Source organism: Rutidosis leptorrhynchoides, chromosome 11 (genome assembly GCF_046630445.1).
Source record: "Rutidosis leptorrhynchoides isolate AG116_Rl617_1_P2 chromosome 11, CSIRO_AGI_Rlap_v1, whole genome shotgun sequence".
NCBI classification, from domain to species: Eukaryota; Viridiplantae; Streptophyta; class Magnoliopsida; order Asterales; family Asteraceae; genus Rutidosis; species Rutidosis leptorrhynchoides.
In genome coordinates this window covers 288,739,497-288,811,585 of record NC_092343.1, presented here as the reverse complement: position 1 = coordinate 288,811,585, position 72,089 = coordinate 288,739,497, and the positions used below count along the sequence as shown (strand labels likewise).

Sequence of the window (72,089 nt, the reverse complement as noted above, 5' to 3'; positions counted from 1 at the left end):
GATCGTGAGGTTAAAATGTAGTGACCCGAACTTTTCCATGTTTATATATATTAATTGAGATTGATATTTACATGATTAAATGTTTCCAACATGTTAAGCAATCAAACTTGTTAAGACTTGATTAATTGAAATATGTTTCATATAGACAATTGACCACCCAAGTTGACCGGTGATTCACGAACGTTAAAACTTGTAAAAACTATACGATGACATATATATGGTTATATATATAGTTAACATGTTTTTATTATAAGTATGTATCTCATTAGGTATTTTAACAATGAGTTATATAAATAAAAATGAGACTATTAATTTAAGAAACTCGAAAACGATATATATAACGATTATCGTTATAACAACGTCTTACTAGGTACATATGAATTATATTAAGATATTGATACACTTGATTAATTATGTTAAATGACAAGTAAATATATTATTAAGTGTATTAACAATGAAATACATATGTAAAAATAAGGCTACTAACTTAATGATTTCGAAACGAGACATATATGTAACGATTATCGTTGTAAAGACATTTAATGTATATATATCATATTAAGAGATATTCATACATGATAATATCATGATAATATAATAATTTAAAATCTCATTTGATATTATAAACATTGGGTTAACAACATTTAACAAGATCGTTAACCTAAAGGTTTCAAAACAACACTTACATGTAACGACTAACGATGACTTAACGACTCAGTTAAAATGTATATACATGTAGTATTTTAATATGTATTTATACACTTTTGAAAGACTTCAATACACTTATCAAAATACTTCTACTTAACAAAAATGCTTACAATTACATCCTCGTTCAGTTTCATCAACAATTCTACTCGTATGCACCCGTATTCGTACTCGTACAATACACAGCTTTTAGATGTATGTACTATTTGTATATACACTCCAATGATCAGCTCTTAGCAGCCCATGTGAGTCACCTAACACATGTGGGAACCATCATTTGGCAACTAGCATGAAATATCTCATAAAATTACAAAAAATATGAGTAATCATTCATGACTTATTTACATGAAAACAAAATTACATATCCTTTATATCTAATCCATACACCAACGACCAAAAACACCTACAAACACTTTCATTCTTCAATTTTATTCATCTAATTGATCTCTCTCAAGTTCTATCTTCAAGTTCTAAGTGTTCTTCATAAATTTCAAAAGTTCTAGTTTCATAAAATCAAGAATACTTTCAAGTTTGCTAGCTCACTTCCAATCTTGTAAGGTGATCATCCAACCTCAAGAAATCTTTGTTTCTTACAGTAGGTTATCATTCTAATACAAGGTAATAATCATATTCAAACTTTGGTTCAATTTCTATAACTATAACAATCTTATTTCAAGTGATGATCTTACTTGAACTTGTTTTCGTGTCATGATTCTGCTTCAAGAACTTCGAGCCATCCAAGGATCCGTTGAAGCTAGATCCATTTTTCTCTTTTCCAGTAGGTTTATCCAAGGAACTTAAGGTAGTAATGATGTTCATAACATCATTCGATTCATACATATAAAGCTATCTTATTCGAAGGTTTAAACTTGTAATCACTAGAACATAGTTTAGTTAATTCTAAACTTGTTCGCAAACAAAAGTTAATCCTTCTAACTTGACTTTTAAAATCAACTAAACACATGTTCTATATCTATATGATATGCTAACTTAATGATTTAAAACCTGGAAACACGAAAAACACCGTAAAACCGGATTTACGCCGTCGTAGTAACACCGCGGGCTGTTTGGGTTAGTTAATTAGAAACTATGATAAACTTTGATTTAAAAGTTGTTATTCTGAGAAAATGATTTTTATTATGAACATGAAACTATATCCAAAAAAATTATGGTTAAACTCAAAGTGGAAGTATGTTTTCTAAAATGGTCATCTAGACGTCGTTCTTTCGACTGAAATGACTACCTTTACAAAAACGACTTGTAACTTATTTTTCTGACTATAAACCTATACTTTTTCTGTTTAGATTCATAAAATAGAGTTCAATATGAAACCATAGCAATTTGATTCACTCAAAACGGATTTAAAATGAAGAAGTTATGGGTAAAACAAGATTGGATAATTTTTCTCATTTTAGCTACGTGAAAATTGGTAACAAATCTATTCCAACCATAAATTAATCAACTTGTATTGTATATTATGTAATCTTGAGATACCATAGACACGTATACAATGTTTCGACCTATCATGTCGACACATCTATATATATTTCGGAACAACCATAGACACTCTATATGTGAATGTTGGAGTTAGCTATACAGGGTTGAGGTTGATTCCAAAATATATATAGTTTGAGTTGTGATCAATACTGAGATACGTATACACTGGGTCGTGGATTGATTCAAGATAATATTTATTGATTTATTTCTGTACATCTAACTGTGGACAACTAGTTATAGGTTACTAACGAGGACAGCTGACTTAATAAACTTAAAACATCAAAATATATTAAAAGTGTTGTAAATATATTTTGAACATACTTTAATATATATGTATATATTGTTATAGGTTCGTGAATCAACAGTGGCCAAGTCTTACTTCCCGACGAAGTAAAAATCTGTGAAAGTGAGTTATAGTCCCACTTTTTAAATCTAATATTTTTGGGATGAGAATACATGCAGGTTTTATAAATGATTTACAAAATAGACACAAGTACGTGAAACTACATTCTATGGTTGAATTATCGAAATCGAATATGCCCCTTTTTATTAAGTCTGGTAATCTAAGAATTAGGGAACAGACACCCTAATTGACGCGAATCCTAAAGATAGATCTATTGGGCCTAACAAACCCCATCCAAAGTACCGGATGCTTTAGTACTTCGAAATTTATATCATATCCGAAGGGTGTCCCGGAATGATGGGGATATTCTTATATATGCATCTTGTTATTGTCGGTTACCAGGTGTTCACCATATGAATGATTTTTATCTCTATGTATGGGATGCGTATTGAAATATGAAATCTTGTGGTCTATTGTTACGATTTGATATATATAGGTTAAACCTATAACTCACCAACATTTTTGTTGACGTTTAAAGCATGTTTATTCTCAGGTGAATATTAAGAGCTTCCGCTGTTGCATACTAAAATAAGGACAAGATTTGGAGTCCATGTTTGTATGATATTGTGTAAAAACTGCATTCAAGAAACTGATTTCGATGTAACATATTTGTATTGTAAACCATTATGTAATGGTCGTGTGTAAACAGGATATTTTAGATTATCATTATTTGATAATCTACGTAAAGCTTTTTAAAACCTTTATCTATGAAATAAAGGTTATGGTTTGTTTTAAAAATGAATGCAGTCTTTGAAAAACGTCTCATATAGAGGTCAAAACCTCGCAACGAAATCAATTAATATGGAACGTTTTTAATCAATAAGAACGGGACATTTCAGTTGGTATCCGAGCGTTGGTCTTAGAGAACCAGAAAATTTGCATTAGTGTATCTTATCGAGTTTGTTAGGATGCATTAGTGAGTCTGGACTTCGACCGTGTTTTCTTTAAAAATGATTGCTTAACATTTTTGTTGGAAACTATATATTTTTAACATATGAATATTATGTGATATATTAATCTCTTAACGTGTTTGATATTATGTGATAGATGTCTACCTCTAGAACAAGTCCCATTGACTCACCTAATAATAATGAAGAGTCAAATGTAAATTGGAATGATTTGTGGACTGATTCACAAGTTCCCGAAGAGGAACCGGAAGAAGAGTCGGAACCGGAAGAAGAATCGGAACCGGAAGAAGAATCGGAACCGGATGAAGAAATAAAACCAGTGGGGGAAATAATAAAACGGTTAAGTAAAAGAAAATCCTCAACCAACCGACCAAAGTTAATTATGGTCAATGGTGTTTCCGCCAAGGAAGCAAAATATTGGGAGGATTACCAATTCTCCGATGAATCGGATTCCGACGAGAATTCCGATGATGTTATAGAAATTACCCCAACTGAATTTAAAAAGGCAAAAGAAAATAATAAGGGAAAGGGCATAAAAATAGAGAAATCTAATTCCAACCCCGATGAACTTTATATGTATCGTCAACCCCCGAAGTCCTTAAGTTGTAACAATGACCCGGGAACCTCTAAACCACCAGGTTTTTCTAAACCAATGTGGACAAAGACGGCTCGTATTAGGGGAACATCATATATCCCTAGAAACTTGGCAAAACGAACCAAAACCGAAGAAGAAGAAACGAGCGAGTCGGAATAAGATAGTTGTATTCGTGTGGTGTAATATATGTAATATAGTGTTCTTATGCTTTATGATATATGTAAAAATTGCTTGTATTAATAAGTATTTTTTTATGAATCTAACTCTTGTCTATTTTACAGTTTAAAAACACAAAATGGATAGACAACCCAATATTTTAAGAGACCTACCCGGAGACATGATTGATGAAATCTTGTCTAGAGTCGGCCAGAATTCTTCGACACAACTATTTAAGGCGAGATCAGTTTGTAAGACATTCGAAGAACGTTCCAAGAATGTCTTGGTTTATAAGAGACTTTCGTTTGAAAGATGGGGGATATCACATTGGGAAACCCATAAGTTACGATGTGTTTACTTTGACGCATATATTGCGGGGAACCCAAATGCTATTTTACGCAACGGGTTAAGAAATTATTTTGACTCAATATATCCGAATATTGGACTTCGTGATTTAGAAAAAGCGGCTAACATGCAACATAAAGAAGCATGTTATGCTTACGGATTAGTAATGTTCGCTTCTCACCAAAGTGAGAACAAGAACATCGGGCTACAACTATTAAACAAAACGTTTTCACAAGTGACGGAGTCGGTAATTGGGGTAAGAAATGAGGTTTTTAGATTATTACGGGACTGTTGGACATTACGTAACCCTCGTCCCTTTGATGACGTTACAACACGCTGTCTTATCAACGGCCATAACGGTTATGTTGCACAAGACCAAGGATGGGAAGTAGTCCTAGTAAAACCAGAATGCATGACTTGTTTCTGGACGTATGAATTACGTGTCTTTATTGCCTTTGCTGAACGACTTGTGTACTAGCTAGAATTATCTTCACAACTATCTTGTATCAAAGTTATTGTGTGCTATATTTCATGCTTTATGTAAAATAAGCGGTATTGTAAGTTTGTAAAATATTGTATAAAAGTTTGAACGCGAAATATTATTATAATCAGTTTTTCATATAGAATTGTAGTAGTTGAATTGTATATTAGCTACTAAGTATGAACTTAACGGGTAGGTACTACCCGAATTTAAACTTATAAAATGCTAATATGAAGAAAAAGCATTTATAAATGAGTTCATATTATGCTACGAAATACTATTAACTACTCTTAATATTCTGTATGATTAACTTGTTCCATTTGACTATTTTGAAGGAAATGGCACCGACTACTCGACACACCGTGAATATGAATGAAGAGGAATTCCGTACTTTTCTAGCTTCAAACATAGCCGCAGTACAGGCTGCGCTACATACCAACAATAACCTTGGATCTAGCAGTACAGGAAATCGTGTAGGATGCACCTACAAAGAATTCACTGCCTGCAAACCTTTGGAATTTGATGGAACCGAAGGACCAATCGGATTGAAACGGTGGACCGAGAAGGTCGAATCGGTGTTTGCCATAAGTAAGTGTACTGAAGAGGACAAAGTGAAGTACGCTACGCATACCTTCACAGGTTCTGCGTTAACATGGTGGAATACCTATCTAGAGCAAGTGGGACAAGACGATGCGTACGCACTACCGTGGTCAGCATTCAAGCACTTGATGAACGAGAAGTACCGTCCCAGAACCGAGGTCAATAAGCTCAAGACAGAACTTAGAGGGTTACGAACCCAAGGATTTGATATTACCACATACGAAAGACGATTCACAGAATTGTGCCTATTGTGTCCGGGAGCATTCGAAGATGAGGAAGAGAAGATCGACGCGTTTGTGAAAGGATTACCGGAAAGAATCCAAGAAGATATAAGTTCACACGAGCCCGCCTCCATACAACAGGCATGTAGAATGGCTCACAAACTAGTGAACCAGATTGAAGAAAGAATTAAAGAACAGACTGCTGAAGAGGCCAATGTGAAGCAAGTCAAAAGAAAGTGGGAGGAAAACGGTGATAAGAATCACCAATACAACAACAACAGCAATTACAACAATAATCGCAACAATTATCCCAACAATCGCAACATCAATCGCAACTACAACAAACGGCCCAACAACAACAACAACAACAACAGCAACTACAACAATCATCCCAACAACAATAATAACCGCAACAACAACAACAATCAGAAGCAGCTATGTCAAAGGTGTGAAAAGAATCACTCGGGGTTCTGCACCAAATTTTGCAACAAGTGTAAAAGAAATGGTCATAGCGCGGCGAAGTGTGAGGTCTACGGACCAGGGGTTAATAGAACGAAAGGAACAAATGGTGTCGGAACGAGTAATGGCGGAGCAAGTAGTGTCGGAGCAAGTTATGCCAATGTAGTCTGTTATAAATGTGGAAAACCAGGCCACATTATTAGAAATTGCCCGAACCAAGAGAACACGAATGGACAAGGCCGTGGAAGAGTTTTCAATATTAATGCGGTAGAGGCACAGGAAGACCCGGAGCTTGTTACGGGTACGTTTCTTATTGACAATAAATCTGCTTACGTTTTATTTGATTCGGGTGCGGATAGAAGCTATATGAGTAGAGATTTTTGTGCTAAATTAAGTTGTCCATTGACGCCTTTGGATAGTAAATTTTTACTCGAATTAGCAAATGGTAAATTAATTTCAGCAGATAATATATGTCGGAATCGAGAAATTAAACTGGTTAGCGAAACATTTATGATTGATTTGATACCAGTAGAGTTAGGGAGTTTTGATGTGATAATCGGTATGGACTGGTTGAAAGAAGTGAAAGCGGAGATCGTTTGTTACAAAAATGCAATTCGCATTATACGAGAAAAAGGAAAACCCTTAATGGTGTACGGAGATAAGGGCAACACGAAGCTACATCTTATTAGTAATTTGAAGGCACAAAAACTAATAAGAAAAGGTTGCTATGCTGTTCTAGCACACGTCGAGAAAGTACAAACTGAAGAAAAGAGCATCAATGATGTTCCCATTGCAAAAGAATTTCCCGATGTATTTCCGAAAGAATTACCGGGATTACCCCCACATCGATCCGTTGAATTTCAAATAGATCTTGTACCAGGAGCTGCACCAATAGCTCGTGCTCCTTACAGACTCGCACCCAGCGAGATGAAAGAACTGCAAAGCCAATTACAAGAACTTTTAGAGCGTGGTTTCATTCGACCAAGCACATCACCGTGGGGAGCTCCTGTTTTGTTTGTCAAGAAGAAAGATGGTACATTCAGCTTGTGTATCGACTACTGAGAGTTGAACAAACTTACCATCAAGAACCGCTACCCATTACCGAGAATCGACGACTTATTTGATCAACTACAAGGCTCGTCTGTTTATTCAAAGATTGACTTACGTTCCGGGTATCATCAAATGCGGGTGAAAGAAGATGATATTCCAAAGACTGCTTTCAGAACACGTTACGGTCATTACGAGTTTATGGTCATGCCGTTTGGTTTAACTAATGCACCAGCTGTGTTCATGGACCTTATGAACCGAGTGTGTGGACCATACCTTGACAAGTTTGTCATTGTTTTCATTGATGACATACTTATTTACTCAAAGAATGACCAAGAACACGGTGAACATTTGAGAAAGGTGTTAGAAGTATTGAGGAAGGAAGAATTGTACGCTAAGTTTTCAAAGTGTGCATTTTGGTTGGAAGAAGTTCAATTCCTCGGTCACATAGTGAACAAAGAAGGTATTAAGGTGGATCCGGCAAAGATAGAAACTGTTGAAAAGTGGGAAACCCCAAAAACTCCAAAACACATACGCCAGTTTTTAGGACTAGCTGGTTACTACAGAAGGTTCATCCAAGACTTTTCCAGAATAGCAAAACCCTTGACTGCATTAACGCATAAAGGGAAGAAATTTGAATGGAATGATGAACAAGAGAAAGCGTTTCAGTTATTGAAGAAAAAGCTAACTACGGCACCTATATTGTCATTGCCTGAAGGGAATGATGATTTTGTGATTTATTGTGACGCATCAAAGCAAGGTCTCGGTTGTGTATTAATGCAACGAACGAAGGTGATTGCTTATGCGTCTAGACAATTGAAGATTCACGAACAAAATTATACGACGCATGATTTGGAATTAGGCGCGGTTGTTTTTGCATTAAAGACTTGGAGGCACTACTTATATGGGGTCAAAAGTATTATATATACCGACCACAAAAGTCTTCAACACATATTTAATCAGAAACAACTGAATATGAGGCAGCGTAGGTGGATTGAATTGTTGAATGATTACGACTTTGAGATTCGTTACCACCCGGGGAAGGCAAATGTGGTAGCCGATGCCTTGAGCAGGAAGGACAGAGAACCCATTCGAGTAAAATCTATGAATATAATGATTCATAATAACCTTACTACTCAAATAAAGGAGGCGCAACAAGGAGTTTTAAAAGAGGGAAATTTAAAGGATGAAATACCCAAAGGATCGGAGAAGCATCTTAATATTCGGGAAGATGGAACCCGGTATAGGGCTGAAAGGATTTGGGTACCAAAATTTGGAGATATGAGAGAAATGGTACTTAGAGAAGCTCATAAAACCAGATACTCAATACATCCTGGAACGGGGAAGATGTACAAGGATCTCAGGAAATATTTTTGGTGGCCGGGTATGAAAGCCGATGTTGCTAAATACGTAGGAGAATGTTTGACGTGTTCTAAGGTCAAAGCTGAGCATCAGAAACCATCAGGTCTACTTCAACAACCCGAAATCCCAGAATGGAAATGGGAAAACATTACCATGGATTTCATCACTAAATTGCCAAGGACTGCAAGTGGTTTTGATACTATTTGGGTAATAGTTGATCGTCTCACCAAATCAGCACACTTCCTGCCAATAAGAGAAGATGACAAGATGGAGAAGTTAGCACGACTGTATTTGAAGGAAGTCATATCCAGACATGGAATACCAATCTCTATTATCTCTGATAGGGATGGCAGATTTATTTCAAGATTCTGGCAGACATTACAGCAAGCATTAGGAACTCGTCTAGACATGAGTACTGCCTATCATCCACAAACTGATGGGCAGAGCGAAAGGACGATACAAACGCTTGAAGACATGCTACGAGCATGTGTTATTGATTTCGGAAACAGTTGGGATCGACATCTACCGTTAGCAGAATTTTCCTACAACAACAGCTACCATTCAAGCATTGAGATGGCGCCGTTTGAAGCACTTTATGGTAGAAAGTGCAGGTCTCCGATTTGTTGGAGTGAAGTGGGGGATAGACAGATTACGGGTCCGAAGATTATACAAGAAACTACCGAGAAGATCATCCAAATTCAACAACGGTTGAAAACCGCCCAAAGTCGATAAAAGAGCTACGCTGACATTAAAAGAAAAGATATAGAATTTGAAATTGGAGAGATGGTCATGCTTAAAGTTGCACCTTGGAAAGGCGTTGTTCGATTTGGTAAACGAGGGAAATTAAATCCAAGGTATATTGGACCATTCAAGATTATTGATCGTGTCGGACCAGTAGCTTACCGACTTGAGTTACCTCAACAACTCGCGGCTGTACATAACACTTTCCACGTCTCGAATTTGAAGAAATGTTTTGCTAAAGAAGATCTCACTATTCCGTTAGATGAAATCCAAATCAACGAAAAACTTCAATTCATCGAAGAACCCGTCGAAATAATGGATCGTGAGGTTAAAAGACTTAAGCAAAACAAGATACCAATTGTTAAGGTTCGATGGAATGCTCGTAGAGGACTCGAGTTCACCTGGGAGCGTGAAGATCAGATGAAGAAGAAATACCCGCATCTATTTCCAGAAGATTCGTCAACACCTTCAACAGCTTAAAATTTCGGGACGAAATTTATTTAACGGGTAGGTACTGTAGTGACCCGAACTTTTCCATGTTTATATATATTAATTGAGATTGATATTTACATGATTAAATGTTTCCAACATGTTAAGCAATCAAACTTGTTAAGACTTGATTAATTGAAATATGTTTCATATAGACAATTGACCACCCAAGTTGACCGGTGATTCACGAACGTTAAAACTTGTAAAAACTATACGATGACATATATATGGTTATATATATAGTTAACATGTTTTTATTATAAGTATGTATCTCATTAGGTATTTTAACAATGAGTTATATACATAAAAATGAGACTATTAATTTAAGAAACTCGAAAACGATATATATAACGATTATCGTTATAACAACGTCTTACTAGGTACATATGAATCATATTAAGATATTGATACACTTGATTAATTATGTTAAATGACAAGTAAATATATTATTAAGTGTATTAACAATGAAATACATATGTAAAAATAAGGCTACTAACTTAATGATTTCGAAACGAGACATATATGTAACGATTATCGTTGTAAAGACATTTAATGTATATATATCATATTAAGAGATATTCATACATGATAATATCATGATAATATAATAATTTAAAATCTCATTTGATATTATAAACATTGGGTTAACAACATTTAACAAGATCGTTAACCTAAAGGTTTCAAAACAACACTTACATGTAACGACTAACGATGACTTAACGACTCAGTTAAAATGTATATACATGTAGTATTTTAATATGTATTTATACACTTTTGAAAGACTTCAATACACTTATCAAAATACTTCTACTTAACAAAAATGCTTACAATTACATCCTCGTTCAGTTTCATCAACAATTCTACTCGTATGCACCCGTATTCGTACTCGTACAATACACAGCTTTTAGATGTATGTACTATTGGTATATACACTCCAATGATCAGCTCTTATCAGCCCATGTGAGTCACCTAACACATGTGGGAACCATCATTTGGCAACTAGCATGAAATATCTCATAAAATTACAAAAAATATGAGTAATCATTCATGACTTATTTACATGAAAACAAAATTACATATCCTTTATATCTAATCCATACACCAACGACCAAAAACACCTACAAACACTTTCATTCTTCAATTTTATTCATCTAATTGATCTCTCTCAAGTTCTATCTTCAAGTTCTAAGTGTTCTTCATAAATTTCAAAAGTTCTAGTTTCATAAAATCAAGAATACTTTCAAGTTTGCTAGCTCACTTCCAATCTTGTAAGGTGATCATCCAACCTCAAGAAATCTTTGTTTCTTACAGTAGGTTATAATTCTAATACAAGGTAATAATCATATTCAAACTTTGGTTCAATTTCTATAACTATAACAATCTTATTTCAAGTGATGATCTTACTTGAACTTGTTTTCGTGTCATGATTCTGCTTCAAGAACTTCGAGCCATCCAAGGATCCGTTAAAGCTAGATCCATTTTTCACTTTTCCAGTAGGTTTATCCAAGGAACTTAAGGTAGTAATGATGTTCATAACATCATTCGATTCATACATATAAAGCTATCTTATTCGAAGGTTTAAACTTGTAATCACTAGAACATAGTTTAGTTAATTCTAAACTTGTTCGCAAACAAAAGTTAATCCTTCTAACTTGACTTTTAAAATCAACTAAACACATGTTCTATATCTATATGATATGCTAACTTAATGATTTAAAACCTGGAAACACGAAAAACACCGTAAAACCGGATTTACGCCGTCGTAGTAACACCGCGGGCTGTTTGGGTTAGTTAATTAGAAACTATGATAAACTTTGATTTAAAAGTTGTTATTCTGAGAAAATGATTTTTATTATGAACATGAAACTATATCCAAAAAAATTATGGTTAAACTCAAAGTGGAAGTATGTTTTCTAAAATGGTCATCTAGACGTCGTTCTTTCGACTGAAATGACTACCTTTACAAAAACGACTTGTAACTTATTTTTCTGACTATAAACCTATACTTTTTCTGTTTAGATTCATAAAATAGAGTTCAATATGAAACCATAGCAATTTGATTCACTCAAAACGGATTTAAAATGAAGAAGTTATGGGTAAAACAAGATTGGATAATTTTTCTCATTTTAGCTACGTGAAAATTGGTAACAAATCTATTCCAACCATAACTTAATCAACTTGTATTGTATATTATGTAATCTTGAGATACCATAGACACGTATACAATGTTTCGACCTATCATGTCGACACATCTATATATATTTCGGAACAACCATAGACACTCTATATGTGAATGTTGGAGTTAGCTATACAGGGTTGAGGTTGATTCCAAAATATATATAGTTTGAGTTGTGATCAATACTGAGATACGTATACACTGGGTCGTGGATTGATTCAAGATAATATTTATTGATTTATTTCTGTACATCTAACTGTGGACAACTAGTTATAGGTTACTAACGAGGACAGCTGACTTAATAAACTTAAAACATCAAAATATATTAAAAGTGTTGTAAATATATTTTGAACATACTTTAATATATATGTATATATTGTTATAGGTTCGTGAATCAACAGTGGCCAAGTCTTACTTCCCGACGAAGTAAAAATCTGTGAAAGTGAGTTATAGTCCCACTTTTTAAATCTAATATTTTTGGGATGAGAATACATGCAGGTTTTATAAATGATTTACAAAATAGACACAAGTACGTGAAACTACATTCTATGGTTGAATTATCGAAATCGAATATGCCCCTTTTTATTAAGTCTGGTAATCTAAGAATTAGGGAACAGACACCCTAATTGACGCGAATCCTAAAGATAGATCTATTGGGCCTAACAAACCCCATCCAAAGTACCGGATGCTTTAGTACTTCGAAATTTATATCATATCCGAAGGGTGTCCCGGAATGATGGGGATATTCTTATATATGCATCTTGTTATTGTCGGTTACCAGGTGTTCACCATATGAATGATTTTTATCTCTATGTATGGGATGTGTATTGAAATATGAAATCTTGTGGTCTATTGTTACGATTTGATATATATAGGTTAAACCTATAACTCACCAACATTTTTGTTGACGTTTAAAGCATGTTTATTCTCAGGTGAATATTAAGAGCTTCCGCTGTTGCATACTAAAATAAGGACAAGATTTGGAGTCCATGTTTGTATGATATTGTGTAAAAACTGCATTCAAGAAACTGATTTCGATGTAACATATTTGTATTGTAAACCATTATGTAATGGTCGTGTGTAAACAAGATATTTTAGATTATCATTATTTGATAATCTACGTAAAGCTTTTTAAAACCTTTATCTATGAAATAAAGGTTATGGTTTGTTTTAAAAATGAATGCAGTCTTTGAAAAACGTCTCATATAGAGGTCAAAACCTCGCAACGAAATCAATTAATATGGAACGTTTTTAATCAATAAGAACGGGACATTTCATAAAAGACTTAAGCAAAACAAGATACCAATTGTTAAGGTTTGATGGAATGATCGTAGAGGACCCGAGTTCACCTGGGAGCGTGAAGATCAGATGAAGAAGAAATACCCACATCTATTTCCAGAAGATTCGTCAACACCTTCAACAGCTTAAAATTTCGGGACGAAATTTATTTAACGGGTAGGTACTGTAGTGACCCGAACTTTTCCATGTTTATATATATTAATTGAGATTGATATTTACATGATTAAATGTTTCCAACATGTTAAGCAGTCAAACTTGTTAAGACTTGATTAATTGAAATATGTTTCATATAGACAATTGACCACCCAAGTTGACCGGCGATTCACGAACGTTAAAACTTGTAAAAATGACATGACGATATATATATGGATATACATATGGTTAACATGAGATTATGATAAGTAAGTATCTCCATAGGTATATTAACAATGAGTTATATACATATAAACAAGACTACTAACTTAAGGATTTCGAAACGAGACATATATGTAACGATTATCGTTGTAATGACATTTAAATGTATATATATCATATTAAGATATATTAATATATCATAATATCATGATAATATAATAATTTAACATCTCATTAGATATAATAAACAATGGGTTAACAACATTAATTGAGATCGTTAACTTAAAGGTTTCAAAACAACACTTACATGTAACGACTAACGATGACTTAACGACTCAGTTAAAATGTATATACATGTAGTGTATTTAGATTTATTAAAATACTTTTGGAAGACTTCAAGACATATATCAAAACACTCATACTTAACGAAAATGGTTACAGTTACTTTTCCATTCTTTTCTTTCATCAAGAATTCTAGTCGTATTCTTACCCGTATTATACACAGCTTCAAAACGTACTTACTATGAGTATATACCAATAGGAACTAGCATGGGATTCCACTCTTGATTATTTCATGTATGACTAATCAATTTTAACTTCTACCATGAGCTAGTCAACTAACTAGAACTCCTTTTAACCCCACTCACCACTCACCAATTACCACTCATCATTCACTCCATTTCACTTCCAATTCTCTTTCTAATTCTCTCTCAACACACACACACTATTATGAATGTATTTTTCCAGTAGTTAATCATCATATTCATCAAAAATCACTTCAAGAATCAAGCTATAATCATCATAGGAAGAACACTTCAAGAACACTTCAAAAATCCCTTCAAGTTTACTAATTTACTTCCAAGCTTTCTAATCCATTCCAAGTAATCATCTAAGATCAAGAAACCTTTGTTATATACAGTAGGTTATCTTTCTTATTCAAGGTAATATTCATATTCAAACTTTGATTCAATTTCTATAACTATAAACTATCTTAATTCGAGTAAAAATCTTACTTGAACTTGTTTTTGTGTCATGATCCTACTTCAAGAACTTTCAAGCCATCCAAGATCCTTTGAAGCTAGATCATTTCTTGTCACTTCCAGTAGGTTTACCTACTAAACTTGAGGTAGTAATGATGTTCATAACATCATTCGATTCATATATATAAAACTATCTTATTCGAAGGTTTAAACTCGTAATCACTAGAACATAGTTTAGTTAATTCTAAACTTGTTCGCAAACAAAAGTTAATCCTTCTAACTTGACTTTTAAAATTAACTACACACATGTTCTATATCTATATGATATGCTAACTTAATGATTTAAAACCTGGAAACACGAAAAACACCGTAAAACAGGATTTACGCCGTCGTAGTAACACCGCGGGCTGTTTTGGGTTAGTTAATTAAAAACTATGATAAACTTTGATTTAAAAGTTGTTATTCTGAGAAAATGATTTTTATTATGAACATGAAACTATATCCAAAAATTATGGTTAAACTCAAAGTGGAAGTATGTTTTCTAAAATGGTTATCTCGACGTCGTTCTTTCGACTGAAATGACTGCCTTTACAAAAATGACTTGTAACTTATTTTTCCGACTATAAACCTATACTTTTTATGTTTAGATTCATAAAATAGAGTTCAATATGAAACCATAGCAATTTGATTCACTCAAAACGGATTTAAAATGAAGAAGTTATGGGTAAAACAAGATTGGATAATTTTTCTCATTTTAGCTACGTGAAAATTGGTAACAAATCTATTCCAACCATAACTTAATCAACTTGTATTGTATATTATGTAATCTTGAGATACCATAGACACGTATACAATGTTTCGACCTATCATGTCGACACATCTATATATATTTCGGAACAACCATAGACACTCTATATGTGAATGTTGGAGTTAGTTATACAGGGTTGAGGTTGATTCCAAAATATATATAGTTTGAGTTGTGATCAATACTGAGATACGTATACACTGGGTCGTGGATTGATTCAAGATAATATTTATCGATTTATTTCTGTACATCTAACTGTGGACAACTAGTTGTAGGTTACTAACGAGGACAGCTGACTTAATAAACTTAAAACATCAAAATATATTAAAAGTGTTGTAAATATATTTTAAACATACTTTGATATATATGTATATATTGTTATAGGTTCGTGAATCCACCAGTGGCCAAGTCTTACTTCCCGACGAAGTAAAAATCTGTGAAAGTGAGTTATAGTCCCACTTTTAAAATCTAATATTTTTGGGATGAGAATACATGCAGGTTTTATAAATGATTTACAAAATAGACACAAGTACGTGAAACTACATTCTATGGTTGAATTATCGAAATCGAATATGCCCCTTTTTATTAAGTCTGGTAATCTAAGAATTAGGGAACATACACCCTAATTGGCGCGAATCCTAAAGATAGATCTATTGGGCCTAACAAACCCCATCCAAAGTACCGGATGCTTTAGTACTTCGAAATTTATATCATATCCGAAGGGTGTCCCGGAATGATGGGGATATTCTTATATATATGCATCTTGTTAATGTCGGTTACCAGGTGTTCACCATATGAATGATTTTTATCTCTATATATGGGATGTGTATTTAAATATGAAATCTTGTGGTCTATTGTTACGATTTGATATATATAGGTTAAACCTATAACTCACCAACATTTTTGTTGACGTTTAAAGCATGTTTATTCTCAGGTGAATACTAAGAGCTTCCACTGTCGCATACTTAAATAAGGACGAGATTTGGAGTCCATGCTTGTATGATATTGTGTAAAAACTGCATTCAAGAAACTTATTTTGTTGTAACATATTTGTATTGTAAACCGTTATGTAATGGTCGTGTGTAAATAGGATATTTTAGATTATCATTATTTGATAATCTACGTAAAGCTTTTTAAACCTTTATTGATGAAATAAAGGTTATGGTTTGTTTTAAAATGAATGCAGTCTTTGAAAAACGTCTCATATAGAGGTCAAAACCTCTCAACGAAATCAATTAATATGGAACGTTTTTAATCAATAAGAACGGGACATTTCACAATACAAGTTGATTAAGTTATAGTTGGAATAGATTTGTTACCAATTTTCACGTAGCTAAAATGAGAAAAATTATCCAATCTTGTTTTACCCATAACTTCTTCATTTTAAATCCGTTTTGAGTGAATCAAATTGCTATGGTTTCATATTGAACTATATTTTATGAATCTAAACAGAAAAAGTATAGGTTTATGGTCGGAAAAATAAGTTACAAGTCGTTTTTGTAAAGGTTGTCATTTCAGTCGAAAGAACGACGTCTAGATGACCATTTTAGAAAACATACTTCCACTTTGAGTTTAACCATAATTTTCGGATATAGTTTCATGTTCATAATAAAAATTATTTTCTCAGAATAACAACTTTTAAATCAAAGTTTATCATAGTTTTTAATTAACTAACCCAAAACATCCCGCGGTGTTACTACGACGGCGTAAATCCGGTTTTACGGTGTTTTTCGTGTTTCCAGGTTTTAAATCATTAAGTTAGCATATCATATAGATATAGAACATGTGTTTAGTTGATTTTAAAAGTCAGGTTAGAAGGATTAACTTTTGTTTGCGAACAAGTTTAGAATTAACTAAACTATGTTCTAGTGATTACAAGTTTAAACCTTCGAATAAGATAGCTTTATATGTATGAATCGAATGATGTTATGAACATCATTACTACCTTAAGTTCCTTGGATAAACCTACTGGAAAAGAGAAAAATAGATCTAGCTTCAACGGATCCTTGGATGGCTCAAAGTTCTTGTAGCAGAATCGTGACACGAAAACAAGTTCAAGTAAGATTATCACTTGAAATAAGATTGTTATAGTTATAGAAATTGAACCAAAGTTTGAATATGATTATTACCTTGTATTAAAATGATAACCTACTGTAAGAAACAAAGATTTCTTGAGGTTGGATGATCACCTTACAAGATTGGAAGTGAGCTAGCAAACTTGAAAGTATTCTTGATTTTATGTAACTAGAACTTGTAGAATTTATGAAGAACACTTAGAACTTGAAGATATAACTTGAGAGAGATCAATTAGATTAAGAAAATTGAAGAATGAAAGTGTTTGTAGGTGTTTTTGGTCGTTGGTATATGGATTAGATATAAAGGATATGTAATTTTCTTTTCATGTAAATAAGTCATGAATGATTACTCATATTTTTGTAATTTTATGAGATATTTCATGCTAGTTGCCAAATGATGGTTCCCACATGTGTTAGGTGACTCACATGGGCTGCTCCCACATGTGTTAGGTGACTCACATAGGCTGCTAAGTGCTGATCATTGGAGTATATATACCAATAGTACATACATCTAAAAGCTGTGTATTGTACGAGTACGAATACGGGTGCATACGAGTAGAATTGTTGATGAAACTGAACGAGGATGTAATTGTAAGCATTTTTGTTAAGTAGAAGTATTTTGATAAGTGTATTGAAGTCTTTCAAAAGTGTATAAATACATATTAAAACACTACATGTATATACATTTTAACTTAGTCGTTAAGTCATCGTTAGTCGTTACATGTAAGTGTTGTTTTGAAACCTTTAGGTTAACGATCTTGTTAAATGTTGTTAACCCAATGTTTATAATATCAAATGAGATTTTAAATTATTATATTATCATGATATTATCATGTATGAATATCTCTTAATATGATATATATATACATTAAATGTCTTTACAACGATAATCGTTACATATATGTCTCGTTTAAAAATCATTAAGTTAGTAGTCTTGTTTTTACATATGTAGTTCATTGTTAATATACTTAATCATATGTTTACTTATCATAGTATCATGTTAACTATATATATATCCATATATATGTCATCATATAGTTTTTACAAGTTTTAACGTTCGTGAATCACCGGTCAACTTGGGTGGTCAATTGTCTATATGAAACATATTTCAATTAATCAAGTATTAACAAGTTTGATTGCTTAACATGTTGAAAACATTTAATCATGTAAATATCAATCTCAATTAATATATATAAACATGGAAAAGTTCGGGTCACTACAGGAAAGGCTATAGTCCTAAAGATTGCTAAGGCACCCTAGCTAACACATAAGGCACACAGAAAATGCAATCCTGGTTCTCTATAACAGCCTGCTCTGATACCAATCTGTCACACCCCTAAATAGGGCCGGGGGTATCTGTGACTAATTATATCAAATCAAGCAATTGTATAACGAGAACGACTCTATATGAGACGTTTTATATAACTTTTATTGAGTTTTTGCAGTGGTAGATAAATAGTCATTACAATTTATTGAATGAACAAAGCATTAAATGTTTTTAAATGGAATGATAAGTAATGCATGAAGACTACAAGTATAGCAAGCAATCATCATCAAAGCAGCACATCAACAGCTTCTAATTACCTGAGACAAACATGCTTAAAAAGTCAACACGAGGTTGAGTGAATAACATATGTTTAATTTTGAGTAAGTTTGTTAGACCACAAGATTTAAATAAAGTCGATATATCATGTATATCAAAAGTATGCCTTGAGCGTATAACATCAAAACTAAACGATTTTACCCTGTAACAATACATATGTAATTGTCGAGATCATTATTATACCACCAATTGACCTGAGGTCAACAGTGCGAGACGTTACTCCCAATAGCGCTATCTATAATAATTCCGTTTGCCACTTTAATTCATCTAGCAATTAATGATATTACAAAGCAGGGATTTGTATGTTTCAAATGAACATAATAAAATACTCATGTTGGTTGCATAATAAGTTTGTACTTGTATCTAGCATGTCAAAGTATTTAAAATAAAGCATGTGTCTCACCCCAATGTAAAAACATAAAAATGTAAAAACGGGGCTATGAAATTCAACTTAAATAGCAGTTGAAGTATTCCACACAAGAAGGAAAGTAAAGCAAATAAGTGATCTGGATATCAACCTAGAGGTATAACGTTTGATTAGTTAATGTCTAACTTGACATAAAGTATGTTTATTAATATAGCAACTATATTGACAGTGACGATTTTTGAGAAAAGTTCCTATTTCTCAAAAGTTTCTATTTTTGGAAACCTACTATTTATGGAAAGCTTCCACTTATAGTAAGCTTCTAGTTTAAGAATGTTCGGGTTATAATTCTTAACAAAGATGTTGTACAATCTCGCCCAAACTTCGTTGCTAACATGCAAGTCACTCGAATGATCTATTGTTACCGAGCGGCCCAGGATCTCTTGACCAGAATCTAAGTCTTGGCATTCGAGATCCACAAGCGTCCCATAATGGTAACAAAGATCACCCTAGGCCACAAGTAGCGGTGATGTTTGTAGTATTTATACGCTATCTTTAATTATAACATTCACGTTAGGTGCGTATATACATATATATTCATTAATTCGATTTTAATTATAATTCCTATATATTAATTCATAAAAATACTTTTATAATTTTTAGTAACATATATTACTAATTATAACTTGTTATTTATTTTAATTTTAATTGCATATAATTTATAACATTATTTACATGTTTCGGTAAAAAAATAATAAACTGAAGTAAATAGTAAAAATTAAAAAGTAAAAAGTAAAAAGTAAAAAGTAAGAAAAGAATACTTACTAGTAGTAATTCTTCAAAGAGAGAATGAGAGAAATTTTGGTGTGAGTTTGAATTAGAAATGAGGGGTATTTATACTTGAAAAAATTAGGTAAAAAGAATAAAATAATTAAAAGAAAAAGAAATATTTTAATTTTTAATGGGATTTTAAAATTCAAAAGTATTAAATGTTAGGTCATGAGATAATGCACAAAATAAAATAATAAAAGTAGTTTTCCATTATAATTTTTAATTAAAAAGTAATTTATTTATTTATTTATATTTTTTAAATTCATTTATTTTAAGGATTGTATATATATATATATATATATATATATATATATATATATATATATATATATATATATATATATATATATATATATATATATATAAATAAACTAATTGATTTAGTACTTTTTCCAAGAATATTTGTCAATATTTTTTTATTTAATTAATAAATACGAATTTTGCATAAAAATAATAAATAATTCGGTTTTTTTTATTTTTAATAATAATTATGATTTTAATTATTAAACTATAGTTTTAGTAAGTTTGTAAATATTATTACATTTTATATAATTGGATTTATTATATAGTTAAATATATAATATATTAACTAAATAATAAAAGTGATACAAAGTTTATATACGTAGTTAAATTATGTCAAATTATATAAATTAATAATATATTATTTATTTAAGCGTACGTTGTTGACTAAAAATTACTATTCGGTCAATATTTAATTGTATATAACAACCCTTAATACATATAGTCAGACAGATAACCCTAGGGTTAATTCAGTAAATTTAGAAGTCGAAAAGTGAGGGTTGTTATATCGATTCTCGGTAGTGGGTAGCTGTTCTTGATGGTAAGTTTATCCAACTCTCAGTAGTCGATACACAACCTAAATGTACCATCCTTCTTCTTGACAAACAAAATAGGACCTCCCCATGGTGATGTGCTTGGTCGAATGAAACCACGCTCTAAAAGTTCTTGTAATTGGCTCTGAAGTTCCTTCATTTCGCTGGGTGCGAGTCTGTATGGAGCACGAGCTATTAGTGCAGCTCCCGGTACAAGGTCTATTTGAAATTCAACAGATCGCTGTGGAGGTAGTCCCGGTAATTCTTTCAGAAATACATCGGAAAATTCTTTTGCGACGGGAACATCATTGATGTTCTTTTCTTCGGAATTGACTTTCTCGACGTGTGCTAACACAGCATATCAACATTTTCTTATTACTTTTTGTGCCTTCAGGTTACTAATAAGATTTAACTTCGCGTTGCTCTTTTCTCCGTACACCATTAAGGGTTTTCCTGTTTCTCGTATAATGCGAATTGCATTTTTGTAACAAACTATCTCTGCTTTCACTTCTATCAACCAGTCCATACCGATTATCACATCAAAACTCCCTAAATCTACTGGTATCAAGTCAATCTTAAATGTTTCGCTAACCAGTTTAATTTCTCGATTCTGACATATATTATCTGCTGTAATTAATTTACCGTTTGCTAATTCGAGTAAAAATTTATTATCCAAGGGCGTCGGTGAACAACTTAGTTTAGCACAAAAATCTCTACTCATATAGCTTCTATCCGCACCCGAATCAAATAAAACATAAGCAGATTTATTGTCAATGAGAAACGTACATGCAACAAGCTCCGGGTCTTCCTGCGCTTCTGCCGTATTAATATTGAAAACTCTTTCGCGGCCCTGCCCATTAGTATTCCCCTGATTCGGGCAATTTCTACTAAAGTGGCCCGGTTTTCCACATCCAAAACAAACTATAGCGGTGTTATTGGTTCCGACATTATTTGTTCATTTAGTTCTGTTATGCATTGGTCCGTAGATTTCGCACTTCTTCGAGCTATGACCATTTCTTTTACACCTGTTGCAAAATTTCGTGTAGAACCCCAAGTGATGCTCTTCACATCTTTGGCATGGCTGTTTTTGGTTTTTATTGCCATTGTTGTTATTGAGATTGTTGTTGGGATTGTTATTGTTGCTGCTTTTGTTGTTGTTGTTATTGTTGTTGGTGAAATGTCCTGTTCTTATTGACTAAAAACGTTCCATATTAATTGATTTCGTTGCGAGGTTTTGACCTCTATATGAGACATTTTTCAAAGACTGCATTCATTTTTAAAACAAACCATAACCTTTATTTCATAGATAAAGGTTTTAAAAAGCTTTACGTAGATTATCAAATAATGATAATCTAAAATATCCTGTTTACACACGACCATTACATAATGGTTTACAATACAAATATGTTACAACAAAATAAGTTTCTTGAATGCAGTTTTTACACAATATCATACAAGCATGGACTCCAAATCTCGTCCTTATTTAAGTATGCGACAGCGGAAGCTCTTAATAATCACCTGAGAATAAACATGCTTTAAACGTCAACAAAAATGTTGGTGAGTTATAGGTTTAACCTATATATATCAAATCATAATAATAGACCACAAGATTTCATATTTCAATACACATCCCATACATAGAGATAAAAATCATTCATATGGTGAACACCTGGTAACCAACATTAACAAGATGCATATATAAGAATATCCCCATCATTCCGGGACACCCTTCGGATATGATATAAATTTCGAAGTACTAAAGCATCCAGTACTTTGGATGGGGTTTGTTAGGCCCAATAGATCTATCTTTAGGATTCGCGTCAATTAGGGTGTCTGTTCCCTAATTCATAGATTACCAGACTTAATAAAAAGGGGCATATTCGATTTCGATAATTCAACCATAGAATGTAGTTTCACGTACTTGTGTCTATTTTGTAAATCATTTATAAAACCTGCATGTATTCTCATCCCAAAAATATTAGATTTTAAAAGTGGGACTATAACTCACTTTCACAGATTTTTACTTCGTCGGGAAGTAAGACTTGGCCACTGGTTGATTCACGAACCTATAACAATATATACATATATATCAAAGTATGTTCAAAATATATTTACAACACTTTTAATATATTTTGATGTTTTAAGTTTATTAAGTGAGCTGTCCTCGTTAGTAACCTACAACTAGTTGTCCACAGTTAGATGTACAGAAATAAATCGATAAATATTATCTTGAATCAATCCACGACCCAGTGTATACGTATCTCAGTATTGATCACAACTCAAACTATATATATTTTGGAATCAACCTCAACCCTGTATAGCTAACTCCAACATTCACATATAGAGTGTCTATGGTTGTTCCGAAATATATATAGATGTGTCGACATGATAGGTCGAAACATTGTATACGTGTCTATGGTATCTCAAGATTATATAATATACAATACAAGTTGATTAAGTTATGGTTGGAATAGATTTGTTACCAATTTTCACGTAGCTAAAATGAGAAAAATTATCCAATCTTGTTTTACCCATAACTTCTTCATTTTAAATCCGTTTTGAGTGAATCAAATTGCTATGGTTTCATATTGAACTCTATTTTATGAATCTAAACAGAAAAGTATAGGTTTATAGTCGGAAAAATAAGTTACAAGTCGTTTTTGTAAAGGTAGTCATTTCAGTCGAAAGAACGACGTCTAGATGACCATTTTAGAAAACATACTTCCACTTTGAGTTTAATCATAATTTTTGGATATAGTTTCATGTTCATAATAAAAATAATTTTCTCAGAATAACAACTTTAAAATCAAAGTTTATCATAGTTTTTAATTAACTAACCCAAAACAGCCCGCGGTGTTACTACGACGGCGTAAATCCGGTTTTACGGTGTTTTTCGTGTTTCCAGGTTTTAAATCATTAAGTTAGCATATCATATAGATATAGAACATGTGTTTAGTTGATTTTAAAATTCAAGTTAGAAGGATTAACTTTTGTTTGCGAACAAGTTTAGAATTAACTAAACTATGTTCTAGTGATTACAAGTTTAAACCTTCGAATAAGATAGCTTTATATGTATGAATCGAATGATGTTATGAACATCATTACTACCTTAAGTTCCTTGGATAAACCTACTGGAAAAGAGAAAAATGGATCTAGCTTCAATGGATCCTTGGATGGCTCGAAGTTCTTGAAGCAGAATCATGACACGAAAACAAGTTCAAGTAAGATCATCACTTGAAATAAGATTGTTATAGTTATAGAAATTGAACCAAAGTTTGAATATGATTATTACCTTGTATTAGAATGATAACCTACTGTAAGAAACAAAGATTTATTGAGGTTGGATGATCACCTTACAAGATTGGAAGTGAGCTAGCAAACTTGAAAGTATTCTTGATTTTATGAAACTAGAACTTTTGGAATTTATGAAGAACACTTAGAACTTGAAGATAGAACTTGAGAGAGATCAATTAGATGAAGAAAATTGAAGAATGAAAGTGTTTGTAGGTGTTTTTGGTCGTTGGTGTATGGATTAGATATAAAGGATATGTAATTTTGTTTTCATGTAAATAAGTCATGAATGATTACTCATATTTTTGTAATTTTATGAGATATTTCATGCTAGTTGCCAAATGATGGTTCCCACATGTGTTAGGTGACTCACATGGGCTGCTAAGAGCTGATCATTGGAGTGTATATACCAATAGTACATACATCTAAAAGCTGTGTATTGTACGAGTACGAATACGGGTGCATACGAGTAGAATTGTTGATGAAACTGAACGAGGATGTAATTGTAAGCATTTTTGTTAAGTAGAAGTATTTTGATAAGTGTCTTGAAGTCTTTCAAAAGTGTATGAATACATATTAAAACACTACATGTATATACATTTTAACTGAGTCGTTAAGTCATCGTTAGTCGTTACATGTAAATGTTGTTTTGAAACCTTTAGGTTAACGATCTTGTTGAATGTTGTTAACCCATTGTTTATTATAACAAATGAGATATTAAATTGTTATATTATCATGATATTATGATATATAATATATCTCAGTATGATGTATATACAGTTAAATGTCGTTACAACGATAATCGTTACATATATGTCTCGTTTCGAAATCATTAAGTTAGTAGTCTTATTTTTACATATGTATTTCATTGTTAATACACTTAATAATATATTTAATTATCATTTAACATAATTAACCAAGTGTATCAATATCTTAATATGATTCATATGTACCTAGTAAGACGTTGTTATAACGATAATCGTTATATATATCGTTTTCGAGTTTCTTAAATTAATAGTCTCATTTTTATGTATATAACTCATTGTTAAAATACCTAATGAGATACATACTTATAATAAAAATATGTTAACTATATATATAACCATATATATGTCATCGTATAGTTTTTACAAGTTTTAACGTTCGTGAATCACCGGTCAACTTGGGTGGTCAATTGTCTATATGAAACATATTTCAATTAATCAAGTCTTAACAAGTTTGATTGCTTAACATGTTGGAAACATTTAATCATGTAAATATTAATCTCAATTAATATATATAAACATGGAAAATTTCGGGTCACTACAGTACCTACCCGTTAAATAAATTTCGTCCCGAAATTTTAAGCTGTTGAAGGTGTTGACGAATCTTCTGGAAATAGATGCGGGTATTTCTTCTTCATCTGAACTTCACGCTCCCAGGTGAACTCGGGTCCTCTACGAGCATTCCATCGAACCTTAACAATTGGTATCTTGTTTTGCTTAAGTCTTTTAACCTCACGATCCATTATTTCGACGGGTTCTTCGATGAATTGAAGTTTTTCGTTGATTTGGATTTCATCTAACGGAATAGTGAGATCTTCTTTAGCAAAACATTTCTTCAAATTCGAGACGTGGAAAGTGTTATGTACAGCCGCGAGTTGTTGAGGTAACTCAAGTCGGTAAGCTACTGGTCCGACACGATCAATAATCTTGAATGGTCCAATATACCTTGGATTTAATTTCCCTCGTTTACCAAATCGAACAACGCCTTTCCAAGGTGCAACTTTAAGCATGACCATCTCTCCAATTTCAAATTCTATATCTTTTCTTTTAATGTCAGCATAGCTCTTTTGTCGACTTTGGGCGGTTTTCAACCGTTGTTGAATTTGGATGATCTTCTCGGTAGTTTCTTGTATAATCTCCGGACCCGTAATCTGTCTATCCCCCACTTCACTCCAACAAATCGGAGACCTGCACTTTCTACCATAAAGTGCTTCAAACGGCGCCATCTCAATGCTTGAATGGTAGCTGTTGTTGTAGGAAAATTCTGCTAACGGTAGATGTCGATCCCAACTGTTTCCGAAATCAATAACACATGCTCGTAGCATGTCTTCAAGCGTTTGTATCGTCCTTTCGCTCTGCCCATCAGTTTGTGGATGATAGGCAGTACTCATGTCTAGACGAGTTCCTAATGCTTGCTGTAATGTCTGCCAGAATCTTGAAATAAATCTGCCATCCCTATCAGAGATAATAGAGATTGGTATTCCATGTCTGGAGATGACTTCCTTCAAATACAGTCGTGCTAACTTCTCCATCTTGTCATCTTCTCTTATTGGCAGGAAGTGTGCTGATTTGGTGAGACGATCAACTATTACCCAAATAGTATCAAAACCACTTGCAGTCCTTGGCAATTTAGTGATGAAATCCATGGTAATGTTTTCCCATTTCCATTCCGGGATTTCGGGTTGTTGAAGTAGACCTGATGGTTTCTGATGCTCAGCTTTGACCTTAGAACACGTCAAACATTCTCCTACGTATTTAGCAACATCGGCTTTCATACCCGGCCACCAAAAATGTTTCTTGAGATCCTTGTACATCTTCCCCGTTCCAGGATGTATTGAGTATCTGGTTTTATGAGCTTCTCTAAGTACCATTTCTCTCATATCTCCAAATTTCGGTACCCAAATCCTTTCAGCCCTATACCGGGTTCCGTCTTCCCGAATATTAAGATGCTTCTCCGATCCTTTGGGTATTTCATCCTTTAAATTTCCCTCTTTTAAAACTCCTTGTTGCGCCTCCTTTATTTGAGTAGTAAGGTTATTATGAATCATTATATTTATAGATTTTACTCGAATGGGTTCTCTGTCCTTCCTGCTCAAGGCATCGGCTACCACATTTGCCTTCCCCGGGTGGTAACGAATCTCAAAGTCGTAATCATTCAATAATTCAATCCACCTACGCTGCCTCATATTCAGTTGTTTCTGATTAAATATGTGTTGAAGACTTTTGTGGTCGGTATATATAATACTTTTGACCCCATATAAGTAGTGCCTCCAAGTCTTTAATGCAAAAACAACCGCGCCTAATTCCAAATCATGCGTCGTATAATTTTGTTCGTGAATCTTCAATTGTCTAGACGCATAAGCAATCACCTTCATTCGTTGCATTAATACACAACCGAGACCCTGCTTTGATGCATCACAATAAATCACAAAATCATCATTCCCTTCAGGCAATGACAATATAGGTGCCGTAGTTAGCTTTTTCTTCAATAACTGAAACGCTTTCTCTTGTTCATCATTCCATTCAAATTTCTTCCCTTTATGCGTTAATGCAGTCAAGGGTTTTGCTATTCTGGAAAAGTCTTGGATGAACCTTCTGTAGTAACCAGCTAGTCCTAAAAACTGGCGTATGTGTTTCGGAGTTTTCGGAGTTTCCCACTTTTCAACAGTTTCTATCTTTGCCGGATCCACCTTAATACCTTCTTTGTTCACTATGTGACCGAGGAATTGAACTTCTTCCAACCAAAATGCACACTTTGAAAACTTAGCGTACAATTCTTCCTTCCTCAATACTTCTAACACCTTTCTCAAATGTTCACCGTGTTCTTGGTCATTCTTTGAGTAAATAAGTATGTCATCAATGAAAACAATGACAAACTTGTCAAGGTATGGTCCACACACTCGGTTCATAAGGTCCATGAACACAGCTGGTGCATTAGTTAAACCAAACGGCATGACCATAAACTCGTAATGACCGTAACGTGTTCTGAAAGCAGTCTTTGGAATATCATCTTCTTTCACCCGCATTTGATGATACCCGGAACGTAAGTCAATCTTTGAATAAACAGACGAGCCTTGTAGTTGATCAAATAAGTCATCGATTCTCGGTTGTGGGTAGCGGTTCTTGATGGTAAGTTTGTTCAACTCTCGGTAGTCGATACACAACCTGAATGTACCATCTTTCTTCTTGACAAACAAAACAAGAGCTCCCCACGGTGATGTGCTTGGTCGAATGAAACCACGCTCTAAAAGTTCTTGTAATTGGCTTTGTAGTTCTTTCATCTCGCTGGGTGCGAGTCTGTAAGGAGCACGAGCTATTGGTGCAGCTCCTGGTACAAGATCTATTTGAAATTCAACGGATCGATGTGGGGGTAATCCCGGTAATTCTTTCGGAAATACATCAGGAAATTCTTTTGCGACGGGAACAGCATTGATGCTCTTTTCTTCAGTTTGTACTTTCTCGACGTGTGCTAGAACAGCATAGTAACCTTTTCTTATTAGTTTTGTGCTTTCAAATTACTAATAAGATGTAGCTTCGTGTTGCCCTTTTCTCCGTACACCATTAAGGGTTTTCCTTTTTCTCGTATAATGCGAATTGCATTTTTGTAACAAACGATCTCCGCTTTCACTTCTTTCAACCAGTCCATACCGATTATCACATCAAAACTCCCTAACTCTACTGGTATTAAATCAATCTTAAATGTTTCGCTAACCAGTTTAATTTCTCGATTCCAACATATATTATCTGCTGAAATTAATTTTCCATTTGCTAATTCGAGTAAAAATTTACTATCCAAAGGCGTCAATGGACAACTTAATTTAGCACAAAAATCTCTACTCATATAGCTTCTATCCGCACCCGAATCAAATAAAACGTAAGCAGATTTATTGTCAATAAGAAACGTACCCGTAACAAGCTCCGGGTCTTCCTGTGCCTCTGCCGCATTAATATTGAAAACTCTTCCACGGCCTTGTCCATTCGTGTTCTCCTGGTTCGGGCAATTTCTAATAATGTGGCCCGGTTTTCCACATTTATAACAAACTACATTGGCATAACTTGCTCCGACATTACTTGCTCCGCCATTACTCGTTCCGACACCATTTGTTCCTTTCGTTCTATTAACCCCTGGTCCGTAGACCTCACACTTCGCCGCGCTATGACCATTTCTTTTACACTTGTTGCAAAATTTGGTGCAGAACCCCGAGTGATTCTTTTCACACCTTTGGCATAGCTGCTTCTGATTGTTGTTGTTGTTGCGGTTATTATTGTTGTTGGGATGATTGTTGTAGTTGCTGTTGTTGTTGTTGTTGTTGTTGTTGGGCCGTTTGTTGTAGTTGCGATTGATGTTGCGATTGTTGGGATAATTGTTGCGATTATTGTTGTAATTGCTGTTGTTGTTGTATTGGTGATTCTTATCACCGTTTTCCTCCCACTTTCTTTTGACTTGCTTCACATTGGCCTCTTCAGCAGTCTGTTCTTTAATTCTTTCTTCAATTTGGTTCACGAGTTTGTGAGCCATTCTACATGCCTGTTGTATGGAGGCGGGCTCGTGTGAACTTATATCTTCTTGGATTCTTTCCGGTAATCCTTTCACAAACGCGTCGATCTTCTCTTCCTCATCTTCGAATGCTCCCGGACACAATAGGCACAATTCTGTGAATCGTCTTTCGTACGTGGTAATATCAAATCCTTGGGTTCGTAACCCTCTAAGTTCTGTCTTGAGCTTATTGACCTCGGTTCTGGGACGGTACTTCTCGTTCATCAAGTGCTTGAATGCTGACCACGGTAGTGCGTACGCATCGTCTTGTCCCACTTGCTCTAGATAGGTATTCCACCATGTTAACGCAGAACCTGTGAAGGTATGCGTAGCGTACTTTACTTTGTCCTCTTCAGTACACTTACTTATGGCAAACACCGATTCGACCTTCTCGGTCCACCGTTTCAATCCGATCGGTCCTTCGGTTCCATCAAATTCTAAAGGTTTGCAGGCAGTGAATTCTTTGTAGGTGCATCCTACACGATTTCCTGTACTGCTAGATCCAAGGTTATTGTTGGTATGTAGCGCAGCCTGTACTGCGGCTATGTTTGAAGCTAGAAAAGTACGGAATTCCTCTTCATTCATATTCACGGTGTGTCGAGTAGTCGGTGCCATTTCCTTCAAAATAGTTAAATGGAACAAGTTAATCATACAGAATATTAAGAGTAGTTAATAGTATTTCGTAGCATAATATGAACTCATTTATAAAAGCTTTTTCTTCATATTAGCGTTTTATAAGTTTAAATTCGGGTAGTACCTACCCGTTAAGTTCATACTTAGTAGCTAATATACAATTCAACTACTACAATTCTATATGAAAAACTGATTATAATAATATTTCGCGTTCAAACTTTTATACAATATTTTACAAACTTACAATACCGCTTATTTTACATAAAGCATGAAATATAGCACACAATAACTTTGATACAAGATAGTTGTGAAGATAATTCTAGCTAGTACACAAGTCGTTCAGCAAAGGCAATAAAGACACGTAATTCATACGTCCAGAAACAAGTCATGCATTCTGGTTTTACTAGGACTACTTCCCATCCTTGGTCTTGTGCAACATAACCGTTATGGCCGTTGATAAGACAGCGTGTTGTAACATCGTCAAAGGGACGAGGGTTACGTAATGTCCAACAGTCCCGTAATAATCTAAAAACCTCATTTCTTACCCCAATTACCGACTCCGTCACTTGTGGAAACGTTTTGTTTAATAGTTGTAGCCCGATGTTCTTGTTCTCACTTTGGTGAGAAGCGAACATTACTAATCCGTAAGCATAACATGCTTCTTTATGTTGCATGTTAGCCGCTTTTTCTAAATCACGAAGTCCAATATTCGGATATATTGAGTCAAAATAATTTTTAACCCGTTGCGTAAAATAGCATTTGGGTTCCCCGCAATATATGCATCAAAGTAAACACATCGTAACTTATGGGTTTCCCAATGTGATATCCCCCATCTTTCAAACGAAAGTCTCTTATAAACCAAGATATTCTTGGAACGTTCTTCGAATGTCTTACAAACTGATCTCGCCTTAAATAGTTGTGCCGAGGAATTCTGGCCGACTCTAGACAAGATTTCATCAATCATGTCTCCGGGTAGTTCTCTTAAAATATTGGGTTGTCTATCCATTTTGTGTTTTTAAACTGTAAAATAGACAAGAGTTAGATTCATAAAAAAATACTTATTAATACAAGCAATTTTTACATATATCATAAAGCATACGAACACTATATTACATATATTACACCACACGAATACAACTATCTTATTCCGACTCGCTCGTTTCTTCTTCTTCGGTTTTGGTTCGTTTTGACAAGTTTCTAGGGATATATGATGTTCCCCTAATACGAGCCGTCGTGATCCACATTGGTTTAGAAAAACCTGGTGGTTTAGAGGTTCCCGGGTCATTGTTACAACTTAAGGACTTCAGGGGTTGACGATACATATAAAGTTCATCGGGGTTGGAATTAGATTTCTCTATTTTTATGCCCTTTCCCTTATTATTTTCTTTTGCCTTTTTAAATTCAGTTGGGGTAATTTCTATAACATCATCGGAATTCTCGTCGGAATCCGATTCATCGGAGAATTGGTAATCCTCCCAATATTTTGCTTCCTTGGCGGAAACACCATTGACCATAATTAACCTTGGTCGGTTGGTTGAGGATTTTCTTTTACTTAACCGTTTTATTATTTCCCCCACCGGTTCTATTTCTTCTTCCGGTTCCGATTCTTCTTCCGGTTCCGATTCTTCTTCCGGTTCCGACTCTTCTTCCGGTTCCTCTTCGGGAACTTGTGAATCAGTCCACAAATCATTCCAATTTATATTTGACTCTTCATTATTATTAGGTGAGTCAATGGGACTTGTTCTAGAGGTAGACATCTATCACATAATATCAAACGCGTTAAGAGATTAATATATCACATAATATTCACATGTTAAAAATATATAGTTTCCAACAAAATTTGTTAAGCAATCATTTTTCGAGTAAACACGGTCGAAGTCCAGACTCACTAATGCATCCTAACAAACTCGATAAGACACACTAATGCAAAATTCTGGTTCTCTAAGACCAACGCTCTGATACCAACTGAAATGTCCCGTTCTTATTGACTAAAAACGTTCCATATTAATTGATTTCGTTGCGAGGTTTTGACCTCTATATGAGACATTTTTCAAAGACTGCATTCATTTTTAAAACAAACCATAACCTTTATTTCATAGATAAAGGTTTTAAAAAGCTTTACGTAGATTATCAAATAATGATAATCTAAAATATCCTGTTTACACACGACCATTACATAATGGTTTACAATACAAATATGTTACAACAAAATAAGTTTCTTGAATGCAGTTTTTACACAATATCATACAAGCATGGACTCCAAATCTCGTCCTTATTTAAGTATGCGACAGCGGAAGCTCTTAATAATCACCTGAGAATAAACATGCTTTAAACGTCAACAAAAATGTTGGTGAGTTATAGGTTTAACCTATATATATCAAATCATAATAATAGACCACAAGATTTCATATTTCAATACACATCCCATACATAGAGATAAAAAATCATTCATATGGTGAACACCTGGTAACCGACATTAACAAGATGCATATATAAGAATATCCCCATCATTCCGGGACACCCTTCGGATATGATATAAATTTCGAAGTACTAAAGCATCCAGTACTTTGGATGGGGTTTGTTAGGCCCAATAGATCTATCTTTAGGATTCGCGTCAATTAGGGTGTCTGTTCCCTAATTCATAGATTACCAGACTTAATAAAAAGGGGCATATTCGATTTGGATAATTCAACCATAGAATGTAGTTTCACGTACTTGTGTCTATTTTGTAAATCATTTATAAAACCTGCATGTATTCTCATCCCAAAAATATTAGATTTTAAAAGTGGAACTATAACTCACTTTCACAGATTTTTACTTCGTCGGGAAGTAAGACTTGGCCACTGGTTGATTCACGAACCTATAACAATATATACATATATATCAAAGTATGTTCAAAATATATTTACAACACTTTTAATATATTTTGATGTTTTAAGTTTATTAAGTCAGCTGTCCTCGTTAGTAACCTACAACTAGTTGTCCACAGTTAGATGTACAGAAATAAATCGATAAATATTATCTTAAATCAATCCACGACCCAGTGTATACGTATCTCAGTATTGATCACAACTCAAACTATATATATTTTGGAATCAACCTCAACCCTGTATAGCTAACTCCAACATTCACATATAGAGTGTCTATGGTTGTTCCGAAATATATATAGATGTGTCGACATGATAGGTCGAAACATTGTATACGTGTCTATGGTATCTCAAGATTACATAATATACAATACAAGTTGATTAAGTTATGGTTGGAATAGATTTGTTACCAATTTTCACGTAGCTAAAATGAGAAAAATTATCCAATCTTGTTTTACCCATAACTTCTTCATTTTAAATCCGTTTTGAGTGAATCAAATTGCTATGGTTTCATATTGAACTCTATTTTATGAATCTAAACAGAAAAGTATAGGTTTATAGTCGGAAAAATAAGTTACAAGTCGTTTTTGTAAAGGTAGTCATTTCAGTCGAAAGAACGACGTCTAGATGACCATTTTAGAAAACATACTTCCACTTTGAGTTTACTCATAATTTTTGGATATAGTTTCATGTTCATAATAAAAATCATTTTCTCAGAATAACAACTTTAAAATCAAAGTTTATCATAGTTTTTAATTAACTAACCCAAAACAGCCCGCGGTGTTACTACGACGGCGTAAATCCGGTTTTACGGTGTTTTTCGTATTTCCAGGTTTTAAATCATTAAGTTAGCATATCATATAGATATAGAACATGTGTTTAGTTGATTTTAAAAGTCAAGTTAGAAGGATTAACTTTTGTTTGCGAACAAGTTTAGAATTAACTAAACTATGTTCTAGTGATTACAAGTTTAAACCTTCGAATAAGATAGCTTTATATGTATGAATCGAATGATGTTATGAACATCATTACTACCTTAAGTTCCTTGGATAAACCTACTGGAAAAGAGAAAAATGGATCTAGCTTCAATGGATCCTTGGATGGCTCGAAGTTCTTGAAGCAGAATCATGACACGAAAACAAGTTCAAGTAAGATCATCACTTGAAATAAGATTGTTATAGTTATAGAAATTGAACCAAAGTTTGAATATGATTATTACCTTGTATTAGAATGATAACCTACTGTAAGAAACAAAGATTTCTTGAGGTTGGATGATCACCTTACAAGATTGGAAGTGAGCTAGCAAACTTGAAAGTATTCTTGATTTTATGAAACTAGAACTTTTGGAATTTATGAAGAACACTTAGAACTTGAAGATAGAACTTGAGAGAGATCAATTAGATGAAGAAAATTGAAGAATGAAAGTGTTTGTAGGTGTTTTTGGTCGTTGGTGTATGGATTAGATATAAAGGATATGTAATTTTGTTTTCATGTAAATAAGTCATGAATGATTACTCATATTTTTGTAATTTTATGAGATATTTCATGCTAGTTGCCAAATGATGGTTCCCACATGTGTTAGGTGACTCACATGGGCTACTAAGAGCTGATCATTGGAGTGTATATACCAATAGTACATACATCTAAAAGCTGTGTATTGTACGAGTACGAATACGGGTGCATACGAGTAGAATTGTTGATGAAACTGAACGAGGATGTAATTGTAAGCATTTTTGTTAAGTAGAAGTATTTTGATAAGTGTCTTGAAGTCTTTCAAAAGTGTATGAATACATATTAAAACACTACATGTATTATCATTTTAACTGAGTCGTTAAGTCATCGTTAGTCGTTACATGTAAATGTTGTTTTGAAACCTTTAGGTTAACGATCTTGTTGAATATTGTTAACCCATTGTTTATTATAACAAATGAGATATTAAATTGTTATATTATCATGATATTATGATATATAATATATCTCAGTATGATGTATATACAGTTAAATGTCGTTACAATGATAATCGTTACATATATGTCTCGTTTCGAAATCATTAAGTTAGTAGTCTTATTTTTACATATGTATTTCATTGTTAATACACTTAATAATATATTTAATTATCATTTAACATAATTAACCAAGTGTATCAATATCTTAATATGATTCATATGTACCTAGTAAGACGTTGTTATAACGATAATCGTTATATATATCGTTTTCGAGTTTCTTAAATTAATAGTCTCATTTTTATGTATATAACTCATTGTTAAAATACCTAATGAGATACACACTTATAATAAAAACATGTTAACTATATATATAACCATATATATGTCATCGTATAGTTTTTACAAGTTTTAACGTTCGTGAATCACCGGTCAACTTGGGTGGTCAATTGTCTATATGAAACATATTTCAATTAATCAAGTCTTAACAAGTTTGATTGCTTAACATGTTGGAAACATTTAATCATGTAAATATCAATCTCAATTAATATATATAAACATGGAAAAGTTCGGGTCACTACAGTTGGGACGGTTATTGTAGTTGTTGTTGGGACGTTTGTTGAAATTGTTGTTGCGATTGATGTTGCGGTTATTGGGATAGTTATTGCGATTGTGGTTGTGATTGTTGTTGTTGTATTGGTGACTCTTGTCATTGGTTTCTTCCCACTTTCTCTTGACTTGTTTCATGTTAGCCTCTTCGGTCGCCTGCTCTTTAATCCTTCCTTCGATTTGGTTCACCAATTTGTGAGCCATTCGACTTCCATTTTGTATAGAGGCGGGCTCGTGTGAACTCACATCTTCATGAATTCTTTCCGGTAACCCTTTTACAAATGCGTCGATCTTCTCTTCTTCGTCTTCGAACGTTCTGGGACACAATAGGCACAATTCTGTGAATCGTCGTTCGTACGTGGTGATATCAAAACCTTGTGTTTGTAATCCTCTAAGATCTACCTTGAGCTTATTGACCTCGTTCCTGGGACGATTTTGCTCGTTCATCAATTGCTTGAATGCTGACCATGGTAGTGCGTAAGCAGCATCTTGTCCTACCTGCTCGAGATAGGTATTCCACCATGTTAACACCGTACCTGTGAAGGTATGCGTAGCATACTTAACTTTGTCCTCTTCAGTACCCTTACTTATGGCAAACACCAATTCGACCTTCTCGGTCCACCGTTTCAATCCAATTGGTCCTTCGGTTCCATCAAATTCCAAAGGTTTGCAGGCAGTGAATTCTTTGTAAGAGCATCCTACACGATTTCTTGCGGAATTAGTTCCACTGCTAGATTCAGAGTTATTGTTATTTTGCATTGCAGCCTGCACTGCGGCTATGTTCGCAGCAAGGAAAACACGGAAGTCTTCCTCACTCATGTTTAAGTTCTGACGAGTCGCCGGTGCCATTTCCTTCAAAATAGCTAAAAGAATTGAGTTAATCATATAGAATTTAAGAGTAGTCAATAGTATTTTATAGCATAATATGAACTTATTTATAAAAGCTTTTTCTTCATATTAGCATTTTATAGTTTTAATTCGGGTAGTTCCTACCCATTAAGTTCATACTTAGCAGCTATTATACAATTCAACTACTACGATTCTATATGAAAAACTTATTACAATAATATTTCGCGTTCAAACTTTATACAATATTTTACAAACTTACAATACTGCTATAATACATATAGGATGAAATATAGCACATAATAACTTTGCTACTCAGTAGCTATGAAGGCAATTCTAGTTAATACGCAAGTTGTTCAGCAAAAGAAATAAAGACACGTAATTCATAAGTCCAGAAACAAGTCATGCATTCAGGTTTTACTAAGATGACTTCCCATCCTTGATGTTGTGGAAAATAACCGTTATGACCATTGGCTAGGCAGCATGTTGTAATGTCATCAAAAGGATGAGGGTTTAATGTTCAACAACCCCGTAATAATCTAAAAACCTTGTTTCTCACCCTAACTACTGAATCTGTCACTTGTGGGAAGGTTTTATTTAAAAGCTGTAATCCGATGTTCTTTTTCTCACTTTGGTAAGAAGCAAACATCACTAACCCGTAAGCATAACATGCTTCTTTATGTTGCATGTTAGAAGCTCTTTCTAATTCACGAAATCCTATGTTGGGATATGTTGAGTCAAAATAGGTTCTTAACCCGTAGCGTAAAATTGCATTTGGGTTCCCCGCATTTAACGCTTTATAGAAAACACGGCGTAACTTACGGTCTCCCCAATGTGATATACCCCACCTATCAAAGGAAAGCCTTTTATAAAATAAGGCATTTCTGGAAAGTCTTTCAAATGCTTGACAAGTTAATTTCGCCATAACTAAATGTGCTGATGAATTCTGACTGACTCTAGACAAGATTTCCTCAATCATATCCTCTGGTAGGTCTTCTAAAATATTCGGTTGTCTACCCTTAACGTCCATTTGGTTTTTATACTGTAAAATAGACAAGGATTAGATTTGTAAAATATAATTAACAAACAACACAAGCAATTTTTACATAGAACATAAAAGTACAAGCACACTACAATACATATAATACACAACATGATTACAACCCTCTAATCTGAATCACTGGTTTCTTCTTCTTCGGACTTGGTTCGTTTTCCTAATTTTCTAGGAATATATGGTGTTCCTCTAATACGAGCCCTCGTTTTCCACAGTGGTTTAGAAAAACCTGGTGGTTTAGAGGTTCTCGGGTCATTGTTACATTTTAGGAAATACGGATGTTGCCGATACATATAAAGTTCATCGGGGTTGGAATCGGGTTTCTCTATTTTTATACCTTTTCACTTATTATTTTCTTTCGCTTTATTAAATTGGGTCGATGTAATTTCTATAACATCATCGGAATCCTCATCGGGATCCGATTCATTGGAAAATTGATAATCTTCCCAATATTTTGCTTCCTCAGCGGAAACACCATTGACCATTATTAAATTTGTTCCGTTGGTTGAGGATTTTCTTTTATTTAATCGATTTACTATAGGTATCAATATTTCTTCCTCCGGAACCTCTTCTTCTTCCGGTTCCTCCTCTTCCGGTTCCTCTTCTTCTGGTTCCTCCTCTTCCGGTTCCTCCTCTTCCGGTTCCTCTTCTTCCGGTTCCTCTTCGGGAATTTGTGAATCTTCCCAAAATATATTCGACTCTTCATTATTATTAGGTGAATCGATGGGATTTGTACTAGTTGTAGACATCTATCACACAATATCAAACACATTAAGAGGTTAATATATCACATAATATTTACATGTTAATAATATATAGTTTCCAACAAAAGTGTTAAGCAATCATTTTTAAAGAAAACACGGTCGAAGTCCAGACTCACTAATGTATCCTAACAAACTCGATAAGACACACTAATGCAAATTTCTGGTTCTCTAATACCAACGCTCGGATACCAACTGAAATGTCCCGTTCATATTGATTATAAATGTTCCATATTAATTGATTTCGTCGCGAGGTTTTGACCTCTATATGAGACATTTTTCAAAGACTACATTCATTTTTAAAACAACCATAACCTTTATTTTATCGATAAAGGTTTAAAAAGCATTACGTAGATTATCAATTAATGATAATCTAAAATATACCGTTTACACACGACCATTACATAATGGTTTACAATATGAATATATTACATCAAAATAAGTTTCTTGAATGCAGTTTTACATAATATCATACAAGCATGGACTCCAAATCTTGTCCTTATTTTAGTATGCAATAGCGGAACCTCTTAATAATCACCTGAGAATAAGCATGCTTAAAACGTCAACAAAAATGTTGGTGAGTTATAGGTTTAACCTATATATTATCAAATCATAATAATAGACCACAAGATTTCATATTTCAATACATCCCATACATAGAGATAAAAATCATTCATACGGTGAACACCTGGCAACCGACATTAACAAGATGCATATAAGAATATCCCCATCATTCCAAGACATCCATCGGACATGATCTAAAAACTCGAAGTACTAAAGCATCCGCTACAACGGATGGGGTTTGTTGGGCCAAATAGATCTATCTTTAGGATTCACGTCAATTAGTAAACTGGTTTACTAATTCTTAGGTTACCGAGTAAAAGGGGCATATTCGGCTTTGATCGTTCAACCATAGAAAGTAGCTTCATGTACTTGTGTCTATTTTGTAAAACATTTATAAAGCTGCATGTATTCTCATCCCAAAAATATTAGATTTTAAAAGTGGGACTATAACTCACTTTCACAGATTTTTACTTCGTCAGGAAGTAAGACTTGGCCACTGGTCGATTCACGAACCTATAACAAATATGTACATATATATCAAAGTATGTTCAAAATATATTTACAACATTTCTAAGTCAGCTGTCCTCGTTAGTAACCTACAACTAGTTGTCCATAGTTAGATGTACAGAAATAAATTGATATATATTATCTTGACCCAATCCACGACCCAGTGCATACACGTCTCAGGCTAGATAACAACTCAAAGTATATATATTTTTGGAATCAACCTCAACCCTGTATAGCTAACTCCAACATTACTTCATATAGAGTGTCTATGGTTGTTTCAAATAATATATATAGTTTGGTCGATATAATATGTCAAAACATTTGCATACGTGTCTATGGTATCCCAAGATTACATAATATATTAGAATATATGTATTATACAACATAAGTTAGCTAGGATATGATTAATATAGATTTGTTACCAATTTTCACGTAGTTACAACAAGTAAAAATATCCAATCTTGTTTTACCCATAACTTCTTCGTTTTAAATCCGTTTTGAGTGAATCCAATTGCTATGATTTCATATTGAACTTAAGTTTATGAATCTATACAAGTCGTTTTTGTAAAGGTAGTCATTTCAGTCGAAAGAACGACGTCTAGATGACCATTTTGGAAAACATACTTCCACTTTGAGTTTAATCATGATTTTTGGATATAGTTTCATGTTCATAAGAAAAATCATTTTCCCAGAAGAACAACTTGTAAATCAAAGTTTATCATAGTTTTTAATTAACTAACCCAAAACAGCCCGCGGTGTTACTACGACGGCGTATATCCAGTTTTACGGTATTTTTCGTGTTTTCAGGTTTTAAATCATTAAGTTAGCATATCATATAGATATAGAACATGTGTCTAGTTGATTTTAAAAGTCAAGTTAGAAGGATTAACTTTTGTTTGTGAACAAGTTTAGAATTAACTAAACTATGTTCTAGTGATTTCATGTTTAAACCTTCGAATAAGGCAGGTTTATATATATGAATCGAATGATGTTATGAAAATCATTACTACCTCAGATTTTGTGGATAAACCTACTGGAAATGAGAAAAATAAATCTAGCTTCAAAGGATCCTTGGATGGCTTGAAAGTTCTTGAAGCAGAATCATGACACCAAAACAAGTTCAAGTAAGATTTCCACACGAAATAAGATTGTTATAGTTATAGAAATTGAATCAAAGTTTGAATATGAGTATTAAATTGTATTAGAAAGATATCTTACTGTAAATAAGAAAGATTTCTTGAGGTTGGATGATCATTTTACAAGATTGAAAGTAAGCTAGCAAACTTGGAAGTATTCTTGATTTTATGAAACTAGAACTTATAGAATTTATGAAGAACACTTAGAACTTGAAGATAGAACTTGAGAGAGATCAATTTGATGAAGAAAATTGAAGAATAAAAGTGTTTGTAGGTGTTTTTGGTCATTGGTATATGGATTAGATATAAAGGATGTGTAATTTTGTTTACATGTAAATAAGTCATGAATGATTACTAATATTTTTGTAATTTTATGAGATATTTCATGCTAGTTGCCAAATGATGGTTCCCACATGTGTTAGGTGACTCACATGGACTACTAAGAGCTGATCATTTTAGTATATATACCAATAGTACATACATCTAAAAGCTGTGTATTATACGAGTACGAATACGGGTGCATACGAGTAGAATTGTTGATGAAACTGAACGAGGATGTAATTGTAAGCATTTTTTTAAGTAGTAGTATTTTGATAAGTGTCTTGAAGTCTTTCAAAAGTGTATGAATACATATTAAAACACTATATGTATATACATTTTAACTGAGTCGTTAAGTCATCGTTAGTCGTTACATGTAAATGTTGTTTTGAAACCTTTAGGTTAACGATCTTGTTAAATGTTGGTAATCCATTGTTTATTATATCTAAAGAGATGTTAAATTATTAAATTATCATGATATTATGATATATTAATATATCTTAGTATGATATATATACAGTTAAATGTTGTTACAACGATAATCATTACATATATGTCTCGTTTCGAAATCATTAAGTTAGTAGTCTTGTTTTTACATATGTAGTTCATTGTTAATACACTTAATGACATGTTTACTTATCATTTATCATGATTAAACATAGTGTATCAATATCTTAATATGATTCATATGTATTTAGTAAGACGTTGTTATAACGATAATCGTTATATATATCGTTTGGAGTTTCTTACTTCAATAAACTCAATTTTATGTATATAACTCATTGTTAAAATACCTAATGAGATATTTACTTATCATAATATCATATTAACTATATATATAATCATATATATGTCATCATAAAGTTTTTACAAGTTTTAACGTTCGTGAATCACCAGTCAACTTGGGTGGTCAATTGTCTATATGAAACCTATTTCAATTAATCAAGTCTTAACAAGTTTGATTGCTTAACATGTTGGAAACACTTAATCATGTAAATAACAATTTCATTTAATATATATTAATATGGAAAAGTTCGGGTCACTACACTCAACTTGCAATCTAGTACCATTTCACAAACCTTTTGACTGATCAATGTTACGTAGTAACATTATAGGAACTCCTTTTTTTTGAACAATATTCTATGATTTGGAACACCAGGAACTTTTAGGCCATTAAGAATTTTTGGTGAATACACTTGTTGTGAAAAATTATCGTTAACTTCATCTGGACAGAGTGAATCAGACTTGTAATACACTCTTTCATCTGAATCAATAATTGCTAACATATGATCATTTATGCAATCAACCTCTTCATTTGTTGGTGCAAGTATTGCTTTGTCCTGAAAGAACATTCCATCGTGTAAGTTAGCATGGAGTGAAGGGTATATTGCACTCACAATTGATTCAACATGATTGGAATCTGCGGTGAGTAATACATCTCTAGGAAACCTAACATCATCAGCTTCACCATCGTTCGGTTCATTAATTTTTCCTTCTCCTATTTTTAAAATCCAATCCGCAAATTCACTTAACTCTTTTATCTGGTTATCATCATTACCGGCAATAAGACGCATATTTTTAGTAAGTCTCAAAACTTTACAATGCTTCCACACGTGTGAAGAATGAATGGAAGCGTCAACAATTTCGACTCTTGTTCCTTTTTGTATAACAGGTAGAATCTAATGAAAATCACCACCAAAGACGACAACCTTTCCTCCAAAAGGCCGGTCTTTATTAGGTGATCTTATTATATCTCTCATTGTACGATCAAAGGCTTCAAAATAGTGTATGTGCATCAAAGGAGCTTCATCCCAAATGATTAGCTTCACCTTGTTCAATAGTGCTGCCAATTCACAATCTGGCTGGATAGAGCAAAAAGAATCTTTAAGAAATTTATTGGAATTGCAAATCGTGAATGAGCAGTGTGTCCACCAGTAAGTAATAAAGCTACGATACCGCTAGAGGCAACATTAATTACAATTTCGCCACGTGAACGAATAGCTGCAGCAAGTGTTTTCCAAACAAACGTCTTCCTAGTTCCACCATATCCATATAAAAAAATAAACCACAATCATCATTATCTACAGAATCTAGTATCGTTTGGTATACATTTTGCTGTTCTTCTGTCAGTCTGGAGTGGCTTGAAAAATGTTCCTGTTCCATAACTTCAATATCATACGCCATTTCATCATGTATAAGCATGTTGCAAGAATGACTTATGTAATGATAATCTGGAAAAAGGCATATTTGGGATTTTTTTTAAGCTGCTACCGGAACTATTCAACATTGTTTCTATTAGGCATGAGCAAATAAACCGAAATACCAAAACCGTACCGGTACCGAAAGCTGAACCAAAAGGGATTCGGTATCGGTTTCGTTTCCAGGAATCGGACGTTTTCAGTTTTGGTACAGTACGGTACGATACGGTTTTGGTATTTTTCGGGAAATCGGTATTTGGTACTAAAATTTAACATTCCATATTTTATTCTTTATAATAGGCCCGTATCATATAACTTATATACTCCGTAAACATCAAGTTACAAATTAAGCTTGGACTTTTAATACAACTAGAATCATAAACAATACAAGTGTCTTTATTCCACGAAGAAAACTCCTATATATGTTTAAATGAATTTTTGATGAAGTCTTTTTACAGGAACAAACCAAATATTCATTGTTTTCAAACTTTACAACAACTATATATATATATATATATATATATATATATACCCCATATAATCTAGTATGATTGAATCAATGATATAAACGCGTAAATACCAAACTTTCATACTCATGATCGTCATCGTCAACAAACTTTCAAAAGAATTACACTAATGCAATTGATATACGTACATTAAGTGTTATATTTTCATCATTTTTACCAAGCAGGTAAGTATCAAACTTGCAAATGAATCATACCACGTCACTCGTATTATCTACACCATTGTCAAAAATTTGCGGTACCAAGTGGGTAAAAAACTGAAAAATACCGGTCTCGTACCGGTACCGTATTGAAATTTCGGTACGATTCCGGTTCTCTATTTTACCCAATTTTGGTACCGGTACTAACCGGTTCTGGAACCGATCTCATCCCTAGTTTCTATCTTAGCAAGAGACAGATTGTATAGAACTTCTCTCAGTTCATTTGTATCTGCAACATTATGTTTAAACAATTATTATTAAAATGAGATACATAAAAAAGAACTTACTTAACAATAATAATTTTTTTTTTTGATAAACATTGCTTATAAATGTAAAATCCTTACCATTTAATTTCAAATGCGGTGGACATTCATGTTTAAGATCATCTGAGAGTAGATCTTTTGTTGCTGTCTAAACCCTATCTGGGAAGGATAAACTATCAAAAGTTATCAAAGAAACAAACAACTGACGACAAAACTCTCCTGATGCCCATTCATGTGTCTCTTTCAATGAAGCTATATACTCAGAGTCGTCGGAGAGTAGTCCTATGGCAAAACAAGCATCTTTGAACGTACCATAAACCTTATTATCAACAGTTCTTATGTCTTCAAAGCAAGTAGCTCCCCTAACTTTATTTAGGAGTATTCTGAGATAATAGGACTCACCTGACTTTGGAGCCACAAAATTAATGCGACCAACAGTTCTCTGTCCAACTCTTTTTGCCCATTTTCTAATATCATCTTTCCATACATAATATCTTAGAAACTCAACATACGTTAACTGACGCGCATTTGCATCACGTTTGTTACATTCCATCCACTCTAAGAACATGGACGTTCCAACAGATGGTTTTGTCAATACATCTTCAATATCTTCATCACCATAAAAATATATAGGTTGATGATTGGGTGGAATTGTAGTCTATATACAACAGGAGTTCAATACAGAATTTCATAATTGAACAGCCTCCACGATGTAGTGACTCGAACTTTTCCATGTTTATATATATTAAATGAAATTGCTATTTACATGATTAAGTGTTTCCAACATGTTAAGCAATCAAACTTGTTAAGACTTGATTAATTGAAATAGGTTTCATATAGACAATTGACCACCCAAGTTGACTGGTGATTCACGAACGTTAAAACTTGTAAAAACTATATGATGACATATATATGATTATATATATATATATAGTTAACATGATATTATGATAATTAAGTATCTCATTAGGTATTTTAACAATGAGTTATATAAATAAAATTGAGTTTATTGAATTAAGAAACTCGAAACGATATATATAACGATTATCGTTATAACAACGTCTTACTAAATACATATGAATCATATTAAGATATTGATACACTATGTTTAATCATTATAAATGATAAGTAAACATGTCATTAAGTGTATTAACAATGAACTACATATGTAAAAACAAGACTACTAACTTAATGATTTCGAAACGAGACATATATGTAACGATTATCGTTGTAACAACATTTAACTGTATATATATCATACTAAGATATATTAATATATCATAATATCATTATAATGTAATAATTTAACATCTCTTTAGATATAATAAACAATGGGTTAACAACATTTAACAAGATCGTTAACCTAAAGGTTTCAAAACAACATTACATGTAACGACTAACGATGACTTAACGACTCAATTAAAATGTATATACATGTAATGTTTTAATATGTATTCATACACTTTTGAAAGACTTCAAGACACTTATCAAAATACTTCTAATTAACAAAAATGCTTACAATTACATCCTCGTTCAGTTTCATCAACAATTCTACTCGTATGCACCCGTATTCGTACTCGTACAATACACAGCTTTTAGATGTATGTACTATTGGTATATACACTCCAATGATCAGCTATTAGCAGCCCAAGTGAGTCACCAAACACATGTGGGAACCATAATTTGGCAACTAGCATGAAATATCTCATAAAATTACAAAAATATTAGTAATCATTCATGACTTATTTACATGTAAACAAAATTACACATCCTTTATATCTAATCCATATACCAACGATCAAAAACACCTACAAACACTTTCATTATTCAATTTTCTTCATCTAATTGATCTCTCTCAAGTTATATCTTCAAGTTCTAAGTGTTCTTCATAAATTCTATAAGTTCAAGTTTCATAAAATCAAGAATACTTCCAAGTTTGCTAGCTTACTTCCAATCTTGTAAAATGATCATCCAACCTCAAGAAATCTTTCTTATTTATAGTAAGATATCTTTCTAATACAAGGTAATACTCATATTCAAACATTGATTCAATTTCTATAACTATAACAATCTTATTTTGAGTGGAAATCTTACTTGAACTTGTTTTCGTGACATGATTCTGCTTCAAGAACTTTCAAGCCATCCAAAGATCCTTTGAAGCTAGATCTATTTTTCTCATTTCTAGTAGGTTTATCCACAAAAACTAAGGTAGTAATGATGTTCATAACATCATTCGATTCATATATATAAAACTACCTTATTTGAAGGTTTAAACTTGAAATCACTAGAACGTAGTTTAGTTAATTCTAAACTTGTTCGCAAACCAAAGTTAATCATTCAACTTTACTTTTAAAATCAACTAAACACATGTTCTATATCTATATGATATGCTAACTTAATGATTTAAAACCTAGAAACACGAAAAACACCGTAAAACCGGACATACGCTGTCTTAGTAACACCGTGGGCTGTTTTGGGTTTGATATTGAAAAACTATGATAAAATTTGATTTAAAAGTTATTCTTCTGGGAAAATGATTTTTCTTATGAACGTGAAACTATATCCAAAAATCATGGTTAAACTCAAAGTGGAAGTATGTTTTCCAAAATGGTCATCTAGACGTCGTTCTTTCGACTGAAATGACTACCTTTACAAAAACGACTTGTAACCTGTATTTCTAACTATAAACTTATACTTTTTCTGTATAGATTCATAAACTTAAGTTCAATATTAAAACCATAGCAACTTGAACCACTCAAAACGGATTTAAAACGATGAAGTTATGGGTAAAACAAGATTGGATATTTTTGTTTGTTGTAGCTACGTGAAATTGGTAACAAATCTATATTAATCATATCCTAGCTAACTCATATTGTACTATAGATGTATTCTAATATATTATGTAATCTTGGGATACCATAGACACGTATGCAAATGTTTTGACATATTATATCGACCCATGCATATATATTATTTGGAACAACCATAGACACACTATATGCAGTAATGTTGGAGTTAGCTATACATGGTTGAGGTTGATTCCAAAAATATATATATTTTGAGTTGTGATCTAGCCTGAGACTTGTATACACTGGGTCGCGGATTGATTCAAGATAATACATATCAATTTATTTCTGTACATCTAACTTTGGACAACTAGTTGTAGGTTACTAACGATGACAGCTGACTTAATAAACTTAAAATATCAAAATGTATTAAAAAATATTGTAATTATATTTTGAACATACTTTGATATATATGTACATATTTGTTATAGGTTCGTGAATCGACCAGTGGCAAAGTCTTACTTCCCGACGAAGTAAAAATCTGTGAAAGTGAGTTATAGTCCCACTTTTAAAATCTAATATTTTTGGGATGAGAATACATGCAGCTTTATAAATGTTTTACAAAATAGACACAAGTACATGAAACTACTTTCTATGGTTGAATGATCGAAGCCGAATATGCGCCTTTTACTTGGTAGCCTAAGAATTAGTAAACCGATCTACTAATTGACGCGAATCCTAAAGATAGATCTATTGGGCCTAACGAACCCCATCCAAAGTACCGGATGCTTTAGTACTTTGAATTCGTTTTTATCATGTCCGAAGGATTTTCCGGAATGATAGGGGATATTCTTATATGCATCTTGTTAATGTCGGTTACCAGGTGTTCATCATATGAATGATTTTTATCTCTATGTATGAGATGTATATTGAAATAGGAATCTTGTGGTCTATTATTATGATTTGATAATATTAATATATAGGTTAAACCTATGACTCACCAACATTTTGTTGACGTTTTAAGCATGTTTATTCTCAGGTGATTATTAAGAGCTTCCGCTGTTGCATACTAAAATAAGGACAAGATTTGGAGTCTATGCTTGTATGATATTATGTAAAAACTGCATTCAAGAAACTTATTTTTGATGTAATATATTCTTATTGTAAACCATTATGTAATGGTCATGTGTAAACGGTATATTTTAGATTATCATTATTTGATAATCTACGTAATGCTTTTTAAACCTTTATATATAAAATAAAGGTTATGGTTGTTTTAAAATGAATGCAGTCTTTGAAAAACGTCTCATATAGAGGTCAAAACCTCGTGACAAAATCAATTAATATGGAACGTTTATAATCAATATGAACGGGACATTTCAGTTGGTATCCGAGCGTTGGTCTTAGAGAACCAAAAATTTGCATTAGTGTGTCCTATTGAGTTTGTTAGGATACATTAGTGAGTTTGGACTTCGACCGTGTTTTCTTTAAAAACGATTGCTTAACACTTTTGTTGGAAACTATATATTATTAACATGTAAATATTATGTGATATATTAACCTCTTAATGTGTTTGATATTGTGTGATAGATGTCTACCACTAGTACAAATCCCATCGATTCACCTAATAATAATGAAGAGTCGAGTATATTTTGGGAAGATTCACAAATTCCCGAAGAGGAACCAGAAGAAGAGGAACTGGAAGAGGAGGAACCGGAAGAAGAGGAACCGAAAGAGGAGGAACCAGAAGAAGAAGGGGTTCTGGAGGAAGAAATATTGATACCTATAGTAAATCGATTAAATAAAAGAAAATCCTCAACCAACGGACCAAAGTTAATAATGGTCAATGGTGTTTCCGCCGAGGAAGCAAAATATTGGGAAGATTACCAATTTTCCGATGAATCGGATCCCGATGAGGATTCCGATGATGTTATAGAAATTACCTTGACCCAATTTAATAAAGCGAAAGAAAATAATAAGGGAAAAGGTATAAAAATAGAGAAACCCGATTCCAACCCCGATGAACTTTATATGTATCGACAACATCCGTACTTCCTAAAATGTAACAATGACCCGGGAACCTCTAAACCACCAGGTTTTTCTAAACCATTGTGGAAAACGACGGCTCGTATTAGAGGAACACCATATATTCCTAGAAAATTAGGAAAACGAACCAAGTCCAAAGAAGAAGAAAGCAGTGATTCAGATTAGAGGGTTGTAAGCATGTTGTGTATTATATGTATTATAGTGTGCTTGTACTTTTATGTTCTATGTAAAAATTGCTTGTATTGTTTGTTAATTATCTTTTACGAATCTAATCCTTATCTATTTTACAGTATAAAAATAAAATGGACGTTAAGGGTAGACAACCGAATATTTTAGAAGATCTACCAGAGGATATGATTGAGGAAATCTTGTCTAGAGTCGGTCAGAATTCATCAGCACAATTAATTATGGCAAAATTAACTTATCAAACATTTGAAAGACTTTCCTGAAATGCCTTCGTTTATAAAAGTCTTTCCTTTGATAGGTGGGGTATATCACATTGGGGAGATCGTAAGTTACACCGTGTTTTCTTTAAAGCGTTAAATGCGGGGAACCCAAATGCAATTTTATGCTACGGGTTAAGAACCTATTTTGACTCAACATATCCCAACATAGGATTTCGTGAATTAGAAAGAGCTTCTAACATGCAACATAAAGAAGCATGTTATGCTTACGGGTTAGTGATGTTCGCTTCTTACCAAAGTGAGAAAAAGAACATCAGATTGCAAGTTTTAAATAAAACCTTCCCACAAGTGACGGATTCAGTAGTTGGGGTGAGAAAAAAGGTTTTTAGATTATTACGGGGCTGTTGGACATTACGAAACCCTCGTCCTTTTGACGACATTACAACACGCTGCCTAGCCATTGGTCATAACGGTTATTTTCCACAAGACCAAGGATGGGAAGTCGTCTTAGTAAAACCAGAATGCATGACTTGTTTCTGGACTTATGAATTACGTGTCTTTATTTCCTTTGCTGAACAACTTGCGTATTAACTAGATTTATCTTCAAAACTGTCCTGTATCAAAGTGTACTATATTTCATGTTATATGTAATATAGCGATGTTGTAAGTTTGAAGAATATTTGTATGTGATATATTATTATAATCAGTTTTTCATATGGAATTGTAGTAGTTGAACTATATATTAGCTACTAAGTATGAACTTAACGGGTTGGTAGTACCCGAATTTAAACTTATAAAACGCTAATATGAAGAAAAAGCTTTTATAAATGAGTTCATATTATGCTTCGAAATACTATTGACTACTCTTAATATTCTGTATGATTAACTCGATTCAGTTGGCTATTGTGAAGGAAATGGCACCGACTACTCGACACACCATGAATATGAGCGAAGAGGAATTTCGTACCTTTCTTGCTGCAAACATAGCCGCAGTACAGGCTGCGCTACATACGAACAATAACTCTGAATCTAGCAATGCAACTAACGGTGCAAAAAACCGTGTAGGATGCTCCTACAAAGAATTCACTGCCTGCAAACCTTTGGAATTTGATGGAACCGAAGGACTAATTGGATTAAAACGGTGGACCGAGAAAGTCGAATTGGTGTTTGCCATAAGTAAGTGTACTGAAGAGGACAAAGTTAAGTACGCTACGCATACCTTCACAGGTACTGCATTAACGTGGTGGAACACCTATCTTGAACATGTAGGACAAAATGCTGCTTACGCACTACCGTGGTCGGCATTCAAGCAATTGATGAATGAGCAGTACCGTCCTAGAAACGAAGTCAATAAGCTCAAGGTAGAGCTTAGAGAGTTACGAACACAAGGGTTCGACATTACCACGTATGAACGATGATTCACAGAGTTGTGCCTATTGTGTCCGGGAGCGTTCGAAGATGAAGAAGAGAAGATCGACGCATTTGTAAAAGGGTTACCAGTAAGGATTCAAGAAGATGTGAGTTCACACGAGCCCGCTTCCATACAAAAGGCAAGTCGAATGGCTCATAAACTCATAAATCAGATTGAGGGAAGAATTAAAGAGGCGAAGAAGCCAACACGAAACAACTCAAGAGGAAGTGGGAGAAAAATGGTGACAAGAGTCACCAGTACAACAACAATAACAATTACAACCACAATCGCAACAACTATCCCAACAACCGCAACAACTATCGCAACAATAACTGCAATCCTAACAATAACTACAACAAACATCCCAACAACAACAACAACTACAACAACCGTTTCAACAACAATAACAATCCCAACAACAACCTCAATAACAACAACGGCAACAAAAACCAAAAACAGCCATGTCATAGGTGTGAAGAAAATCATCAGGGGTTTTGCACGACATTTTGCAACAGGTGTAAAAGAAATGGTCATAGAGCGACAAAGTGTGAGGTCTACGGACCAAAGTTTAACAGAACTAAAGGAACAAATAGTGTCGGAACAAGTAATGCCAGAACGAATAGTGTCGGAGCAAGTAATACCAACGCTGTTTGTTATAAATGTGGAAAACCAGGCCACATTATTAGAAATTGCCCGAATCAGGGGAATACTAGTGGGCAGGGCCGTGGAAGAGTTTTCAATATTAATGCGGCAGAAGCACAGGAAGACCCGGAGCTTGTTACGGGTACGTTTCGTATTGACGATAAATCTGCTTATGTTTTATTTGATTCGGGTACGGATAGAAGCTATATGAGTAGAGAATTTTGTGCTAAATTAAGTTGCCCATTGACGCCTTTGGATAATAAATTTTTACTCGAATTAGCAAATGGTAAATTAAATTCAGCAGATAATATATGTCGGGATAGAGAAATTAAACTGGGTGATGAAACGTTTAAGATTGATTTAATACTAGTCGAGTTAGGGAGTTTTGATATAATAATTGGCATGGACTGGTTGAAGAAGGTAAGAGCAGAGGTTGTTTGTTACAAAAATGCGATTCGCATTATGCGTGAAAAAGGAAAACCTTTAATGTGAAATGTCCCGTTCATATTGATTATAAACGTTCCATATTAATTGATTTCGTTGCGAGGTTTTGACCTCTATATGAGACGTTTTTCAAAGACTGCATTCATTTTTAAAACAACCATAACCTTTATTTTATCAATAATGGTTTTAAAAACATTTCTTAGATTATCAAATAATGATAATCTAAAATATACTGTTTACACACGACCATTACTTAATGGTTTACAATAGAAATATATTACATCAACATATGTTTCTTCAATGCAGTTTTTACACAATATCATACAAACATGGACTCCAAATCTTGTCCTTATTTTAGTATGCAACAGCGGAAGCTCTTAGTATTCACCTGAAAATAAACATACTTTAAACGTCAACAAAAATGTTGGTGAGTTATAGGTTTAACCTATATATATCAAATAGTAACAATAGACCACAAGATTTCGTATTTCAATACACATCCCATACATAGGGATAAACATCATTCATATGGTGAACACCTGGTAACCGACATTAACAAGATGCATATATAAGAATATCCCCATCATTCCGGGACACCCTTCGGATATGATATAAATTTCGAAGTACTAAAGCATCCGGTACTTTGGATGGGGTTTGTTAGGCCCAATAGATCTATCTTTAGGATTCGCGTCAATTAGGGTGTCTGTTCCCTAATTCTTAGATTACCAGACTTTATTAAAGGGGCATATTCGATTTCGATAATTCAACCATAGAATGTAGTTTCACGTACTTGTGTCTATTTTGTAAATCATTTATAAAACCTGCATGTATTCTCATCCCAAAAATATTAGATTTTAAAAGTGGGACTATAACTCACTTTCACATATATTTCCTTCCTTGGAAATAAGACTTGGCCACGTATCGATTCACGAACCTATACAAATATGTACATATATATCAAAGTATGATTAAAATATAATTACAACCATTTTTATTATGTTTTAAAAATTTGAGTGTATTAAGTCAGCTGTCCTCGTTAGTAACCTACAACTAGTTGTCCACAGTTAGATGTACAGAAATAAATCGATATATATTATCTTGAATCAATCCACGACACATTGTATACACGTCTCAAGCTAGATCACAACTCAAAGTATATATATTTTTGAAATCAACCTCAACCCTGTATAGCTAACTCCAACATTACTGCATATAGAGTGTCTATGGTTGTTCCAAATAATATATATACATGGGTCGATATGATATGTCAAAACATTTGCATACGTGTCTATGGTATCCCAAGATTACATAATATATTAGAATACATGTATAATATAATATAAGTTAGCTAGGATATGATTTGTATAGATTTGTTAAACATTTCCCTTAGCTAAAAAGATCAAAAATATCCAATCTTGTTTTACCCATAACTTCTTCATTTTAAATCCGTTTTGAGTAAATCAAATTGCTATGGTTTCATATTGAACTCTATTTTATGAATCTAAATAGAAAAAGTATAGGTTTATAGTCAGAAATATAAGTTACAAGTCATTTTTGTAAAGGTAGTCATTTCAGTCGAAAGAACGACGTCTAGATGACCATTTTAGAAAACATACTTTCACTTTGAGTTTAACCTTGATTTTTGGATATAGTTTCATGTTCATATGAAAAATCATTTTCCCAGAAGAACAACTTTTAACTCAAAGTTTATCATAGATTTTAATTATTAAAACCAAAACAGCCCCCGGTTTCACTATGACGGCGTATATCCGATTTTATGGTGTTCATCATGTTTCCAGGTTTTAAATCATTAAGTTAGCATATCATATAGATATAGAACATGTGTTTAGTTGATTTTAAAAGTCAAGTTAGAAGGATTAACTTTTGTTTGTGAACAGGTTTAGAATTAACTAAACTATGTTCTAGTGATTACAAGTTTAAACCTTCGAATAAGATAGCTTTATATGTATGAATCGAATGATGTTATGAACATCAATAATACCTCAAGTTTTCTGGATAAAACTACTGGAAATGATAAATATGGATCTAGCTTCAAAGGATCCTTGGATGGCTTGAAAGTTCTTGAAACAGAATCATGACACGAAAACAGTTCAAGTAAGATTTTCACTCGAAATAAGATTGTTATAGTTGTAGAAATTGAATCAAAGTTTGAATATGAATATTACCTTGAATTAGAAAGATAACCTACTGTAAATAACAAAGGTTCCTTGATCTTAGATGATTACTTGGAATGGATTAGAAAGCTTGGAAGTAGACTTGCAAACTTGGAAGTATTCTTGATTTTTATGAAACTATACTTATGGAATTTATGAAGAACACTTAGAACTTGAAGATGGAACTTGAGAGAGATTAATTAGATGAATAAAATTGAAGAATGAAAGTGTTTGTAGGTGTTTTTAGTCGTTGGTATATGGATTGTAAGCATTTTTATTGATGAAACTGAACGAGGATGTAATTGTAAGCATTTTTGTTAAGTAGAAGTATTTTTATAAGTGTCTCGAAGTCTTTCAAAAGTGTATGAATACATATTAAAACACTACATGTATATACATTTTAACTGAGTCGTTAAGTCATCGTTAGTCGTTACATGTAAATGTTGTTTTGAAACCTTTAGATTAACGATCTTGTTAAATGTTGTTAACCCATTATTTATTATATCAAATGAGATGTTAAATTGTTACATTATCATGATATTATGATATATAATATATCTTAGTATGATATATATACAGTTAAATGTCGTTACAACGATAATCGTTACATATATGACTCGTTTCAAAATCATTAAGTTAGTAGTCTTATTTTTACATATGTAGTTCATTGTTAATACACTTAATGATATATTTACTTATTATTTAGCATAATTAACCAAGTGTATCAATATCTTAATATGATTCATATGTACCTAGTAAGACGTTGTTATAACGATAATCGTTATATATATCGTTTTCGAGTTTCTTAATTTAATAGACTCATTTTTATGTATATAACTCATTGTTAAAATACCTAATGAGATACTTAATTATAATAAAATCATGTTAACTATATATATAACCATATATATGTCATCGTATAGTTTTTACAAGATTTAACGTTCGTGAATCACCGGTCAACTTGGGTGGTCAATTGTCTATATGAAACCTATTTCAATTAATCAAGTCTTAACAAGTTTGATTGCTTAACACATTGGAAACATTTAGTTATGTAAATATCAATCTCAATTAATATATATAAACATGGAAAAGTTTGGGTCACTACAGTACCTACCCATTAAATAAATTTCGTCCCGAAATTTTAAGCTGTTGAAGGTTTTGACGAATCTTCTGGAAATAGATGCGGGTATTTCTTCTTCATCTGATCTTCACACTCCCAGGTGAACTCGGGTCCTCTACGAGCATTCCAGCGAACCTTATCAATCGGTATCTTGTTTTGCTTAAGTCTCTTAACCTCATGATCCATTATTTCGACGGGTTCTTCAATGAATTGAAGTTTTTCATTGATTTGGATTTCGTCTAATGGAATAGTGAGATCTTCTTTAGCAAACCATTTCTTCAAATTCGAGACGTGGAAAGTGTTATGTTCAGCTACGAGTTGTTGAGGTAGCTCCAGTTGGTAAGCTACTGGTCCGACACGATCTATAATCTTGAATGGTCCAATGTACCTTGGATTTAGTTTCCCCCGTTTACCAAATCGAACAATGCCTTTTCAAGGTGAAACCTTAAGCATGACCATTTCTCCAATTTCAATCTCTATATCTTTTCTTTTACTGTCCGCGTAGCTCTTTTGTTGACTCTGGGCGGTTTTCAATCGTTGTTGAATTTGGATGATTTTCTCGGTAGTTTCTTGTATTATCTCCGGACTCGTAATCTGTCTATCCCCCACTTCATTCCAACAAATCAGAGACCTGCACTTTCTACCATAAAGTGCCTCAAATGGCGCCATCTCAATACTAGAATGATAACTGTTGTTGTAGGAAAATTCTGCTAACGGTAGGTATCGATCCCAACTGTTTCCAAAATCAATAACACATGCTCGTAGCATGTCTTCAAGCATTTGTATTGTCCTTTTGCTCTGCCCATCAGTTTGTGGATGATAGGCAGTACTCATGTCTAGACGAGTCCCCAATGCTTGTTGCAATGTCTGCCAGAACCTTGAAAAAAATCTACCATCTCTATCAGAGATAATAGAGACGGGTATTCCATGTCTGGAGACAACCTCCTTCAAATACAATAGCGCCAACTTATCCATTTTGTCATCTTCTCTCATTGGTAGGAAGTGTGCTGACTTGGTGAGACAATCAACTATTACCCAAATAGTATCATAACCACTTGTAGTCCTTGGCAATTTAGTAATGAAATCCATGGTAATGTTTTCCCATTTCCATTCCGGGATTTCAGGTTGTTGTAGTAGACCTGATGGTTTCTGATGTTCAGCTTTGACCTTAGAACACGTCAAACATTCTCCTATATATTTCGCAATATCGGCTTTCATACCCGGCCACCAAAAGTGTTTCTTGAGATCTTTATACATCTTCCCCGCTCCGGGATGTATTGAATATCTGCTTTTATGTGCTTCTTTAAGTACCATTTCTCTCACATCTCCAAACCTTGGTACCCAAATTCTATCAGCCCTATATCGGGATCCGTCTTCCCGAATATTAAGATGTTTCTCTGATCCTTTGGGTATCTCATTCTTCAACTTTCCTTCTTTTACAACCCCCTGTTGCGCCTCCTTTATTTGAGTAGTAAGGTTAGTACGAATAATTATATTCATAGCTTTTACCCGTATAGGTTCTTTGTCCTTTCTACTCAAAGCGTCGGCTACCACATTCGCCTTCCCCGGGTGGTATCGAATCTCAAAATCATAATCATTCAACAGTTCAATCCACATGCATTGTCTCATATTCAGTTACTTCTTATTAAATATATGTTGGAGACTTTTGTGTTCGGTATATATAATACTTTTGACTCCATATAAATAATGTCTCCAAGTCTTTAATGCAAAAACAACAGCACCCAATTCCAAATCGTGAGTTGTATAATTTTGCTCGTGAATCTTCAATTGTCTAGACGCATAAGCAATCACCTTCGTTCATTGCATTAATACACAACCGAGACCTTGCTTTGATGCGTAACAATAAATCACAAAATCATCATTCCCTTTAGGCAATGACAATATAGGTGCCGTAGTTAGCTTTTTCTTCAATAATTGAAACGCCTTCTCTTGTTCATCCATCCATTCAAATTTCTTCCCTTTAAGCGTTAATGCAGTCAAGGGTTTTGCTATTTTGGAGAAATCTTGGATGAATCTTCTGTAGTAACCAGCCAATCCTAAAAATTGACGTATATGCTTTGGAGTTTTTGGGGTTTCCCACTTTTCAACGGTTTCGATCTTTGCCGGGTCCACCTGGATACCTTCTTTGTTCACTATGTGACCGAGGAATTGAACTTCTTCCAACTAAAATGCACACTTTGAAAACTTAGCGTAGAGTTTTTCTTTCCTCAATACTTCTAGCACTTTTCTCAAATGTTCTTCGTGCTCTTGATCATTCTTTGAGTAAATATGTATGTCATCGATGAAAACAATGACAAACTTGTCAAGATATGGCCCACACACTCGGTTCATAAGGTCCATGAACACAGCTGGTGCGTTAGTCAATCCAAATGGCATAACCATAAACTCGTAATGACCATAACGCGTCCTAAAAGCAGTTTATGAAATATCATCCTCCTTTACTCGCATTTGATGATATCCAGAACGTAAATTGATTTTCGAATAAACTGACGAGCCTTGTAGTTGATCAAATAAGTCGTCAATTCTCGGCAGTGGATAACGGTTTTTGATGGTAAGTTTATTCAACTCTCTGTAGTCAATACACAACCTAAATGTACCATCCTTCTTCTTGACAAACAAAATAGGAGCTCCCCATGGTGATGTGCTTGGTCGAATGAAACCACGTTCTAATAGTTCTTGCAGTTGGCTTTGCAGTTCTTTCATCTCACTGGGTGCGAGTCTGTAAGGAGCACGAGCTATTGGTGCAGCTCCTGGTACAAGATCTATTTGAAATTCAACAGATCAATGTGGAGGTAGTCCCGGTAATTCTTTCAGAAATACATCGGGAAATTCTTTTGCGATGGGAACATCATTGATGCTCTTTTCTTTAGTTTGTACTTTCTCGATGTGTGCTATAGCAGCATAGCAACCTTTTCTTATTAGTTTTTGTTTCTTCAAATTACTAATAAGATGTACCTTCGTGTTGCCCTTTTCTCCATACACCATTAAGGGTTCTCCTTCTTCTCGTACAATGTAAATTGCATTTTTATAACATACGATCTCTGCTTTCATCTCCTTCAGCCAGTCCATGCCAACTATTACATCAAAACTCCCTAACTCTACTGGTATCAAATCAATCTTAAATATTTCGCTACCCAGTTTAATCTCTTGATTACGGCATATATAATTTGCTGAAATTAATTTACCGTTTGCTAATTCGAGTAAAAATTTACTATCCAACGGCGTCAATGGACAACTTAATTTAGCACAAAAATCTCTACTCATATAGCTTTTATCCGCACCCGAATCAAATAAAACGTAAGCAGATTTATTGTCAATAAGAAACGTACCCGTAACAAGCTCCGGGTCTTCCTGTGCCTCTGCCGCATTAATATTGAAAACTCTTCCGCGGCCTTATCCATTCGTGTTCTCCTGGTTCGGGCAATTTCTAATAATGTGGCCCGGTTTTCCATATTTATAACAAACTACATTGGCATAACTTGCTCCGACACTACTTGCTCCGCCATTACTCGTTCCGACACCATTTGTTCCTTTCATTCTGTTAACCCCTGGTCCATAGACCTCACACTTTGCCTCGCTATGACCATTTCTTTTACACTTGTTGCAAAATTTGGTTCAGAATCCCGAGTTATACTTTTCACACCTTTGGCATAGCTGCTTCTGATTGTTGTTGTTGTTGCGGTTGTTATCGTTGTTGGAATGATTGTTGTAGTTGTTGCTGTTGCTGTTGTTGTTGTTGTTGTTGTTGTTGTTGTTGTTGTTGTTGTTGTTGTTGTTGTTGTTGTTATTGTTGTTGTTGTTGTTGTTGTTGTTGTTGTGTCGTTTGTTGTGGTTGCGATTGATGTTGCGATTGTTAGGATAGTTGTTGTTGTTTTGGTGACTCTTATCACCATTTTCCTCCCACTTTCTTTTGACTAGCTTCACGTTGGCCTCTTCGGCCGCCTGTCCTTTAATTCTTCCCTCAATCTGGTTCACTAGTTTGTGAGCCATTCTACATGCCTTTTATATGGAGGCAGGCTCGTGTGAACTTATATCTTCTTGGATTCTCTCCGGTAACCCTTTCACAAACGCGTCGATCTTTTCTTCCTCATCTTCGAACGCTCTCGGACACAATAGGTACAATTCTGTGAATCGTCTTTCGTACGAAGTAATATCGAATCCCTGTGTTCGTAACCCTCTAAGTTCTGACTTGAGCTTATTGACCTCGGTTCTGGGACGGTACTTCTTGTTCATCAAGTGCTTGAATGCTGACCACGGTAGCGCGTAAGCAGCATCTTGTCCCACTTGCTCTAGATAGGTATTCCACCATGTTAACGCAATACCTGTGAAGGTATGCGTAGCGTACTTCACTTTGTGTCCTTCAGCACACTTACTTATGGCAAACACCGATTCAACTTTCTCGGTCCACCGTTTCAATCCGATTGGTCCTTCGGTCCCATCAAATTCTGAAGGTTTGCAGGCAGTGAATTCCTTGTAGGAGCATCCTACACGATTTCTTACGCCGTTAGCTGTATTGCTAGATTCAGAGTTATTGTTGGTATGTAGCGTGGCCTGTACTGCGGCTATATTTGAAGCAAGAAAGGCACGAAATTCCTCTTCGCTCATATTCAAGGTGTGTCGAGTAGTCGGTGCCATTTTCTTCAAAATAGCCAAATGAAACAATTTAATAATACATAATATTAAGAGTAGTCAATAGTATCTCGTAGCATAATATGAACTCATTTATAAAATCTTTTTCTTCATATTAGCGTTTTATAAGTTTAAATTCGGGTACTACCTACCCGTTAAGTTCATACTTAGTAGCTAATATACAATTCAACTACTACAATTCCATATGAAAAACTGATTATAATAATATATCACATACAAATATTCTTCAAACTTACAACTTCACTATATTACATATAACATGAAATATAGTACACTATGATACAGGACAGTTTTGAAGATAAATCTAGTTAATACGCAAGTTGTTCAGCAAAGGAAATAAAGACACGTAATTCATAAGTCCAGAAACAAGTCATGCATTCTGGTTTTACTAAAACGACTTCCCATCCTTTGTCTTGTGGAAAATAACCGTTATGACCATTAGCTAGGCAGCATGTTGTAATCTCGTCAAAAGGATGAGGGTTTCGTAATGTCCAACAGCCCCGTAATAATCTAAAAACCTTGTTTCTCACCCCAACTACTGAATCCGTCACTTGTGGGAAAGTTTTATTTAAAAGCTGCAATCCGATGTTCTTTTTCTCACTTTAGTAAGAAGCGAACATCACTAACCCGTAAGCATAACATGCTTCTTTATGTTGCATGTTAGAAGCTCTTTCTAATTCACGAAATCCTATGTTGGGATATGTTGAGTCAAAATAGGTTCTTAACCCGTAGCGTAAAATTGCATTTGGGTTCCCCGCATTTAACGATTTAAAGAAAACACGACGTAACTTAAAGTCTCCCCAATGTGATATACCCCACCTATCAAAGGAAAGCCTTTTATAAACTAAGGCATTTCTGGAAAGTCTTTCAAATATTTGACAAGTTAATTTCGCCATAACTAAATGTGCTGATGAATTTTGACCGACTCTAGACAAGATTTCCTCAATCATATCCTCTGGTAGGTCTTCTAAAATATTTGGATGTCTACCCTTAACGTCCATTTTGTTTTTATACTGTAAAATAGACAAGGATTAGATTCGTAAAAACAAACAATACAAGCAATTTTTACATAGAACATAAAAGTACAAGCACACTACAATACATTTATTACACAACATGCTCACACCCCTCTAATCTGAATCACTGGTTTCTTCTTCTTCGGACTTGGTTCTTTTTCCTAATCTTCTAGGGATATATGATGTTCCTCTAATACGAGTCGTCATTTTCCACATTGGTTTGAAAAAACTGGTGGTTTAGAGGTTCCCGGGTTATTGTCACGATATTGAAAATACGGGTGTTGACGGAACATATAAAGTTCATCGGGGTCGGAATCAGATTTCTCTATTTTGATGCCTTTTCCCTTATTATTTTCTTTTGCCTCATTAAATTGGGTCGGGGTAATTTCTATAACATCATCGGAATCCTCATCAGGATCCGATTCATCGGAAAATTGGTAATTTTCCCAATATTTTGCTTCCTTATCGGAAACACCATTGACCATTATTAACTTTGGTCCATTGGTTAAGGATTTTCTTTTATTTGATCGGTTTTCTGTGGTTCCTACATTTCCCCCTCCGGAACCTCTTCTTCTTCCGGTTCCTCTTCTTCTAGTTCCTCTTCTTCCGGTTCCTCTTCTTCCCGTTCCGTTTCCTCTTCTTCCGGTTCTTCGGGAACTTGTGAATCTTGCCAATATATATTTGACTCTTCATTATTATTAGGTGAGTCAATGGGATTTGTGCTAGAGGTAGACATCTATCACACAATATCAAACATGTTAAGAGATTAATATATCACATAATATTTACATGTTAATAATATATAGTTTCCAACAAAAAAGTTAAGCAATCATTTTTAAAGAAAATACGGTCGAAGTCCAGACTCACTAATGCATCCTAACAAACTCAATAAGACACACTAATGCAAATTTTCTGGTTCTCTAAGACCAACGCTCGGATACCAACTGAAATGTCCCATTCATATTGATTTCGTTACGAGGTTTTGACCTCTATATGAGACGTTTTTCAAAGACTGCATTCATTTTTAAAACAACCATAACCTTTATTTTATCAATAAAGGTTTTAAAAACATTACGTAGATTATCAAATAATGATAATCTAAAATATACTGTTTACACACGACCATTACTTAATGGTTTACAATAGAAATATATTACATCGACATATGTTTCTTGAATACAGTTTTTACACAATATCATACAAACATGGACTCCAAATCTTGTCCTTATTTTAGTATGCAACAGCGGAAGCTCTTAGTATTCATCTGAGAATAAACATGCTTTAAACGTCAACAAAAATGTTGGTGAGTTATAGCTTTAACCTATATATATCAAATCGTAACAATAGACCACAAGATTTCATATTTCAATACACATCCCATACATACAGATAAAAATCATTCATATGGTGAACACCTGGTAACCGACATTAACAAGATGCATATATAATAATATCCCCATCATTCCGGAACACCCTTTGGATATGATATAAATTTCGAAGTACTAAAGCATCCGGTACTTTGGATGGGGTTTGTTAGGCCCAATAGAACTATCTTTAGGATTCGCGTCAATTAGGGTGTCTGTTCCCTAATTCTTAGATTACCAGACTTTATAAAAGGGGCATATTCGATTTCGATAATTCAACCATAGAATGTAGTTTCACGTACATGTGTCTATTTTGTAAATCATTTATAAAACCTGCATGTATTCTCATCCCAAAAATATTTGATTTTAAAAGTGGGACTATAACTCACTTTCACATATATTTCCTTCCTTGGAAATAAGACTTGGCCACGGATCGATTCACGAACCTATACAAATATGTACATATGTACATATATATTAAAGTATGATCAAAATATAATTACAACCATTTTTATAATGTTTTGAAAATTTGAGTGTATTAAGTCAGCTGTCCTCGTTAGTAACCTACAACTAGTTGTCCACAGTTAGATGTACAGAAATAAATCGATATATATTATCTTGAATCAATCCACGACCCAGTGTATACACGTCTCAGGCTAGATCACAACTTAAAGTATATATATTTTTGGAATCAACCTCGACCCTGTATAGCTAACTCCAACATTACTGCATATAGAGTGTCTATGGTTGTTCCAAATAATATATATACATGGGTCGATATGATATGTCAAAACATTTGCATACGTGTCTATGGTATCCCAAGATTACATAATATATTATAATAAATGTATAATACAATATAAGTTAGCTAGGATATTATTTGTAAAGATTTGTTAAACATTTCCCGTAGCTAAAAAGATCAAAAATATCCAATCTTGTTTTACCCATAACTTCTTCATTTTAAATCCGTTTTGAGTAAATCAAATTGATATGGTTTCATATTGAACTCTATTTTATGAATCTAAATAGAAAAATTATAGGTTTATAGTCGGAAATATAAGTTACAAGTCGTTTTTGTAAAGGTAGTCATTTCAGTCGAAAGAACGACGTCTAGATGACCATTTTAGAAAACATACTTCCACTTTGAGTTTAACCTTGATTTTTGGATATAGTTTCATGTTCATATGAAAAATCATTTTCCCAGAAGAACAACTTTTAACTCAAAGTTTATCATAGATTTTAATTATTCAAACAAAAACAGCCCCCGGTTTCACTATGACGGCGTATATCCAATTTTATGGTGTTCATCGTGTTTCCAGGTTTTAAATCATTAAGTTAGCATATCATATAGATATAGAACATGTGTTTAGTTGATTTTAAAAGTCAAGTTAGAAGGATTAACTTTTGTTTGTGAACAGGTTTAGAATTAACTAAACTATGTTCTAGTGATTACAAGTTTAAACCTTCGAATAAGATAGCTTTATATGTATTAATCGAATGATGTTATGAACATCAATAATACCTAAAGTTTTCTGGATAAAACTACTGGAAATGATAAATATGGATCTAGCTTCAAAGGATCCTTGGATGGCTTGAAAGTTCTTGAAACAGAATCATGACACGAAAACAGTTCAAGTAAGATTTTCACTCGAAATAAGATTGTTATAGTTGTAGAAATTGAATCAAAGTTTGAATATGAATATTACCTTGAATTAGAAAGATAACCTACTGTAAATAACAAAGGTTCCTTGATCTTAGATGATTACTTGGAATGGATTAGAAAGCTTGGAAGTAGACTTGTAAACTTGGAAGTATTCTTGATTTTTATGAAACTATACTTATGGAATTTATGAAGAACACTTAGAACTTGAAGATGGAACTTGAGAGAGATCAATTAGATGAAGAAAATTGAAGAATGAAAGTGTTTGTAGGTATTTTTGGTCGTTGATATATGGATTAGATATAAAGGATATGTAATTTTGTTTTCATGTAAATAAGTCATGAATGATTACTCATATTTTTGTAATTTTATGAGATATTTCATGCTAGTTGCCAAATGATGGTTCCCACATGTGTTAGGTGACTCACATGGGCTGCTAAGAGCTGATCATTGGATTGTATATACCAATAGTACATACATCTAATAGCTGTGTATTGTACGAGTACGAATATGGGTGCATACGAGTAGAGTTGTTGATGAAACTGAACGAGGATGTAATTGTAAGCATTTTTGTTAAGTAGAAGTATTTTAATAAGTGTCTTGAAGTCTTTCAAAAGTGTATGAATACATATTAAAACACTACATGTATATACATTTTAACTGATTCGTTAAGTCATCGTTAGTCGTTACATGTAAATGTTGTTTTGAAACCTTTAGGTTAACGATCTTGTTAAATGTTGTTAACCCATTGTTTATTATATCAAATGAGATGTTAAATTGTTACATTATCATGATATTATGATATATAATATATCTTAGTATGATATATATACAGTTAAATGTCGTTACAACGATAATCGTTACATATATGACTCTTTTCGAAATCATTAAGTTAGTAGTCTTATTTTTACATATGTAGTTCATCGTTAATACACTTAATGATATATTTACTTATCATTTAGCATAATTAACCAAGTGTATCAATATCTTAATATGATTCATATGTACCTAGTAAGACGTTGTTATAACGATAATCGTTATATATATCGTTTTCGAGTTTCTTAATTTAATAGACTCGTTTTTATGTATATAACTCATTGTTAAAATACCTAATGAGATACTTACTTATAATAAAATCTTGTTAACTATATATAGAACCATATATATGTCATAGTATAGTTTTTACAAGATTTAACGTTCGTGAATCACCGGTCAACTTGGGTGGTCAATTGTCTATATGAAACCTATTTCAATTAATCATGTCTTAAGAAGTTTGATTGCTTAACACGTTGGAAACATTTAGTTATGTAAATATCAATCTCAATTAATATATTTAAACATGGAAAAGTTCGGGTCACTACATAATGGTGTACGGAGAAAAGAACAACGCGAAGTTAAATCTTATTAGTAGTTTGAAGGCGCAAAAACTAATAAGAAAATGTTGTTACATCATTCTAGCACACATCAAGGAAGTTAAACTTGAAAAAAAGAACATCAGTGATGTTCCTGTCGCAAAAGAATTTTTCGATGTATTTCCGAAAGAATTACCGGGATTACCCCCACATCGATCCGTTGAATTTCAAATAGACCTTGTACCAGGAGCTGCACCAATAGCTCATGCTCCATACAGACTCGCACCCAGTGAAATGAAAGAATTACAAAGTTAGTTACAGGAACTTTTAGAGGGTGGTTTCATTCGACCAAGTACATCACCATGGGGAGCTCCTGTTTTGTTTGTCAAGAAGAAAAATGGTACATTCAGGTTGTGTATCGACTACCGAGAGTTGAACAAACTTACCATCAAGAACCGTTACCCATTACCGAGAATCGATGACTTATTTGATCAACTACAAGGCTCGTCGGTTTATTCGAAGATCGATTTACGTTCTGGATATCACCAAATGCGGGTGAAAGAGGATGACATTCCAAAGACTGCTTTTAGGACGCGTTATGGTCATTACGAGTTTATGGTTATGCCTTTTGGATTGACTAACGCACCAGCTGTGTTCATGGACCTCATGAACCGAGTGTGTGGTTATGCCATATCTTGACAAGTTTGTCATTGTTTTCATCGATGACATACTTATTTACTTGAAGAATGATCAAGAGCACGAAGAACATTTTAGAAAAGTGCTAGAGTTGCTGAGAAAAGAAAAACTGTACGCTAAATTTTCAAAGTGTGCATTTTGATTGGAAGAAGTTCAATTCCTCGGTCATATAGTGAACAAAGAAGGTATTCAGGTGGATCCAGCAAAGATTGAAACCGTTGAATAGTGGGAAACCCCGAAAACACCGAAAGCATTTCATAATATATCCAAATATAATTGACTTAATAATAATCTTGATGAACTCAACGACTCGAATGCAACATCTTTTGAAATATGTCATGAATGACTTCAAGTAATATCCTTAAAATGAGCAAATGCACAGCGGAAGATTTCTTTCATACCTGAGAATAAACATGCTTAAAAGTGTCAACCAAAAGGTTGGTAAGTTCATTAGTTTAACATAAATAATCAGTTCATAATATTAATAGACCACAAGATTTCATATTTCCAATTCTTATAACAAACGTCCCATGCATAGAGACAAAAATATCATTCATATGGACTGAACACCTGGTAACCGACATTCACAATATACATATAAGAATATCCCCATCATTCCGAGATCCTCCTTCGGACATGATATAAATTTCGAAGTACTAAAGCATCCGGTACTTTGGATGGGGCTTGTTGGGCCCGATAGATCTATCTTTAGAGTTCGCGTCAATTAGGGTGTATGTTCCCTAATTCTTAGATTACCAGACTTAATAAAAAGGGGCATATTCGATTTCGATAATTCAACCATATAATGTAGTTTCAATTACTTGTGTCTATTTCGTAAAACAGTTATAAAAAAACAGCGCATGCATTCTCAGTCCCAAAAATATATATTACAAAAGCATTTAAAAAGGGAGCAAATGAAACTCACACATATAAATATTGTAAAACAGTTATTTAAACAGTGCATGTATTCTCAGCCCAAAAATGTAATGAGTAAAAGGGAATAATGAAACTCACACATATAAATATTGTAAAACGGTTATTTAAACAGTGCATGTATTCTCAGCCCAAAAATGTAATGAGTAAAAGGGAATAATGAAACTCACCGTATTGTATTTTGTAGTAAAAATACATATAACGACATTGAACAACTAAACGATGCAAGGTTGGCCTCGGATTCACGAACCTATATTAATTGTATATTTGTTAAAACATATAAGGGAATTCTCATAATTTTCTTTATTAATATATATTATTTATATGTTTTTAGTTATATATAGTTTATACCAAATTCCATTAACTACTTATATTATATCGTAAATTATATTATATATATATATATATATTTGTGTTGTATATGGAATTAGAATGATCAATATTTATATATTTAGTTATCTTAATATATCTATATATATATATATATGATTAGTTTTAAAAAAAAATCATAATTTGATACATATATGTATATATATCAATAAGGTTAATATGTTTGATATATAGGTATATAAACTACTACTATGATTATAGTATATATAATAAGTATGTTTTAGGTACCAATATTTATCTCAAAAAAAAATGTTAGTTTAGATAACAAAGATTTACTAATAATATTAACATCCTTGATAATGATAATACTAATAAAAATAATGATTTTGTTAAAAAAAATGGTACTTTTGTTAAAATGATATTAATAATAATAGTAATTACAACAATGATATTAATATTAATATTAGTGAAAATTATAATAACTTGTATTAATAATACGTGTTCTTAAACTAACAATAACAACAACAGCAACAATAATAATAATAATAATAATAATAATAATAATAATAATAATAATAATAATAATAATAACAACAACAATAATAATCATAACAATAATAATCGTATTAATGATAATAATAATTAATATTAATAAGTAATAATAATAATAATAGTGATAATAAATAATTAAATGAAAACTACCTCAAAGGAATGGAGTCCGAAAAAATGAAAACAGCCTAACCAGACTCGAACCCATGACCTCTCGATACCCGACACAACCACTTAACCATCCAGTCCAATTCGTTTTTCTGTTATAATAACCAATCCATATTTATTTAACTCCTAACTATTTTGTTCTATGTTCATCTTCTTCTTCAATCCACTGGTTAATCAAATCAACACCTTACAGGTTTGAATTGGACATGGATTCGAAACAAAAACAAACGTATATGTGATTGAAATTAATCAAAGGAAGAAAGAATAGAAGTAAAGAGAGAAAAAAAAAAAATATATTTCTGCTGTTCGCAGATATACCATGAACTCGAATTCAAACTTCAATTTATAGTTCGTTTTAGCTACTGATCATAACATGAAAAAGATTCCAAATGATTATTAGAAACTATCTGGAACTTTAATTAAACTTTAAACATTGAAACAAAACCGAATTCGATGATGAACAAATACGTTGACTTTTTAAATAAAAAGTTTGACTCAGAAATTCTCGATTGATAGGAAGAATTGAACCATGATATTTTACAGATAGTTTAAACAAAATATTTCTAACAGAACCTCATTATTACATTTTGGAATTTCACTTGAATTCGAAGTTAAAAAAAAATAAAACAAAACAGAGGCAGCGGCCTGAAAAAAATAAAAATAAATAATTCTGTTTGTGATTCAACTGAAATAAACTAGTAACTGATATAATCGAATATTGGTGATAGAAAATTGTATGAATTCCTTTTGAACACCAGTCAATCGATTCGTTATATAATAGTTTTATGTGTCGACGAAAGGACTATCAGAAATATAAAAAAAAATTGAAAATGACATCAAACTGATTCTTGTTGGCTTATGGATGGGAATCGACAACCAGTTCAATCAGAAGAAAAAATTGAGCAAAGTGAAAGGGATTGGAATAATTTGTATGATTTTATGCTTTACTATATAATTTACAATAATTAATAAATATAGTAATAATAATATTATTAATAAACAATAATAGTAAATACAGAATTAATAAAATAAATAAGAATGTTGATAACAAAAGAAAATATATATATATATATATCATAATATTAATAATGACAATAATGATAGTTTTAATAAAAATGACGAGTTTAATAATAATTAATAATAATGATACTTTAATTAATAATGATTTTTGAAAATAATGATATTAATAATGATAACACTAATAACATAATAAGTTATACTTATCAAATTTCATATTTACCTTAATAATACCGATATCAATATTATTAATGAAAGTAATTAATATTAATAAAAATAACAATTTAAATGCGTTAAATTTCATATCTATATAATATCTATAATAATATAACTAATACTGATATTAGTTAGTAATATTAGTAGTCATAATAATGAAGTAATTATATTACTATAATATTTATATTCTAACTTGTTATTATTAATCATGTAAAACTTAATACTCACATAATATGTTATTTAATATCTTTTATTAATCATTTCTTAATTATAAATTTTTATATATCTTACAATATACATATAGATTTCATAAATATATATATATATATATATATATATATATATATATATATATATATATATATATATATATATATATATATATATATATATATATATATATATATATATATATATATATTCATAGCAACTTAATTATTCTGTTCATTAGTTTACATTTTTAATTTAAATTAATTAAATTATATTTTATTATTTCAAATTATTATATATACTTTTATTTATATATATATACACACTTATTCATATATCTATATATATTTATTTGTAACTAATTGTTCGTGAATCATCAGGCATGGTCAAAGGGTATTTGATTACATGAATGTAGTTTCAAACTTTTCGAGACTCAACATTACAGATTTTTGCTTATCGTGTCGAAACCACATAAGATTCAAGTTTAAATTTGGTCAGAAATTCCCGGGTCATCACAGTCTAGACAATTGAAGATTCACGAGCAGAATTATACGACGCATGATTTGGAATTAGGCGCGGTTGTTTTTGCATTAAAGACTTGGAGGCACTACTTATATGGGGTCAAAAGTATTATATATACCAACCACAAAAGTCTTCAACACATATTTAATTAGAAATAACTGAACATGAGGCAGCGCAGAAGGATTGAATTGTTGAATGATTACGACTTTGAGATTCGTTATCATCCGGGAAAGGAAAATGTGGTAGCCGATGCCTTGAGCAGAAAGGACAGAGAACCCATTCGAGTAAAAGCTATGAATATAATGATTCACACTAACCTTACTACTCAAATATAGGAGGCGCAACAAAGAGTTTTAAAAGAGGGAAATTTAAAGGATGAAATACCCAAAGGATCGGAGAAGCATCTTAATATTCGGGAAGACGGAACCCGGTATAGGGCTGAAAGGATTTGGGTACCAAAATTTGGAGATATAAGAGAAATGGTACTTAGAGAAGCTGATAAAACCAGATACTCAATACATCCTGGAACGGGGAAGATGTACAAGGATCTCAGGAAACATTTTTGGTGGCCTGGTATGAAAGCTGATGTTGCTAAATACGTAGGAGAATGTTTGATGTGTTCTAAGGTCAAAGCTGAGCATCAGAAACCATCATGTCTACTTCAACAACCCGAAATCCCAAAATGAAAGTGGGAAAACATTACCATGGATTTCATCACTAAATTGCCAAGGACTGCAAGTGTTTTGATCCTATTTGGGTAATAGTTGATCGTCTCACCAAATCAGCACACTTCCTGCCAATAAGAGAAGATGACAAGATGGAGAAATTAGCACGACTGTATTTGAAGGAAGTCGTCTCCAGACATGGAATACTGAGAGTGCTCCAAACGAACATATAATTAATCGCAATATCGTTCCAATATGTAAAGTTTTTAAATGTAATTTCCTTATTTTTAGTTGTAATAGTTAAATAAATAAGTGCGAAGACGAAAGACGCAAATTGCTCGAAAATGAAGATTTAAAGACAAAAACGAAGATTTGAAAGACCAAAATGTCCAAAATGGTCAAACGTACAAGTTACACTCCAAGTGGTTCAATATATTGATGAGAAACGTCTCAAAATTACAAAAGTACAAGCCGCAAAATGCAAAGTACAAGATATTAAATGATACGAAAAGGCGTTCGAAAATCCGAAACCGAGACATGAACCAACTTTCAACGCTCGATGCAACGGAGCTAAAATTACAAGTTAACTATGCTCAAGAATATAATATAATATTTAAATAATTCATCATAAGAATAATAATAAATAATAAAAAGTTGTTAATTGAGCATAGTTAAGGGGTCATAAGTGAAAATTTCAAATCAACATTTGCCTATAAAATGGAATTCACGGAGTAATGAAAAGGATATACCTTTTTCACGTACTCTTTCTTTCTCTAATATGTAATATATATATATATTATAATTTTAATTTAAGTTAAATTTAATAATAAAATTATGGTTTAGTTGGGTTATTGTAAGAAATGTTTTACGGATTTTAAGTCGAAATTCTGTCCGTGCAACGCTACGCGATTAATCACCACTGTAAGCTATGTTCTTCCTTTTTAATTTAATGTCTCATAACTAAGTTATTATTATGCTTATTTGAGCCGAAGTAATCGTGATGTTGGGCTAAAATATTAAGATGGGGTTATTGAACTTTGGACCATAATTAAGGTTTGGGCAAAAGACCGACACTTGTGGAAATTGGACTATTGACTATTAATAGATGGGGGTATTGTCTAATTGAGTGACAACTCATTGGAGTCTGTCGAACCTATCTTCAAATTAATTAACCTAATAATTAATAATGATTATGGTTGTCCTATTTAGTGACGTTCATATGGAATCTATTATAATCATTTAATTAATTATTCGGGTTGGGTAATTGATTATTCAAACTGATTAAGTGGGTAAATTAATATTCATATCTAATCAAAACATGGGTGGATTACATACAGTGATAACTGGTG

The 72,089-nt window shown here is 33.1% G+C and overlaps 2 protein-coding genes across 2 annotated transcripts; both read right to left on the bottom strand.

Moving 5' to 3' along the window:
- Positions 1–42,268: 42,268 nt before the first annotated feature.
- Positions 42,269–42,733, bottom strand: LOC139875564 (uncharacterized). The gene has a single exon (XM_071862897.1). The coding sequence runs from the start codon at positions 42,731–42,733 to the stop codon at positions 42,269–42,271; it is 465 nt and encodes a 154-aa protein (XP_071718998.1).
- A 105-nt stretch (positions 42,734–42,838) lies between these two features.
- On the bottom strand, positions 42,839–44,897 carry LOC139875563 (uncharacterized). Its single transcript, XM_071862896.1, has 5 exons — positions 44,552–44,897; positions 44,230–44,310; positions 43,475–43,619; positions 43,138–43,192; positions 42,839–43,021 (listed from the first exon to the last, which is right to left on the bottom strand). Exons 1-5 carry the CDS (start codon positions 44,895–44,897, stop codon positions 42,839–42,841), a joined length of 810 nt encoding a protein of 269 aa, XP_071718997.1.
- Positions 44,898–72,089: the final 27,192 nt, after the last annotated feature.

Coding starts and splice junctions, on each gene's coding strand:
- LOC139875564 (XM_071862897.1), bottom strand. CDS start 42,733: ATGCGTCTTATTGCCGGTAATGATGATAACCAGATAAAAGAGTTAAGT.
- LOC139875563 (XM_071862896.1), bottom strand. CDS start 44,897: ATGGAATGTAACAAACGTGATGCAAATGCGCGTCAGTTAACGTATGTT. Junction 44,311..44,551: donor GGCATCAGGAGAGTTTTGTC/GTCAGTTGTTTG, acceptor ATAATGTTGCAG/ATACAAATGAACTGAGAGAA. Junction 43,620..44,229: donor TGAGATCGGTTCCAGAACCG/GTTAGTACCGGT, acceptor GTTAAATTTTAG/TACCAAATACCGATTTCCCG.